Genomic DNA, 72089 nt, shown 5'->3' with positions numbered 1-72089 from the left:
TGGAACTCTTCCTGCATTGCAGCTTCCCATGTGGGACCTTTAGATGCCATTCTATAGGTTTTGGATTTTTTTGGTGTAGGATAGAGGCTAAAAAGTTTTGAGGGATTGGTTACCTAATGGTAAGCAACGACAAAGGTATTTTATGTTTTCTTGTGCCGGTTTGATTCCTGGTTACCATAGAATGGTGTGGTGCAACTAGTGGGTGAGGAGGTGAGGGCGATGGGGTTTGTGGTATTGGATGTGGTAATGTATTCGGTGAGGGGTTAATTGGTGGGTTATTTGGTGATGGGTTATTGGTTGGTGGTGTTTGTGGTTGAGAGAAAGAATCAGAGATTGGTAAAATGGGGAGGGTTATAGTTTTTGTGGTTGGTGGAGTTGGTGTTTGGGTTGGATATTTTGAAAAGGGAAAGTCGGTTTCTTTAAATACTACATGGCGAGACAAATACACTCTGCTAGTAGTGGGATCTAGACATCTATAGCCTTTGTGTGAGAGGCTATATCCCAGGAATACACATGCAATTGACTTGGCTGAAAGCTTGTCCAGTCTATAAGGTTTGAAATTTGGATAACATAGACATCCAAATACCCTTAAGGCTGAATAATCAAGTGAGGAATCGAAGAACACCTAATGTGGTAACTTGCCTTTCAAGACCGGAGTGGATAACCGATTTATAAGATAAACAGCTGTTGTAAAAGCTTCCAACCAATATATTTTTCGCATTGTAACCTGAAACAAAAGAGAGAGCCCCATCTCTGTAATATGCCTATGTTTTCTCTCAGAAATGCCATTCTGTTCGGGTGTGTGTGGACATGATATTCTTGAAATAATATCACATGCATCAAGATATGATTTAAAAACACCTCTAGTGAGTTCTAATGCTCCATCACTTTGGAAGTATTTAACAGAATGGGAAAGACATTTTAAGCCATGCATTTGAAATGTTTGGAACATGAAAGGGCATTAGACTTTGGCTTTAAGAGATAAATCCAAGTGAACCGACTAAACTCATCCACAAAAATAATATAGGAATGAAAACCACTCATAGAAAGAGTTTTTGTAGGATCCCATAAGTCACAGTGAATTAACTGCAAAGGATGAACAGTTTTAATTCTTGAAATAGAGAAAGGTAATTTGTGATATTTCCCTAACTGAAAAGCATCACAAATTTTAGTTGTGCGAACACTATCAAATAAATTGACAGAATCAGTGCTATGCAAGTGATGGAGAATTTTGGCTGACAGATAACCAAGCCTACGGTGTCAGAGTGCAAAGTGGTGCTGATGAGAGCCGAAGGAGGCATGGTTGGGGAGGAGAAACTATATAAATTATTTTGGAGTGGACCCTTCAGAAAGCTGATGCCAGACTTCAAATCCTTTACACATAAATCCCATGGAAAAAATTCAACAGAACAATGATTATCTCTGGTTAGTTGTGAAATGGAAATAAGATTTTTGGTAAGAGTAGGAACAACTAACACATTTTTCAGAGATAATAGATTTGAAGTCATTTGTAAAGAAGATGAACCAATATGAGAAATGGGAATTTGCATACCATTACCCACGGAAACCTGATCATCGCTAGTGTAATTTTTGGATTGCTGCAATAAAGCTGAATCAAATGTCATATGAGATGTTGCTCCTAAGTTCGGGATCCACTGAACATCACTTGGTGGTGGTGGGTAGGAAAAGTTTGGTGACGGGTTATAGGGGTTGGTGTTATGGAATCCAACATATTGAGTGGGTGTATGGTGATTGTTGCTATTTCGACTCTGTGAGTATCGAAAAAAGCATTTGTTGGCTGAGTGGCCTACCTTGGCACAGATTTGGAATTTTAGGGATGATGTGTTGGAGGGGTTGAATGGTGCATGATTTTGGTAGGGAGATGTTTTGGAATAGGTGGAATTGGATCCATGAAAATTAAATTTGTTGATTTCTATAATTTACTGTGAAGATAGGTCCTTCGAGCTGTGGATTGCTGTTGGAAGAGTGTAGCAAGAGCATCCCACACTTCCTTTGTAGTTGGGAGGCCAAGAATATGAGAGGAGAGAGATTTGGTGAGGGTTGCATTTATGGAAACCCACACAAAATGGTTCATCTTTTGCCAGACAAGGTATGCAGGTTTTGGGGAGGTAGTGTTGTCAGAGGTAATTGTTTGAGCAGGAACTTGAAGCGATCCATCCAGATGGCCCATAAGATCGGAACTGATGAAGATCGATTCAAGTTGCTCTTTCCAGAGAAGGTAGTTCGTGCCATTTAATTTGACAGCAACTAGGTTTGAAAGATTGGTAAGTGGGAAGGGAGAGGTAGTGTTTGAAGCAGCCATGGCATTGTTGAGAGAGAGGGGGGGGAAATTCGTTAGACCTGGATCAGTGATTCTGATACCATGAAGAAATACAATTTCAATTGTGTTTGAATTGCTTACTTTTTGGGTAAGCAAGTATTGCTTTATATAGAAAATGAGTTACATCAAATAGATTGTTACAAGGAGAGAATAAAGAATAGACTGTTACAAGGAGAGAATCAAGGAGAAAATATGTATGGACTATTACAAGGTAACGATTAAGTTATGGAAAATTTAAATTCAAATCTGTCTATCACATTTGCATCACCTACCATAAATAGTGGCTCTTCATCGTCCTCCTTCATCTTCTAAATAAATTTGCCTTTTCAAATTGATTTTCAAAGTATTATATTAACATATGATGAAATTAAATTGGATTGACATTGATTATATAATAATGTGCCAACAAGTGCACTTATTCTTACAAACAAACTAAAACATGGTAGATAAACAATTAACGTATTGGATTGATTTTTGTATTTTTGTTCATTTAAATCCTACATATATGTATGTACAAGGAGCATAGTCTATGCCAGCATTCCCTGTGTCTATATCTCTCTTCCTCCAAACAAAGGCTAGAGATATTCTTTTTTACAATTAAAGGAAAATGATAGACTCACAGAAACATAAACCACATTCTTGGACAGTTCTTTCTTCATTCATTTTAATTGTAAAACCTTTTAGGGAGAAATAATTTGTCAGGCTGTGTGTTCTACATTAGCGTCTCTCTATGTCTGCCTCTCTCCTTCCTCCTTCTATAAAATAATATATATATATATATATATCTTAATTTCGCATCAAAATCGTTCACAGTGAGATAATAAGGTGTACTGAACATTCAACGACTAGAAGCAGACGAGACACAACGTTCACAGTTGAATAGGAAATTCAATCCCAAATTTTTATTTCTTCCTCTACATTTTTCCGTTTAAATCCCTTGGAAGCATCATAGGTCGTGTATCACAAGGAATATTAAATTATTTCCAAAGAAAATTATAGATTTTTTTTTTCTTTTGGTAGAAAGAAAAATTATAAATGAAGATACGATGTAACTGGGAGTATGGAACCAAATCTACTGTCCTGATGACATCACATATCAAAGCTGATAAAGTAATCAAAACATAGAGATGCTAAATCAATATTGTTTGATTCAGTGACCAAGATCTCTTTGGGTACGTCTGAACACACTAGAAAGTAACCCAAATCTAACTTTGTTATTTCCGCCCCATTCACATGTCTGACCCCAAGATCTTTGGATAAGGACAATAAAAAAATAAAGAAAGGAAGGGCGTGACTGTGATTTTTCAATATATTGAGGTCAAACGGTAAAATATATTTTATTTAGTTGAGAACAGTAAATTGCAAAACATTTTTTTTTTAATAATATAAGAACTTAATTAATTAAAATAGAACGAGAAACATACACAGACTGAAAATTCGAAGAGAGGAAATGAACAATGGAAATGGGGTCAAGATCCCAAACAATAGGATCAACGGCAAATCTACCAAAAGAGACCCAGCAATCAATAATTGAATTCTTTTTTTTTTTCTTTTTTTTATAGAGAGGGAATTAAGTAACAGTCAAGAGACTCGAACTTGAGACCTCCTGGTGAGCATGGGTTTTTTACACACCACAACTCACCAAGAGAGTGGATCAGGATCACGTATAAGAACGACCCTGATCCTTGGATTTAGAATTAATTTTCTCTCTCTTCATTTATTAGATTCCAAATTCACGATCAGTGTCGTACAAGAACATTCTTACACGTGAACCTGATCCGTTCACGCTCACCAACTACGTTAGGCAGTTTTTATTAACAATTAAATTCTTTTCTCTATATACATGAACAAAAGACACTTGACAGAAGACAACCCTCAATAACATAAGATACAACTTGGAGAGATGCTTTGCTTTGTCACCTTGGAGGACTCATGCAACCCAAATCCAATGCATTTTATTTTATTATAATTAAAAATCCAATGCATTTTAATCACTTTAAACCTGCATTCATTAGAGGTCATAGGTTTTCTCTATTACTTACATCATAGTGGAATCTTTCTTGATGTCATGACTCCATTTAATGGCCTCAAATCACTGTGGAATAAAATATTCCAGTTCAGATATGTCTGATAATGTTTCATTTATGGTGTTCATAAAATTTTAGCCTCATCTAAATCTGAATCATTGACATATATATGATGAAAAAAAAGTTAAATAGCATCATGAAGGTGAAAACAAATTATACTTTTTACCTCATATCTATGTGTTCTTTAACGAACATAACTAACTAAATCATTATCACATCATACATGTACATTTCATTCATTATATAATCATATTTATTTATTTTGTGTCCCTTGTTCACATGTAAAGTTTAGTATAAACAAATGTTTCCAATTAACAAACTAGAGGTTTAAAAATTAGAAGAGGAAAAGAAAATTAATCGGTCGTGTGCCCTCTATGCCTAGACACAGAATATGTGAAAAGACTCCTACATTTGGGTGGCCAATGAATCTGTTTGCTATCCTATTGGCCTGCATGTTGGTATAGTAGGTACACGATCAATTCACGTTCTCTTGCACAAATCAAAATTATAGGAAAATATACAATAATGGTCAAAGTACTATAAAGAAGCATGGATATAATTGGTGAGACTAGAGGAATCAAAACATACTAGCTCGAACACGATCCAAGACCTATTGGGTCTTTGGCTAAAACACAGAACCAAACCCGTAGCCCTTTTCTTTCTCCCTCAAAATCGGCTTATCAGGAGAAGGCGCCCAGGGACTTAATTATAGACCGCGGACGGGATCCACGAGTGATGTGAGACTAAATTCCTTACCCAGGAGATAGAAGCGCACTCACTCTCCCCCGGTCCGCCCGGCTCTGATACCAGATCTGGGTTTAGCCCTTTTCTGTCTCCCTTAAAATTGGCTTATCAGGAGAAGGCGCCCAGGGACTTAAGTATAGACCGCGGACGGAATCCACGAGCGATGTGGGACTAAACTCCTTACGCAGGAGATAGACGCCCACACCAAACATGAAAAACCAAATCAAAACGCAAACTGATATCAACCCAAAAACCATAAAAATTTAAAAAAAATAATAATAATAATATTGGTGTGTATATATATATTACCTTCGGCTTAAAAAGAAATCGACTCCCTAGTCTCCGGCCCAGACCTCGGCCGTCCAGACTATCAAAAAATTAGTCAAAGAAATTCCCTGTTTGTTTATCCTTAATCCTGAGGCCTTTAAAATTGTCGAAACCGACGCCTCAGACATTGGGTATGGAGGAATCCTCAAACAAAAACTTATAAATGATAATAGAGAACAAATAGTATATATATATATATATATATATGGCAAATTGAACTGAAATCAATTCAGCCCGACCGATGACCACCCCTAACGGAAGGGTATTCAATTAAATTGCATCTGAATTTTGACGTGTTCAAAGATTTTTTTTTTTTTTTTTTTTTTTGGGGGGGGGGGTGGGGGAGATTAAGAAGAGGTCTATTCATTTACATGTGACTAGTTGAAAGCAAGGTTTTAGCTCACACTATCAGAATGGATTGTTTTCTTTTTTTTAAGATCTTTTTCTATGTATTTCTATTCAAATAAACACAACCTAATGTGTGGATAGCTATGCAGCTGTAATAGACTAGTGTGGTAGGCATTTTCCTTCATGGTTCTAAGTATCGGTATTAGATTGGTTGTATCATATCGATATCAACTAAGGTCAATACGCACCACGCTGATCGAAATCAATTATCAGTATTGAAATAAGGGTAAAACCATAAAAATTACTTTTTTTTTTATAAAAGGGTAAATTTAACCAATCTGGATAGATATCATATCAATAATGACATATACTCTCTAATACCCAAGAACTAAATCCTTATTACCATTTAGGCCCCTAGCATGGATTCAACTTCTCTCCAACGACTACTTCTTCCATCTACGTTCCAATCAGTCATAGGCATGTATCTCAACACATGGAACACGTGTATGTTGGAGAGGATCGAAATCCCCTTGACGTCTCAGTTTCAACCCGACTGACAACCAAATAAATAGAATTAAAATATTTCTTTCAGTCCAATAGGTTTGGTGAATGATTTCATTTCTTTGGCTACCAAGCGACAGCAACTCGGTTTACTGGCAAATTTTGACTCAATTTCACACCTAGTTTTCTGTTTGACCATTTTAATGGGATCAAAATCCTTCGTTTTTCTCATCCCTGTTTTTTCTTATTTTGCTACCTGCAGAACACGACACATGGACAATAGAGGATCCAACGGTCAAGGTTGGAGGAAGATTATTACATCTAGTGCGTTGATATTAAAGTTGTCCACGTGTCGTGTTCTGCAGGTAGCAAAACAAGAAAAAATAGGAATGAGAAAAACAAAGGATTATTTTTCATTTTAATGTGGGATGAAATAAATGGGGCCCGCAGTAGTTGAATCCTAGATGCGCTACATGTCGGCAACCTCTTAAAACCAAAATTGCGGTCTTGAGATGACTTTTCATATTTCAATGGCTCCGATCCAAAACAAACACACAACTTTGGTCCCAGGTTACGGAGTTAGCTCAGTGGAGTACCTACTAATACTACTACTGCTATTACTACCAGCAAGCCTATTAGCCCTATACATGTGCTATTTAATGCACTTCCTAGGGAACGCCGCCAAACGACTTCATATAATCAATCATATCTCAACTCCTGTCCGATGTAATGTCTAACGACCTCTGATTTTATTTTTATTTTTTTTTTGACCTTTTTTTCCAAACTCCCAAAAAGACTTTCCTCACACACATGAGGAAGGAGCGGTGATAGAAAAGTGAGGGGGTGTCAAACGTTTCGTCTTTGCATTTTTTTTGTTCTTTGAAACAGAGAAATAACCTAAAAACATGTTTGAAAAAATTATTTCATTTAATTTATTTTTAAAAATATAAATAAAAAATTATGTATATTTACAATTCTAGATACAACTTTAATAAAACAAGTCCAACTTGTTTCGTCGTTTTTAGAAATAAATTTAAGAGAAAAAAAAATTGTTATATCCGATAAATCTTTTAACTATTTAAACTTAAAAAGAGACAATCGAACCCTCTCTCCCTTTTGGGCATTCGATGATACTATTAGGTTTTTTAGTGACATTATATTTACAAAAAACATTTCGAGAAATAAGTTTATCAAACACCAAAAAATCCGCTTTTATTTCTCAAAACTTGAAAATCCGTTTCTACTGTTTCTAGACACAGAAACGTTATCAAACAATGCCTAGTTTGATTTAGAAAACATTCAGATACAACCTTATTAATAGGGAATATATGTAGATGTCTTTGTACAGTCTTGAACACAAGCAATATGTCTAGCTAAACCTATTTTATACCAAACTGACATGGTTCTTTTTCTTATATTTTGTTAAACAAAAGTTTATTCTAAGTTGTACCTATGCCTCAAACACAGAGGAGGATAAAATGGCTCTTCCACCCCTTGTTGATACCAATATACACCTCCTCATTGCCCCAACATTACTGCAAGGGCTGCGCAACTGAGTGTTCTTTTCCTTGATTTTATTTTTTAAATATGCATGTGAAATAATACTATATAATTTTTATTGAGAAAAGAATTGTGTGTATCATACATACTGGATAGATAATTTTATATATATTTTTTTTTAATACAAAAAAAAAATTAGATTATAAATTATTTCACACTTTGAGAGTGTCAATAAAAAAATCCTTTTATATAATTTGAATTCATGTGGATATAGGAATAGATATGATAAATTCAAATCAAGTTAATTTTTGCACTACGCATGCATACATTTTAACTCCACCATTCTCTGGCAACTTCCCTAACTTTCCTTCTTTTTTTTTCTTTTTTTTTTTTTTTTTTTTTATGATTTCTGTCTTTTTCCTATGGGGACTTCTGTGGTTTCACTTCCACTCTCAAGTTTAATTGCTTTTTTCAAAACCTTCTTTATTTCCTTCCTCCTTTCTATTCTTTTTTATTTCACCACTACAAGTTCAATTTCCACCAAACCATTTTACCTTTAAAAAGTCAATGAACCCTTGTGATGGGTGATTCCAAAAACAACTCGTTGATCTGACTCCCAAGAGTTTCAAGTTGCAAAGGAAGCTCAAACTTCAAGTATTAGGCTATGTTTGATAGCCAGGAGAAGAAAAGAAAAGAAAAGAAAGGAAAAGAAAAGAGAAGAAATAAAATGAAATATAGAGAAATATATATATATATATATATGTATGTTTGGTTATGATTGGAGGAGGAGAAAAGAAAAGTTTTGTATTTTCTTATGTTTTCTTGTGTTTTTTGTAATAATTTTCTTTATTTATTTATTTTTTTAACAAATAAAACTTCACAATTCCCAAGAGGATTTTTGAATTTCAAAAACTAAATCTTCTCTTGGATCAGGACAAGCCAAGCACAAAGAGAAATTCTTACACTTGTATGTACTTTTTTCTTTTCTTCTCTTGGCTATCAAACACAGCCTTAGGGAACCACAACTCACAACTGGCGTCTCTACCATTATCGAACATGAAAATTGAAAATTTTGGAATAACAAACTAGGGATAGTCCTAAAGAGTTGCATGACTCCTCTCTCTCTCTCTCTCTCTCTCTCTCTCTCTCTCTCTCTATATATATATATATATATATATAATACATAGATAATTAGTTCATTCATAATTTTGTTTAAGATTATCAAACCATCTACGACCAATTTTATTCTCCTCCCTACAAAGGAGATGTATCAAAGATAGGTAGCTTGCTTCTCTCCTACACTACAAGCATTGCAAAGGGATACGAGGAGGAATTATCCATTTTGGTAGCAAGTTTGCTGCCAAGGCAGCTTGCAAATAAAGGAACACGAGGGGGGAAATGAGAATGGAATTTTGTATCTCCTACAAAGTAGGTCGTACCCATATGTTTGTGATTTTGACTCAAATAATCAAGCCAATTAACAAAGTTAAGCCTTATGAATCAAGTGAACCAAGTCAAAGGTGAAATTACTCATCAAGTCCTCAATTCCAAATTGCTTTAAAAAAACGGAGGTAAGGTTTGGGGGAAAAAAAAGATTGCAAAATCTGGTGCCACCGAGATTCATTACAAATATATCTACCCTTCTTTTAAATCCCACGGCGAGAACCGCTCTTTTGATTATGGTGGAGATTGGATATCCTGGTGGTATGTATTGGCAAGAGAGGAAGTACATTATGATTGGTATACAAAGAGGGTCCACATGATCAAGAAAGAAAGAGAATGTCAAAGGATATCAGAATTGTCCACATCATTTTCCTTTGGTTATTGATTGTAACACAATAAATTGGATCAATTCTATGCAAGCCAATTTCAAGCTGCCTCATTTCTCTCCAATACTTTAGAGACATGTGGAAAAATTATTTTAACACATGTGTGGCATAAGTTAACTAAGATTGAAGATAAGGCCCCACCAAAAAAAATTAGGATCCTTTCTGCTTTATACTTTACACGTTTAGTTTACATGATTTGTTTAGCCAAGATTTGTGGCAAGGACCTTTGCTTCAAACTTAGAATCATATTTTAGAATCTTTCCCATGATATGTGAGATCTGGTCGAAGAGGCTGTCCTATAATGGCTCAAAATTCACTATGGATTCTTTAATCACTAAAATCTGTGGAACAAATGATTGATTACGTACACATGTTCTCTACTTCTCCTACACTCAAACACATGACTATATGAAAAGATCACCTTCCCTCTTGTGTCGATGGTCATGTGTGCTTTAGCATTGGCTCAAACACTGATGCTAGGGCCACATGACCTAACAGCAAACGCTCACCCCCCTCCCCCCTCCCCCCTCCCCTTTTTTCAACATGAAAAGACACGAATTCATGATGACCAAATAATGGTGTTAATTAGAGTCTATGAGCACAATGCATAAAATATTGATTTTTAGCCGTCACAGTTGTACTATTCTTTGATTGTATGAACTAGTAAACAATAATTGATCTTCATTGTAATAATCAATATTCATATTTTATATAATACTTTATTATTAAAATATTATTATTTTATAATTTAATGGATAATAGTTTCTAGCATGGTTAGCTTCATGCATGATATTTATTTCTACCATGTGGATGGATGATATAGTCATTATAATCATTGGAGGAATAAGGAGTCTCCTTGATCTTCTAAATGTTAAATTTGAGATACGTTAAGAAGGAAAGAAACGAAAAATATGATAAGGCAAATATAATGATGATATTAATGATGAATTATTGTAGCTCTCTTTTTCCTTCAAAGAAAAAAAATCAAATCTTTTACTTTCTTTCCTTTTCTTGCTTTCCAAAACTTAGCTTGTAGTCATCTCATTGCATCACCCACTGCATATAGTGGTTTCTTACATTTCTCTTTCTTCATCTAAATAGATTTTCGTTTTTAAAATATTTTCTAAGCATTTTATTAACACATGGTGAATTTAAATTGGATTGATAATGACTATATAATGATGTGCCATCAATTTCACTTATTCTTATAAACAACTAAACGGCAACATGGTAGCTAACATTTGATTGATTTTTAAAATTTTTGTTCATGTAAATCCGTTCTATAAATTAGTTAATATAATAAAATATTAAATGTTAAAGAGTTAATTTTAAAAATGTATTGATAATAAATAAAAGGGTAAATGAGTCTTATGGTACCTCATATTTTGAGAAATTATAGTAAGATACCCAAAGTTTCATATATTACATTTTGGGATACTTAAACCAGGTTGCCTTAATTGAACTGGATATTATTTCTCAAGGTTACTTCCGTTTTTTGGTGGCAGACGACTTGGAAATCGTTCATTCTCTATCTGACCTGTCCAAATGTGCGCTGTTGGAAATTTTCCTTATTGTAGAAGATATTAGGCAAATCTGTGCTAAGCCTATTGAATGTTTTTTTCTCTCATATTCGAAGAGTTGTTAATGACATTGTTGATACCCTTGCAAGGAGAATTCGAAGAGTTGTTAATGACATATCAGTTTTTTTCTCTCTTCTCGATCTTGCCGCCTCCTTATTCATAACCAATGTGGGAGGGCTAGGACTGAGGATCAGCTTGGGAGAATTGAATCCCATGAATCATCTTACAAGCTTAGGAAACCCAAGCCCATATCAACTCACACCAAATCTTATTCATAACCAATGTGGGATCAACCTCCATAAGACTGATATGGGATCTAACAAAATCTCACCTCAAGATACCCTTCACTGATTTGGCTTTCGATTCTACTTTCAGAGGTTTGCATTCTTCAATATTGATCTAAGGATTCTAAAGTCTTCTGAGTGGTTTTCAAGGAAGATAATTGCTTTTGAATCTTATAAAAAAGAAGGGAAATTTACATCCACCACCCCTCTCCTTTGCCCCAATTACATCACCCCCCCCCCTTCTCATTTCATTTTTAACATTTAAACCCAAAAAAACTAACACCGTTTCACTGGTGTTAGTTTCAAATTTAAAAAGACCTAACTACCCTTCCCTGTTTTACCCTTTTAATACCTTTTGAACCTTAAAAAAATCCCCAAATCCCAACCCTAACTGAACGTTACCTTCTCCAACGAAAGAGAGGTGCTCTTCCTTTCGGGAGCCTCAAGCGAAAACAGATACCCATAAATCTAGGATTTTGATGATTTCATGTTCAGATTCTCAGGCATACAGATGCTACACGACCCAAAACGCAAAAAAGAAGCAGAGACACAGATAGATACCAACAATCACCACCATCCATACATCACTTGGGTGTATCTATCCTTGAGCCACCTAAAGCTCTTCCTCAAGGAACCCTTCACTTTCCCTTCCACAGAGACCTTGTAGCTAGCAACCCTCTTCTTCCTCTGCAGCTCAGGATCATTAAAGCTCCAACCGATTGAGGACCCAACACTACTCTTGGCTTTCTTGGCCTTCACCTCTTTGCTCATCTAGGTTTGTGGTACAAAAGAAGAGGCATAAGAAGTATTGTAAGATCTAAAATCATGCATACCATTAGCAATGGATCTTCCTCCGTAGTAGTTCTCTATTATTCCATGATTACAGACAGAAGAAAGATGGAAAGATGTGAAAAACTTCCGAGTTTGAAATGGAAGTGGAGGAAAAGAGAGAAGAGAGATACGGAAGAAATCCAGCCCCCTGTTTCGCCGGAACAACTTGATGTTCGCCGGACCTTCTCTCCGGTGAGGAATCGTAGACCCAGTTGGAAACCCTAAGCCCCAAAGTGTTTGCTCTTCTGTAGGTTGTAGAAATAAAGAAGGCTATTCTTGGGATTTTAAAAAATTGGGTTCATGTTAATAGGAAAAACCTCAAACCAATGAAACGGTGTTAGTTTTTTGGGTTTAAATGTAAAAAACGAAATGAGATGGGGGGTGATGTAATTGGGGCAAAGGCAAGGGCTGGTGGATGTAAATTTCCCAAAAATAGATCAAGCAATAAAATTGCCGTACATCCTCAATGAGATGTAGATGAAAAGAGTATTCGATTTTTTACACGAGTATTGTGACAAAAAACTATTGGTGATGACATGGATATCTTGGATAAATAAGTATGAAGTAAGAGAGGCCCAGAGCAGACTTCAGAGGGACTCTCCAATGCTCAGGTTAATATTCTGTGAAAAAATAGTAATGCGGTAATGAAAGGTCAATAATGAGCGAAGGATGCTCTATACCTAGTATCGTTTTTTTGTTAGGCCCGTTTTGAACCCAAACGCACTAGTTCTTCTCATCTAACAGATAAGAAAGAAACCGGCACAACGAGCCGAGCTGTGCTGGCCACAGTTACTACGTCTTCTATTTCTACCCCACTTTTATAGGATGCAGTGAAGTAGGGTCCTGCTTAAGACATACTCCTTGTTACAAAAGAAATAAGAAATCTTGTGGAGAGAATGAAGCTTAAAACTAAACCTTTTTTGTCGCTTTCCTTCTGGTATTCCATTTTGTCGTTGCAAGCTTCAATCGTAGCATACCCACCACCATCCTTGATTTATTGTTGTAACTCACTCTCTCTCTCTCTCTCTCTCTCTCTCTCTCTCTCTCTCTCTCTCTCTCTCTCTCTGTTGTCTCTGAATTGGGCTTACTGTGAGCATGGGAGTATATAGTAGAACAAACGCATAAAGCATGAGTGTATAGTATTGATATTGCATTTATGGAAGTAGCTTTTTGTTTGTCAGAGAGCATTATGACGCCCTGACTTCACCCCAACCCACGATATTGTCTGTTTTGGAAATAACCCTTATTACTTTTAAATACGTTTTGACCATGGAAAGAATGTTAGAAGTTATCAACAAATCCATTCTCTTCCCCCTAGCCGTTATGAAACTAAAAAGTTTGTCCCCCCTTTTCAATGTCTCTCTTTTCATGCCCAACCTTTTGTACTTAACGGATTTGGCCGTTTCTCGGGAATATTCTCCCCCTTGTGATAAAGCGTCCCCAATATGGCCCCTATAATGTTGTAGTTCACTTTGATACCATTTGTAATACCCTAACTGTGCACCAAACCATGATAGTGTCCGCTTTGGGACGTACCCTCATGGCTTTAAACGTGTCGTGACTATGCAAGGGGTGCTATAAGTTATGACTAGAAAAATCTCTTTCCAATGGGACAAAGTGAGGGAGAAACATATGTAGAAATAGAAAGAACTTCTAAAATGAAAGTTGAGACCACAAATACAGCTAGTAAACATATTAATGACGAGGAGTGCATTTTTTCTATGCTACTAGTACTTGTACGGACTCTACTATTCTACCCTAACCCGACTGAGGAAAGTTATGGGGAGTCCCCTAGTCAATGTGGGAAAAATTCTCATGTTTCTTGTCTAACCTTCGGGGTTCAATGGATCTAGGACATCTCTAGTGGTATTAGAGTGGACTTCCGACACCATTGTGGCCCACCATGTGGAACCACAATGGGATGTTGTGCTGCAAGGGGGAGAATCTCACACCAAGAAAACTCCAAGACCTGAGCCCCAAAGGTTTGGCAAGACATGGGAGAAGCATTGAGGGGACATGCTCTTTAGTCCCACATTGGATAAGAGAAAGATTCTAAGCTATTGGTAAAAGGTGGCCTCCTTACTATGTCATGATGCATTTTAAATTTGTAGAGCCCACGGCCAGAGCGAACAATATCATGCCAACGGTAAGAGGCTGGGTCATTACAATCATAACCTATACTAGCACTCCCTGTGTCTATCACCTTCCTCCCTCTTGTGAAATGACATATTTGTCTCCTATTTATATGTGTTAAATGATTTGGTTTTAATGTAAACGGCTTGTTTCGATTCGATACAAAAAAAACAAAAAAGTTATGTAAAATCAAAACATTTAATAAACTTTTTAAATGATTCGATTTCAATTTTATAAGTTTTTTTATTTAAACAGCTTCTTTCCCTTCTAAATTTTAAAACCAATATCAAATCGTTTTTATGATTTTAATGTAAACAACTTGATTCAATTTCGATAAATAGCCTCAATTTTATTTTGACACCTTTCTATTGTAGAATGAGAGAGACCGAGAGATACACTACGCAGTCAGACATCAATCAAAGCGTTTTATTTCTTCCTATACCTTTTCTTTTTTTAAATCTTAAATTTTTTTTATTTTTTTTTTTTTGGATAAAGGCATGAAAGGTCGACTTATCACAAAGGAAAAAAGTAAACCACTTCCCAAGAAAATTATAAATAACAATACAAAGTAACGTGAAAACATCCTCTGCAGTGAGTGCAATGGTACAATGAGTATCAGACGGTTGAGATGATCTCAGGCCACATGTTCGAATACTCTCAACTATTCAATACTCATCACATTGCTACACTCGTTGCAGAGAATAATCGTTCCAACATTACTAAGACCAAATCCACAGACCTGATGATGTAGTAATCAGAACAAGAGATGCTAATTCAATGGTCCGATTCAATGACAAAGATTTTGGGTACTGTCTCAAGTCACTCTCAACACACACTAGAAAATAACCCACTTCTAACTTTGTTTCTTCCGCCACATTCACATGTCTCACCTTCCCCATCTACTTGTCCCATCCAATAATCTACCTCCGTTAAGTTAACCGTTGTACGACTAAGAGTACTAAAGGACAAAAAAATATCCTAATCAAATGTGTATGACAATGTTTCACTCTGGATGACCATGGCTCCATGTACGTTGTAAAGACTTTTCAGAGTCCAATGGAAAACACTTTTCAGAATCAAGGCATGAATCATAGATGGTAGTGTATATATAAGTACGGTTTGTTACGGTTCCGTGATGCGGTAAAAAAATCAAAAATCAATTGAAATATAAAATTTTAACCTCACCTGAATTGATTTATTACATAACATATATAATGATAGAATCAAATATCATCCCAAGGTCATAACAAATTATATCTTCTACATCATTTCTGCATGTGTGCTTTTTAAAGAACATAATTAACTATGTCAACACCACATCATACATACACATGGATAGAATCGATGAGATTGGCATGACTCAAACCAAACTAGTTCCAGTCCAATCAAATCAAAGATCTAAGGGGCCAATTTCAATTTGGGGTATTATATAAATGGCTGAAAAATATAACTAAACTGCTAAAACAGTGCACAAAACATGAAAATCAGATCGAGATCGAAACAAACCCCATATATATATATATATATATACACACACACGGAAAATCAAACCTAATATCAAACTGTGACAAGCTAGTAAAAGAAAAAAATAAATAAATCAAATTGAAGCCAAACCATACTTTATTGAGAAAAAAAATTTGTCGCTGCCTGAGTTGCAGCCAAGTAGCTGCAACCCCATAGTAGCAAATAAGGGAATCCTAGGTGTAGGTTTGAAAATATCCATCTGAGATTCTATTCCTACCCTGAAATTCCATTCCCTTTGCCAGTACCAGGGGTTGCAAAGTAGCTATAACTTAGGCAGCAGCCAAGTTTTGTTCCCTTTACTGGTTTGGTTTAGAATTCACACACTCTCACACCAAAATCGATTTAGCTCGACTAATTCACACCCCTAATGGGAAGAATTTAATTGAAATGGGATCTAAAATTTGACATTTTTTTAAGAAATTTGACATGTGGTCAAAGTGAAAGTGATATCATGTACTATGGTTTTTCTTTTTTACTTTCATTTTTTTTTTCTTTATCATTCTAAATAAACACTAGGAAAAATATTTTTTTACTTTCTTTTCTTTTTTTAATATCATTTTTATATACATTCCTATTCAAATAAATACAACTTAATGTGTGAAGTGCACTACAACATGCACTTGGAAATGGAATGGGCTTTACCACCAAAAAAAAAAAAAAAAATTGGAATGGGCTAGTGTGAGGCATACTTAGGCCTCCTAGGATTTTTTATTTTTTATTTTTTGCTTTTATGGAAAAAAAAAACTATTTATTGAAATAAGAGGAGCTCATAACTGTGGAATTATAAAATTCCGTCTACCACAAAGTAAAATTTAACCAAACCATCCTAGGATGTCGATTTAAAGCCTCCAATTCCACACCAAATACCCTCCTTTCCCCTGTTGTCACATTAAGTATAGGGGGAAAATTTTTAATGTGGATGAAATAAGTAGGGCCGCGGTATCGGAATTGTAACCTTAGATGGGCCATATGTCGGAAAGCTCTGAGTCAAAACCAAAGTTACAGTCTTGGGATGAGTTGCTAGCGATTGACCCAATTGGCTCGAATTACATAGTTGTAAGGCTATTATCCTATTCCAAAAAAAAAAAAGGCCAAAACCTATAATAAAAAAAAAAAAAGGGCCAAAACACTTCCTAGGGAATGCTGTTGTCATTACTTTTTCATTTTTTTAAGGAATGGGAATGGTGTTATTATTGCTGTTATGAAAGACGGCTCTCATGTAATCATAACACAACTCCCAACTGATGTAAAGTTTAACTAACTGATTTTTTATAACGGTTTGTCACAGTAAAAATAAGTTGAAAGTAAAATATCATTATATCAAAAGATTTTATTATTAATTATATTTTATTTAAAAAATATATATTATCCATCAATATATACCTTTATACATATGGGAAATTGAAACCAAATTGTGAAAAAACGTTGCCTCAATTTTACTTTTTTCACGTGTCTGGATATATGCAACGTTGTCGATTAGTATTTTTTTCTCCTTTTATCTTGATGAGAAATGACATTATTAATGATAAAATTATTATATTTCTAAGGAGTTGTAAATGAGTTAATAGTAAGAGAGCGGTTTATATTCTCAATTTGTTTTTTCGTGCATAGCTTCCATTAATAGAAATAGTAATATTCCTTATGGATGTATTTATTTTGAAGTTTCCTCCTCCTTGTGAGTGATATCAGCATTGTGTCCTTTTCATAATGTCCCCGAGGACCTATTCACCTTGTCATTTGCTCACCAACTAGATGCTCTACTTGGTACTCCTTTCTTAGTAATGAATATTTAAGGTACTCAAATGGGGCATAGAGTTCAAAACTTAAGATGCCGAGTCTCTACTCTCTATTGATGTTACCAAAGCATTGAAACCTCTCATATCAACTCATCTAAAGTCAAGAGCCCGATTGTTTATCATCGTTAGTTACAAGCACCTTCCTCTCTATTGTTATCATTGTGGGATTATTAGCCACGAAGTTTCTCGTTATGAAGTGCTCTATAACAAATCACAAGGCCAACCGATTGAGAACAAGAACCATGTATAGGACTTCTTGGACAACCACCAGCATTAAAATTGATTGAAAGAGCATAGCCAACCCATCTGTTGATTCATCAGATACAACCGAGAATAGAACAGAAGACATGAGGGGAATCAATACTAGTAACTCTAATGGTCACAATGTGGTCCCATGCCAAAGTACATCTGGAGCACCCACTCCTAGGGTTACCCAACATATAACTGGGAAGGCACATATAGTGCCGATATAAATAGCAGCACCCACTGCAAGGGAGCACATACCGTTGATGTTTAGCATCCACTAAACACCTCTTACATAGATAAGCAATAATAATGGGCTGATATTGTTCATGGATTAACGAAAATGTGCAAAAGCTCTATTTGCCTCTACCATTCTATGAGTCTCTTCCTTCTTGCGTATGGCATCACCACTCCCTTTGACAGTATCCACAAATTTGGAATACATATTTTCCTACATTCAAGCTTAGGCTAGCATACATTCTCAATAATAAATTTCTACTGGTAGCAATCATACATCATCATAGAAGGTAAGGGCAAAGTAAATGAAGGATTAAAAAATCTCATAGCCCTCGTGTGGTGTTCTCAAAGTTGTCTCAGAGCACTATCTCTATACACTAGAATCTGTAACTCCCCTCTAGACTAGGAGAGTTGAACCTTCAAGTGAACTCAACATAAGCATGACACTTCACAAGTCTTTTCCCTTGTCTTCTTACACCTTAAAGCATAAATGGGACCACATTCTCTTCTTTTTCTCTATTTTTTTCTCTTTTTCTCTTGTCTTTTGATCAATAAATCATTATAGACTCTCAACTACCTTCTCAAACCTATTTTAATGGAGTAAAAGCAACTCACATTAAGGAACAAACCACATTATGATCAATCAATAAGAGGGAAGTTTCTCTCAAAATCCATAGGTTTTCTTAGCTCAAAATTATATTCTAAGCCTTCCAATAGGTAGAGCATGAAAAAACAAAGAGATAGGAACTTGAACGGACCATTTTAGCGTTCTGATTCAAAAGTTATGCTCATTTGAAATTGGGCCTGATTAGGCCATATTTTATACATCCATTGTCGTTTTAATTAGGTATTTTGATCCTAGATCAATAATAAAGATGACTATATAAAGTGATTTTTTCACATTTGCAGGTTACAAGGTCGTGTGTATAAAAGATTCTAAATAGGAGGATTCAATGCAACCTAAACATCAGTCTACCTATGGATCAACTCATTTGTGATCAAGGACAAGATGAGAAGAATTTTCACTGAAGCAATCAAGAGTAAAGAAGGAATTTCACCTCAAATTAGAAGTTTGACTAAGAGATTGAGCAACAAAGAAGAATCGGACAAGGGAGGACTTGCGCAAGGTTGAGAAGAGAAATGTAAGGGTATGATGGTAATTTTAAAAGTTGAGGATTCTTCAGAACATATTAGATATTGGGCTCGTTGCATTCGTAATTTAAAATGATGCATCTTTAATTCCCGGTTCGGGTCAATCCGAGGTCAGGATAAAGAAACATAGTCAAAAAAACATTTTTTACTTAAGTTAGAATTTAAGTTGAAATTTAAAATTTAAGAAAATTATAAATTCAATAATCTCTCTCCTCTCTCCTCTCTCCTCTCTTTTTCTCATTCCCATTTCTTCTTGGTTATCTTCTTTCTTTCCCTCTCTCTTCTCTTGCAAGTATCTCTCCCTTTCCTAAATTGTTTCTAACATTCTCTCTCATTAGTCTATATATAGAAACATAATTCTCAACTTGAGAATTACCCTTTAGAGAGCTTTTTATTAGAAGATTTTTTTTTTCTCTTGAATTGTAAGTAAAGATTGAAGTTTAGCGTTTGGAGTTTTTAAAGTTTGAATTTTTACAATACATATTCAGTAAAATATTTCTTTTTATTCTCTTTTCAAATTCAGATTTAATTCAATATCATGTCTTGTCCATCTTCTAGTTATTTTTCATCTTTCTTCATCGTCTTGGTTAACTAGATCCTGCAACTTGGGGATTGGATGAAACCATGAGATGAAGAGCAACTTGTAAGAAATTGATGCCCATTTTCATAACTCCATATAACCAAAACTCTATAGCAAAGTCAAAATTATGTATGCCATTGATTACCTTTCGTATGCGTAATTGTCAACTTCCGATAGGGTCTTGTTTATAATATAATGCTTTGTATGTGTTGAATAACTCATTGGATATATTATATTAAAAATCCATATTTCTTATTGATCTATTCAAACATGTGATATAGTGCTACATTGTTTGTAGATTGTTCGTAAATTTCTTGATGGATCCTAATTTCCAAGTGCTTTTCCACATCATAATTTCACACATCTCTAGTGCTGACATAACTTTAGGTTCATTAATTCATTCTTACCTTAATCTTAGTTTCACTTTATCATTGCATGTTAATTAAGTTAGTTTAAGTTAATTCTAAAGTCAATTCTTCCCTTTCACCATAGTTAGTCTAGTTTACTTTAATCGTGACAACCCCATTACTTAGTACATTCTGCCTAGGTTAGAATTGAAATTCCCGAAGAGCTCAACTCCTTGTGATCGACCCGCATCTACACGCGACCCGTGCACTTGCAATATTATTTATTTCTCAATCAAGTTTTTAGTGCCATCATCGGGGAGGTGGCTCCTCTGTGTTTAGTTTTAGACTGATTCGGAGTGCCTTGATTTCTTATTTTATTTTATTTAAAAAAAACCTTAGATTTAGGATTCATCTCAGTGTTGCATTCACTACCACATCTTAATGCAGTGCATGAGTGTTTAATACAGAAACTCTAAAGGTCATTTAGAGTGTATAAAATTACACAATATAGCTAAGAAAACACTCAAAACCTTTAGGGACAAATTCTACCCTGCCCGGGCGGCACAACCTTCATGTATTTGTTTGCTAGTTGCCCAAGGTAATAACTACGAGCTTAAATCTCAGTTCATTACCATGTTACCTCATTTTCATATTCTAGCATCTAAAGATACCTAACTCTTCCTTAGGGAATTTGAGGAAGTGTGTGTCCTCATAAAGATGCAACATTTGACAGATTATTGGAGTACATTGCACTCACATTCTGTCTACCAGCAATTAAGCTTGGGAGAGCTGAAATCAACTAATGTCACGCTTCAGTGAACGGGCAGATTAGTCAAGACTCCCAAAGGCATGGTTGAGGATGTCTTACTTAAAGTTGAGGAATTTTTATTCTCTGTTGATTTCATTGTTTTAAACACCAAACCAGTTGCCATCATTCAGGACCAGATCCCAATCATTATTGGTAGACCGTTCCTTGCCACCAATAATGCCATAATCAATTGCAAGAATGGTATCATAAACTTTCTTTTAGCAACACTTCTATGGATTTTAACGTCTTTACGTCGGGTAAACAACCAAATCTCCATGAGGAGGAAGTTCATATGCTCTAAGAAATCACAAATTCTATTGAGAAATATTTTGATATTGATTTTGATTTTGAATTTCAAGAGTGTGTGGAACAATTGAGTGATTTTGATGAAGAAATTATCTCTGAGGTTTGGAGTCTCCAGGCACCTATAGAACTAATTGGACCCTTATCTACCTCAATGCCCAAGCCTTCCATTGTTGAACCCCCTAAGCTTGAGTTGAAGGAGTTCCCCCAATCTTAAGTATGCATTCTTAGGTAAGGATCACACTCTTCCAGTCATTATTACTTCTTATTTGACTTCAAGTTAGGAGGAGAAGTTAATCGAGCTTTTAAAGAAAAATAAGAAAGCCATAGGATGGACCATGGCTGAAATCAAAGGAATTAGCTCTTCTATTGTTTAACATCATATTCACCTCATTGAAGGGGATGGAGAGTCTAGTTCAAGTTGTGCCAAAGAAATCTGTATAACAATATTTCGATTTGCCAACAATGAATTGATTCCAACCAGTATCCAAATGGGATGGAGAGTCTGCATTGACTACCGTAAGTTAAATGTGGTAACTTAGAAAGACCATTTTTCTTTATCATTTATTATTCAAATATTAGAGCATCTAGCTGACCATGAGTATTATTGTTTCCTAGATGCGTATTCTGGCTACAATCTATTGCCCCCGGGGATCAACATAAAACTACATTCATATGGCCACTTGGAACGTTTGCTTACCAACACATGCCATTTGGGCTATACAATCCCCTTGCTTTTTCAACGATGCACGTTGAGCATCTTTTCAGATATGGTGGAAAATTTTCTTAAAGATTTTATGGACTATTTTTTCATTCATAAACCCACCTATTATGAGTGCCTTCATCATCTCCAACTGATTTTAGAGAGATATGGACAAAAGAACTTGGTTCTTAATTGGGAAAATGTCATTTCATGGTGAAAGATGGCATTGTTCTTGGTCATGTGATTTCCAAGGATGGGATTAAAGTTGATAAAGCCAAGGTGGACCTAATTGTCAATCTACTACTCCCCAAATCTGTCAAGGACAATCTCTCCTTTCTTTGGCTTGCTAGAGTTTATAGGTGGTTCATCAATGACTTTAGCAAAGTGGCTAGAACTCTCACCACATTGCTTGCTAAGTATCATCCCTTCGAGTTTTACAAGGAATGTTTCAAGAGTTTCGAGTATTTGAAGTAGTTGACCACTGTACCCAGTATCAAGTCACCTATTTGGACTGAACCCTTTGATTTGATGTGTGATGCATCTGCTCTTGCGACTGAGGTTATTTTAGGGCAAAGAATTGAAAAGTTGCCCTACGTCATCTATTATGCAAGTATGACTCTTAATGATGCGTATTAGGGGTGTCAAAAAAGCCCAATCAACCCGAACCAACCCTAACCCGCCTTGAGCCCAAACAGGGCTTGGGTTGAGATTTCAATCCATAGGGTGGGTTAGGGTTGAGATTTTCAGACCCGAGGTAGGGTTGGGTTGGGCCTGGGTTGAGGCCTCAACCCAACCCAACCCAACCCAACCCAACCCAATCCAACCCAACTCTATTTATTAAGTATATAATCATATAAATATGCTAATAATTATTAATGGGTACTTATAGAAAAAGGTCTTTCATTTTCCACTATCTACATATATACGAAAACTTTGGTCTTTGAGCTTTGGAATGCATCAAGATCAAGCAATCAAGTAACCGATAGTATTGGATTGGACCAGATTGGGTTAAACCCAAGCTAATTAGGGTTCATCAGGGATGGGTTAGGTTGGGCTAAACCCAATAGGGTTGGGCCTGCGCTGAGATATCCCAGCCCGACCTAGGGCTGGGCTGGGCTTCAGTTGAGTTAAGAGACTTTAGGGTTGGACAGGGTTTTAAAAAATCCAGCCCAACCTGGCCCATTGACACCCCTAATGCATATCTTAATTACACCACTACTGAGAAGGAATTCTTAGTTGTTGTTATGATACCCTACTTTTAAAACCTAGTTTACTTACACAGTTGACCCGGTTTAACCATGCTGGACCCGAACTAGAGAGGGTTAGGCGGGTTCCCTATAGACCATGATGGCAAGGGTGACTTTGAACACAGGTTGGCCAAACAAGTCTGAGTCAGTACCAAAGAAGACGGGTGTACCCAAGCCGTATATATGCACGTATCATAAGGCCATGTACGGGTAATGCTGGTATGTAGTTATATCCTAAAGTGTATACGTATTATATATCTTGTGCCGAGAGTGAGATACATACTGAGAGTCGAATCCCATCGAAATCTCAATTGTTTGTTTAAGTTTTGACCAACAGGTGGGCGGTCACAGGTGGGCAAACCCGCCCACCAGTGTGACCCACCCATGTGGTTACTAAATATGATCTAGTATAAATAGTACTTATAGTTTTTTTTTTCTCATTTAATGCCTTAAAGAGTGGGTGAGAAAAGTAAAGAAGAGAGATAAAAGAAAGGAAGAAAATAGAACGAAGAAGAAGAAAGGAAAAGAAAAAGAGGAAGAAATGATTTTAAGCAACGCCGAGATTTGATCTTCTCATTCCGGCACCAGAAAAGTGATCCCCAACACGAGACCTACGATTTGAGGTGAGCGAAGACTATACTTCTTAAATTTTCACAAAACCCCAAGTGAAACCCTTGATTTGGGCAGAGTTCCTTGAGATCTTGTTAATCCCACTTGAGATGATGAATCTAAGGTTTAATAGATGGTCTATGTGTTGATTTTGAAGGTTTAAAGAAGTGTTTGCAGGATTTGAGAAGCATTGGTGATTTCTTGAGTTAAGAGGTGATTTTGGGGTTTTGGAAGAGTTCTTGAGCAAAGAAGGTAAGATTGCTTTTCAATCCTTAAATCTAACTTAGATCTAAGTTAGAATCATCTTATGAGGCCTTAGATGTGTGAAAAATGTGATTGGAGCAGCTCCATTTGATTTTCCCAAGGTTGAGAAGTGTTTTAAGAAAGAAAATCAATTTTCGCACCAACAGGTGGACGAAGACCGGCGAGCGAACCTACCCACCAGCAGAGGCCCGCCTGTTTGGGTAAAACCTTAATTCTAATAGGTGAGTGAAGACCGGCGATCGAATCCGCCCACCTGTAGGGGCTTTCCTGTTGGACCAATGGGCGAAGACAGGTGAGCTGTATGGCCCACGTGTTGGCCCACCAGTCAGATTTTTTAGCCCGAATGGGCCCAAAACTGGTGGACAACCTTCTTTTATGATTTTAAACATGATTTAAACATTAAACCTCATTAGTTTTGACCCCAAGGTGGTGAAATGCTAACCTCATTCGCTTACAATAGGTTCCACTAGAATTTACATTTCTCACGTCGGACCTCACCCGTACCGAACGTGAGCTTTTGTACCCAACAAGTAAGTGGGGAGAGGACATTTGACCTTATTTTAAGGCTTATTTTTGCATCATTAAATTGTATCTAGGCTAGCCATGTCATCATGCAAATTATGTGTAGATTAGTCATCCTCATATGTCATTTGCACGCATTGCTTGTGCATTCTAAACAAATGATTTACGATATGTGTGTTGTGCTTTACATTCTCAATGCTAAATGATTGGTGTGCTTATGTGATGAATGGTTGGATTACTGTGGATAATGCATGATTAGACTAGACATCGTAATCGGTTTAGAAACGAGTGCATTGGTGACCCGTGGTATGGGACGCAGTGGCACTATGTAATCGTATTTTGTCATACAGGAGCATGCGGTTTAGGATTATCATTCACTGTGCTACGACCCTTCCCAACAGGCGTTAAGGTGTTGGATTATCACTTGGGGGGAAGCAGTGGTCGCGGTTGTCGGGTCACTGTGACGGTTAGACATATGTCCGGCTGGTCATTAGTACAATCGACAACCTCAGTGGTATATTCAAGAGGGCCAATCGTACTGCTTTTAAATTACCGGGGTTGACACCTTTACATTTCTGTCATTTACTTTTATGTTGAGAACTAGTGGTCGGAATGCTTTACTTTTCTGAGTACTCACGGTGGGCCTTCTCCGACAACCCTATGGGCGTATCGCGGGATTGAGTTCGCGACTCGTTCTTGGGGCATACACACACTGTGGTTGTGAGTATCACATAACCTAAGACTTAGTAATATTGTTTAGGTGGATAAGATTAAAATGAATTGCATGGCATATAGTGCATATGGATGTGAATGTTTGTGTGGTCTTTCTTTTCACTTACTGAGCTAGTGAGCTCATCCCACGTGCACACCTCTTTTAGATGATTTTATAGGTCACCTGCCTGAAGATCAGAAATAAGGCCCCACTGTCGAGTTTTCTGTTGAGGATTGGTGGGTTCCTAAGGAGTATGAGCACGGTGCTAATTGCATGTGCGAGGGTTGTGCTGCAGGACAGTAGTAATGACACCGTACAGGATTTCACTTTTTGATTTTTGACGACCTCACCTTATGTGTACTTGATATGTAAATTATTATTCTTTTTGTGTAAATATCATGCCTACGGGCCCACATGTACTTAGTTATATACTACAATTTGGGTATCCAGTATATTGGGGATATTTACAGGTAATTTAAGTCTTCCGTTAAACTTTTGAACACTTATCTTAGATGTGGGTATGTTGTGGTGGGGTATTGTATCAGATGATCTTGGCAGGTTTTGGGTTAACTAGAGTTAACTCGGTCACCGGTCTGATTATGTGTGACCGAGACGTGACAACAGTGGTATCAGAGCGTGATGCTCTATCCACTCACAGCATACCATTTAGACCCCATAGAATCTATAATAGGAAATGGGGTTGGGTAAATGAAAAATACTTTAAAGAATAAAAAAAATAGTTGCATTTAATTATTGCATTTCATGGCATGCATAAGAGAAAATTTACTTAGAATAAATAAAAGATTAGTTATTTAATTTCATAACCCATTGAGTACGGATTTAACAAAATTTCAACAGCATAACAACGTTAAAACAAGATTTCCCAAAATTTTTAAATACAAGCACCTAATAGACAACATACATATACGAATAAGCATAATCAACAAAGGCTAACTAACGTTGTTACAACCAAATTACAATAAGTTTATCAAGCAGACAAAACTAACTAAAAGTCACCAACAACATCATAACACCATACTAGCAAGTCCAAATTACAGATAAAAGTAAAAAAAAAAAATAGTCCACCATAAATACATAAACAACATAGAGACAAGTAAAAAGCTGATTAGGATAGGCAAGCTAAGTCCTCAGAGACCCTCGTCATCATCTAGTTCTACTACTCCATCCCTCCTAGGCCTCGATTTAACATTGAGTCGACAGTCGTAGTAATCAAACCTCGCATTCACTAGTTCCACATCCCTCCAGAGTTGGGTAAAGTCCGTTGAAATAGCATTGACCGTTGTGTCCAAATCCTCGCTCAATCTTAGGAAGGAATTCTCTAATGTAGCCTGCCTTTCTAAGATATTTCTCTCTAGTAGCACTCTCATCTAGTCTTCTCAAAAACTGATCTTACCCATCTTTTAAGGCCCTCATGTTGGTCATCATGCTCTCAAAGTCAAATGTGTTACTCTCAGGTGGTGGGGCTCTATGTTGTGGGTCTGCAGCCCTAGCAAAGTCAGGATCAGCATCTCTCAAAGCAAGAGGCTCCACCACAAGGATATCCTTATCCAGAAAGTCCTCCTCGAATTGAGGAATATAATCCTCGTCCTCCTCACTATTCTCCTCCTCCCTGTCGACATCCTCCCTTTGGACATCCTCCCTATTCCTGCCTCCTTGAGCCCCTGCCCTCTAAGGCACATCCATAAGAGCTTGGAGACCCATCCTGCGTAGGTTTTCCCTGCTAAATTTGTTCGCTAGAGTCTTTCCCTCCTCACCACTCAAATCCACCCCAAAGAACTCGAAAACCCTGGTGAGGGTCCTACCATATGGGAAACCTCCATCCTCAGGATGTGTGGCATGATGTTCCATAGTCTTAAGTATAATATAGGGCAAGCATAAATGCTCGGCACCTCCCTCCAAGGCCTTGTAGATGCAGAAGGCTATGTAGGCTGCCATAAAGCTCATTTGGTTCCTATGACCTCCTCTAGGGAGCAAATTAAACTGAACCAAGAGAGCAAATACATGAGCCTCCTGGTTGTATGTCACCTCGGAATCCGGACGCACCTTATTGCCACTACTGGTCTCGTAAATGTGGTCCTGCATCTCCGAACTCAAGGATGGACCCACGGGCTTACTCCTTAGGGGGCTATAGAATTGATGTCCAACTGATGACATATCTAAAATACTAGCAAGAGTGTTTATAGTCAAACGAATGTTTACCCCTTTCACCATACTAGTGATTGAGTACTCCCGATACTAGTAAGAGACCTCCAAATTATAATAAAATCTTCGAATAAGGTATTCATAGCATGGGCGGTCAATATTAAGGATGGACTGCCAACCCAGTGCAGTAAATCTCTCTTGTAGTTGAATCTTATTGAAATCACAAGCTACCACGATTTTCTCCATCATTACAAACCTTTTTAGGAAGGTCTGCCAATTCGTTGCTACCCTCATACTTCAAAAGAGTCTCTCATTATAGTCTAAAAGATCTATGGGGGCATGTCCTTGTTGCCTTGTGCGAATAGCTAAGGAACTAGTCCCTACACATTTCCTTTTTAAAGTTGTGGCTCTACGTCTATTAGAAGAGGATGCAAGTTCCTTGCCCTTGCGAGAAGACATCCTAGTAAGAAAAGAGAAGAAATAGTGATAAGTAAGAATGTTGCATGACAAAAGAAGTAAACAGGAGGGTGAGCAAGCATATGTAAATGCACCCAAATACATAATGTGGATCATTATAAAAAGAGGGGTGGTTAAGCCATAGAGAAATGAATAGAAGGAAATCCCCAAACATGACATCCATTAGCATGTTGCAAAATAGAAGAGTAACAAAGGAGTATAAAGCATGACAAGTGAGAAGTGATGGAAAGCCTCAAAAGAATTTCCTCAAGTGGGGTAATTAGTGTCAAATGGTAGAAAGCCCCTAATGTTAATGTACAAGTTCAATCCAAGAGAGTGAAAATCCCATAAAAGTGTGGAAATTGAAGCTAACATGTCAATGATAGTAATACATATCATTATACAACCAAAAATATGTAAAAATTTCTATTATGAAATTGAAGTGCAAGGAATAAGAGAGATTTCCATTTTTAGAGAGAAAAAAAAAATTTCATGATCATAGGGCTCATCGAGGCATACAACCAACAAGTGTAAGTCAAATATCATTGCACCAACAATTAATGGTAAGTGATTCAAAGTTGTTCACAAGTATGGAACAAAGGAAGAGAATCATAGAAACCCTAAAAAAAAATTTCAAGAAACCTAACACAAAAGAGATGGATTTTCATAGAAACGAGATGGAATTGCAAGCATATACAAGTTTTCATGATCTTTCCAACAATGTAAGTGCAAATCAAGGATAAGAAATCTCAATTGAGTTGTTAGTTGGGGAGAAAAGAGAAGATATAGAAGAAAACCCCAAATTGGAGAAATTAGGGCAAGGTTTGGGATTTTCTCCCATAGATTGGTTAGTAAAGCCTAAAACTATGAATGAGTCAAAAAGGGAGCATCATATTCTCACGGAATGACTATTCTATGGAAAGAGACATGAAAGAAGTCAAGTTTTGGGAAGTATGGATGGATTCAACACCCAAAATATATGTTCCAAGAAGAGAAATGAAGAAGATGACTAATCCATTTCCTGACATAGGCAACTCATCCAAGGTATCCCGTGGGTCGTATAGTTCTGGGCCTATATACAGACAGCCCTATAGGCCATTTGGCTACCTTCCTCGACCAGCTGGTGGTCCAGGCTCTACATCTTTTTATCCAAACACTAGTATAGTGCCTACAGTCACAAGGCCACTCCGTCCCCCAACTACATCAGGTCAAGTACAAAGGGTCCCTACCCCAGTTTCGACGTCACAGAGCCGTTGCTTTAATTGCCACTCTTATGGGTATTTTGCCAAAGACTGTCGAGTTAGACCTGCCTTACCATCCAGTCAGCCCTCTGTGTATAGACCTCCCTTAACTCGGGGGAATCAACCATAAGGAATAATGTATGCCTTATCAGCTGAGGCCAACAGAGAAGTGATAGCAGGTACATTTTAATTTAAAATTTTCCTTATGCTAAATTTTAATCACCTGCTATACTTATATGCATTGTTGCACTAGGTGTTCTACCTGTATTGGGTATACCAACCTATGTCTTGTTTGATTCAGGAGCTACACATTCAATCATATCTAAGAGATTTGCTGAGAAACTTGGTATGTCGCCTAGGACACTAGCTCATGAGATGATTGTCAGTATGCCTACAGGAAAAGTTACACAGTTGAAGGAGGTGTATGGGCCATGTCCAGTTGAAATCAGTGGAAAGAAATTGGATGCATAACTCATCAAATTCAACATGCAAAATTTTGATGTTATACTGGGCATGGATTGGTTGTCGGTCCATCGAACAAATGTGATGTGTGCCGAAAAACTAATTAGGGTGACAAATGAATGGTATGTAAGGCCGTATGGTCAATTTCCATTCCTTGGTTTTGAATAAGATATATCTTCTGTTTATCATACCTTTATCTCAATAAGCTATTTTATCAAAAAAAACTAATAATAATAATAATAATAATAATAAGTTCACTCACCCTTACAAACAACCAAACGACATGGGTGATAGAAATTAATGTGTTGGATTATTTTGTTAATTTTTGTTCATTTAAATCCGGCATTTAAATTAGTTGATGTTCACGAGTTAATTTTAAAATTGTACTGATGGTAAATAAAAGGATAAATGGCACTTAGGGTGCCTAACATTTTGAGAAATTGCAGCTAAGGTATCCAATGTTTCATATATTATGTTTGAAGTACCTAAATCAAGATGACATTAGCAAGGTTCATCAAAATTTTTTTTTCATTTTCAGTTTTACCCTTATACATCCTCCTTTATACCTGCAACTAGCAAACCTACCCTCATAAGTCCCCCCCCCACCAATTAAACATGTCCCATCCCTACCATTTGTAATATCATCACCCCCACCACTTGCCCCTATCCCCTTCCCCCAATGCAAGGTTAGTTCGCGAGATGATAAGAGTTTAACTAAAATCTGGATTCTCGATTAAATTCATATCATGGAGCGAGAAGCAAAGAAGATAGTTTAACAAGAATACTCTTATAAAATATTTCATATCATTAGGTACTACTCTTATGTTTATCTCACTTCATGATCCATCCTTTCAGGCTTGTAGAGTGTGTCTCGATATTCTGCACAACTTACTGGAAATCACTCTAGAGTTATGGGTACCAATGCCGTTGAGACTACACTCTTAGTTTCGAAAGTAAAAGGAATCTTTGACCGAACTCCACTTAAGAGAGCGTTTCTTGGTGATCAAAATACGTTATAATAAGATTTCCATTTTGACCATAAACAATTTTACAAGTTAGCTTGTAGCATTCCTAATCGTTCTCCATCTATTTCCTTCATGATGAGGGGATGCAATGGATGCAATAAGACAGAATTGGTTACCCTTGAGAGGATCTATATACTCGAGGTACTTGATCCTTTTAATATACCAAAATGTATTGTATCAAGGGATGTGATTTTGTTTCCCATTACTTGTGACAATACACGAGGTTAGACAACTAGCCAAAATGGTATCCGTGTCGTGAGTGTGTATATAAGTGTAATGTAAGAAGCAATGATCGATCAATCTCAGAATGCCATAAAGTGCACAGACCTCTCCGAGGGTGCTGACACAAGAATGGACATCCTTGTCGTACAATTACACTTCAAGCATTCTTGTACAGGAATCGACTATCATCTGATTTCAAAGTACTTAGTATGACGTGCATGGACTTCCCCGAGGGTGCTAGCTCGATAGGGAGTACCCTCGTCATATGATTTCTCTTCGAGCACGATGCATGATGTGGTTAGTACATACAATTACCAACACGAGTTAGCCAATTACATTTTCAAACAAATGGTTGTGAGGGGAGAATATTCTTGCATTTAATTATGGCATTTAGTATTGAAAGTTTGACACCAATCCTCAGTGTTGTCGCCACTATGAGGGTAACGCCTTGGGATCTGGATCCTCGGGCCCTCTCTCAGCCATGCACCCATAGGCCCCATATTGTCGCATCCCCACTCAGAGACACGTGGAGGCATAATTCGTAGGCAGCTCTTTTTTTTCCTTTGGGTTATTTTCTAAAGGGGATATAAGTGATGATTTTTTGCAAATATTTGGGGATTGAAGAATATAAAGGTTTGGAGTCGCCACCTAGGGTTAGGGCCTAAGTCCCGATAGGTTGGCCTAATCCATAAAGAAGGGACCGGTGAATTGGTCTAGTCTAAATATGAGGATAAGTATCAAGTTGCGGACTTAGGAAGGTGTTAGGCAACAACTCTACCTAGTTGAACCAGTCTTGTTACTAGATGTTAAAGAATGAATATTCTCCTTTAATTTTTCCTACACCGTATGCATGGCTAAGTTATTACTACACTACTATGTACAATACCACACATAACTTAAAGAGTCTACATTCTAGCTAATAGAGTTGAGAGCTTATCTCTGTTTTTGGTTGAGAAGGGTGGTGCCTCGTTGGTGTAGTTACAAGCTTCGACATGCGTTCCCTAGTTCAGGTGGAAGTGGACTTGATCATTTGCTTTCCTTCTTAGGAGATTTCAGCCTTTTTCCAACCCTTTGCAACTTCTAGAGATTTATGAGAATTTTGACATAGCTCCAAGATCCTGGGGTGATACCGATGGAATTTGGAAGAATCTGGGGAAATAAAGGACCTTATGAGGCATTCCTAAAAGTTGGGTATGTTTCTTGACTAATTTTTGAATTTTTTGAGTTTTGGCTAGCAAAAGTTTTGGAGTGGGAAAGTGAAAGCTATAGGGTTTTCTCCACACTCTAGGACACTTGGGAGGGTAATCAGCTCACCAGAAGAGGGGTAGGTAGAAGGGTAGAACCTTGTGTGTCTTGGGATGGGTGAAAATAGTCCTAAATTTATATATATTCGGACCCAAAAGGGTGTATTTTCGGGGGGCTGCCCAAAACAGGACAGGGCCAAGTACATTTGGGCCACAGTCGAACTGAATTTTCGTGGGGCCTCCAATTTTTTGTCAGGCCATGGGAAAAAGAATATTCCTTGGACCAAAAGATGTTGATCTGACCCTCCATAGTGCTTCTGTTTTCCGGGTGTGATCCTGGGAGACACAATGGTCCGATTTTGGCACACCATATGTCGTTAGAATCATATTTCTAAGCACTATCCATTAGTAAAGGTGTGGAGCCTCTTTTCAGCTCAGAATTATTAGGGCAAAAATAAGGGCTTTTGCCTTATTACACCCTGATAATGTCCGATAATCCTTTTTCATGTCGTTCTCATATCTTGTAAATCATCATTGCCGAGGGCAGGTGACAAAATTAGGTGTTTACAATATAGTAAAATATAATACCAATATCAAGCTGATTATGAGTGCGACTTTCTCATCACCTCATTCCTATTAATCGCCTTAACTTTATTCATATGTGTCCACCCAACAAACTCCCCTCCAACTCAGGAGGATGGATCTCCCAAATTTGTTAGGCTAATATATGTATATCCCTACGACACAAGCTTTCCACCATGACAAACACCAAACTTCTCACCTTATAGGAGTGTCCACCGTATCTTTCCAATCCTCCAATATGGTTATGACTCACATCTTTCTCATCACTATTGTGCAATTCTATGCACTTTGTCTATGTGCCTCCGGTGCAACGTTAGTCCCCCAAATGAATAACTTTAAAAAATGGAATGGATCAAACTCCGTACTTGATTTGAACTTCATTATGCAGTTACTCCTTTTTCATGACTTTAATACCCATCAGCTTTGCTTCTTTAAAGAATTCCGATTTGCTTTTATATATTGATGTGGTGGAACTCTAGTAGTCAAGTATTATCATCGCCATCATCACCATTTGCATCTCATCGTCTTGTTATTCATCTCCCCCGTCATTATGGGCCATAGAAGGAGGATTTGGAATAAAATGAATGAGGTCATCAATACAAACACTCCCTTGGGGAGGTGTAACAATACCTAAATTATATCACCGTCTAAGTAGACGATAACGGTGGTACTATCTTCTTTTTTCTCTCTTCCTCTTTCTTTGAATCTCTTTTTAAGTTTTTTGCACTCTTTCTTAACCTTTCTTGATTTGTTTGTACTTCTCCCCTGATTTTCTATGACAAATGATTCTTGTTGAGGCAAGGGAGAGCCCAAGGATTCTTTTTTTTTTTTTTGGTCTCTTCATTCAACAAACTTTCTATCATTTGACTCACTGAAAGCAGTCCATCTAGTGTAGAATTGCTAAGAGACACCACAGTGTTTCCCATCGGTTAGATAATGAACTAAGAAGTAATGATGCTTGTACCTCATCATTCTTTATAGAGGAGAAATGATTCACAATACTTTTCTCTTTGTTCAAATTTTTGCAACTGAGCCTCCTCTGTACTTCAAGTTCATAAGTCTTCGAATAAAAAAAACTTTATTGTCGGCAGTCTTTCTCTCGTACAGTCCTTAAAAATTCTTCTACAGTTATTAACACTGATGTCTTTGTGGATACATGATGGAAAACGGTATCATCCAACAAAAATGGATAAATCCAATGACTTTTCGATCCAAGACCTTTCATTCAGCATCGGTCATCTTTTCAAGTTTTTTTGTATCACTCACTATGGGTGTACTCCTTGTACTATAACAAGTCATCCATCTTCGTCTTCCGAATCATCCAATTGCTCATAGTCAAGGTAATCATTTGTATTGTGGTGTTCCTCTCCATCTTTTGCACACAATTCAATAACCTAGCTCTGATATCACTTGTTGGAAAAAAGAACCCTTTCACACGTATATGCAAGTCAACAAAGATCCAAAACGATAACCAAAGTATACGCAAAATAATGGCACTGAAACAAATCAACTTGAACTATAAAATCACACACCAATTTTAACGTGGAAATTTCCCAGGTGAAAGGGAAAAACTACGGGACCTTGTCTAGGTAAAATTTCCACTATAATAAATAATGGCTTTGCAAGATCTCCTCCCTAAATGTATAGAAGCTACCAAAACATCAAGAGAAAAGTATCCTCTTGGATTACAAAGCAACTCACCAGACAATGGTGATTCACAATAGTACAACACTCTCACCTCAAAAGCCATTGTGACAAATACGACAAAGTCAGTACATTCCCTTCTTCCCTTGACAAAGAGAACTTCGTCACGCTACAACCTAATATGGAGAACACAAGAGAGATCACCTTATCTTCCTTCTTTCCTCTCCTGTTTTACTCAAAAGAAAAACAAAGCCAAAAAGAGATCTCACAATAAGTCTTCGTCTCATGAATTTAGAACCAAAATCGAAAATGAATTTCTGCGTACGTGAGATTGGACACATTCAATGCACACACTTTCGTCCCTTATAATGTATATATGCATAGTAAATATAACACCAATATTAATTAAGTTGGTTAATGGGAGTGAGTCTGTAGAGCCCTGCTCTTTAAACCCGGTTGGTTCGGTTTGGTCTTCCAGGGTCTGAACCAGAACGTGTTGACGTTGGTGCCTTATGGTACATGATAGCAAGGGTGACGCCAAATGCCAGGTGGTCGGACAAGATTGGGCCAGTACCCGAAGTGATTCGCACACCTAAGTCGTGTCCTTGTACATATCACAAGGCCATATATGAATAGGAAAGGTGTGTTATCATATTTGAATGATAAGAACTTAGTCTACAACACGTGACGAGAGTGAGGTACGTGTTAAGATTTCGTTTTCCTCCAAAATATAGTAAGGTTGACTTGTTTGGCCGATTGGTGGGTGTCATTGGTAGGTGTGAGACCCACCAATGTGACCCACCTATATGGGTAACATGGACCCTAGTAGGCCCGGCTTAGGTGAGCACGTGTATTTCGGACTCCTCATTGAAATGAGGTCTTGTATGCCCGATGATGTCGGTTAATTCATCTGAAAATGTGATTTAATGTGTTTTGATCCATAAATAGGCAAAATCAAACGGACCTTAGGAAATATTTATTGGCTAGGGTATAAATAGCCTTATTATCTCTCTCTCATTTATGGTTTCAACAAGTCGGTGAGAGAATTAAAGAGGAGGGAGAAAAGAGGAAGAAGAAGAAGAAGACTAGGGAGAAGGCTATCCCCTTGGATTCCGTAGCCACATTTCACCTTTTCATCGTTGGTATTTTCACCGGTATCTTAAGATCTACATATTGAGGTAAGTAAAGTCATAAACCCTTGAGATGTGATGAAACCCTTTTGCATGTGGTTGAATCTAGGGAATAATGAAACCCTTATGTGATTTCCTTGAAAGATTTGGGAGTTATTGAAGTGGCATTTGAGTTTGGAAAGAGGATCCCAAGATTTGGGGTTTTTAAGCTAAGGTATGATTTCTTTCCCCAAATTTTGATGATGGCTTAGATCCATAGAACAATCAAGTAGATGAGGCTTAAAATGTGTGAAAAATGAAGTGGGAACCACCTTATTGGGTTTCCAAGAGGTGAAATGAAGAAATGAAGGAAAACAATAAAACCCACAGAATACCGACGGGTAGCACAAGTCGGTGGTCACACCTACCAGTGTGACCCCCTAGTCTTGCCTGGGATTCTGACTCAATCGAAGGGTAAGACTGGTGAGTGCCACACCTACCAGTGTGACCTGCCTGTCTTATATGGGTCTACCGGCGGGTAAGACTGGCTAGTGCCACACCTACCAGTGTGACCCGCCTATCTTCTCTGGGTCAATCAGTGGGTAAGCCCGACTGGTGTCAGACCTACCAATATGACCCGTCGGTCTGGACAGTTTGCACAGATGGGTTCTCCTACCCACCTATATGACCCACCTGTAGCCCAAATGAGCTCTGCATGGGCTCAAACTCACCGACAACCTTCTTTATGCTATTATACGTGTCATGACCATAACCTACGTCATTTATGGTCCTGAATTGGACTTATTCCTAAACTCCTTTTCTGTGCTAGGTTTCAAGACATTTGTCTTCACTCTGAATCTTATCCGTATCGCGAGTGCGGATTCTTCTACAAGAATAAGTAAGTGTGGGGAGAGGACTTTGATCTTATTTTCGGAGTGTTTTTGGCATCCTATGCATATATAGACTATATTGACATTCCGACTGTCATTCCCATGCATATGCTTGATATATGAATGATGCAGTTAGAATTGAACATCTTGTATCTTAAATTTCTAAATGCTTATTACTTGCTTGGAATCATGAGAATGGATTTATCATATGTTATGGTATGGTGATGATTTGCCGAACATATGTGGGATTTCCAGAATAGATGCCGTACCGCTTGAAAATGAATGCATTGGTACACCGTGAAATAGGACACAAAAGTACTATGCAGTCATACTATCTCATATAGAATCATGTGGCTAGGATATTATACTCCCTCATGCTACAACCCTTCCCAACAGGGGTTTACGTGTTGGGTTATCGATGGAGGGAAGTGCCAATCGTGGACCGTTGTGGTGGTTAAAAGTACGTTTGACTGATTATTAGAACAGTTGGAAACCTTGGTGATATATTTAGAGGGCCAATCATACTGCTTTTAATTTATGTTGTGGTTCAGCCACGATTTACTTTTCTGCTGTGGTTCGGACACGATTTACATTTATGTTGTGGTTCGATTACGATTTACTTTTCGAGTGCTCACAGTGGGCCTTCTCTGATAACCCTATGGGCGTATCACGGGATGGAGAATGTATCTCAAACGCGGGGCATACGTGCACTATGATTGTGAGTAGCATGTTACCTATGACCTAGTAATGATTGTTTAGATGAACTGGGATTAAAATATATCTCATGCATATAGTATCATTTGATTTGCAATTGCTTGTGTGCGTCTCCCTTTCCATTTACTGAGCTAGTGAGCTCACCCCTCGTGTATACACATTTTTAGATGATTTTACAAGATACTGAATAGAGGAACCCGTGCTGGGTCCCATTGATGAAACCCCAATGGGGGATTAGTGGGTCCCCGAAGGATTCGATCATTGTGATGGTTGCCCATGTGAGGGTTATGTTACAAAGCAATAGTAGCTAATTCTACTTGTTATACTCTTTTTATTATTTTGGTATATTTTCCCTTTTGTGCTCTCAATAGTTAAATTGTTTTTTCTTGTGTAAATATCATGCCTACGAGCCCATATGTAAATACATTATGTAGAACAATTTGGGTATCAAGAGTATATGGGGAATTACAGGTATTCATACACGACAAGACTTCCACTATATTATGTTATTATATTTCATTGATTACTTGTGCTTGTTGTGTTGTGGTTACTGTATCAGATGATCCTGGTGGTTTTGGGTTACCTAAAGGGAACCCGGTCACTGGTCCGATTCTATGTGAACGGGACGTGACAGAGTTGGTGAGAGAATCACTCACCTACTTTAATGATTCTTCTATATATATTTCATCACTCAGTTTTCATCTAAAGCCTCAATTTTGTCGTTTCATGACCCAATTTGTGTCTAAAGCCTCCATTTTTTCTTCTCAGTCTTACCGCCTCCCAGTCGTAAATGTTTTGTGCCCATCAGATGAATCTAATAACTAAATTGCAAGGTGAAGGAACCCATAGACTTTATCAATCCATACCAAATCTCTTTCATAATTGACATGGGATCAACCCCCCATGTAACTGATATAGGACTGCAAAATACCATCACGCTTCCAAACCAAAATCCACGATGGCTCACTCTATATTAGGTAGCCATTTCCTAGCAGCTTCACTTTGGCACCAGGTCGCCCCTTCCATTAAGTGTATCAATGTGTATCGAATAGCTAATACCAAAATTGATACCATATTGAATTATTGGTACCAAACTAAACCAAATTAAATTCAATATGGTATCGGTATGGGGTATACATATCGAGCCGGAATTCTATATGGTATTGGTATGGAGTATGATATAAATAACACCATACCAAATCGATACCATACTAAATATCAATACCATATCGAATTATCAATAATGATACACTCTTACCTTCAATGAGAAAGTTGAGGACGAGATCGGCTTCTCTAATACCATTGGTACAAATTTTGGGAGAACTCAACCCCATAAACCAACTTACAAGGTGAGGAACCCAAGACCATATAAACCCATGCCAAATTCCTATCGTAATCGATCTGGGATCAGCCCCCCATATGACTGATGTAGGATCGTAGCAGAATTCCACCTTAAGATATCCATCACCAATTTGGCTTTTGATTATGTTTGTGGAGGTTTGAATTCTTCAATATTGATCCGAGGGACCCAAAGTCTTCTCAATGGTTCTCGAGGAAGATGTTGGCTTCTGAATCCAAAGCGCAGAATCAACTAGCAAGGCTATCGTATGTCCTCAATGTGATGTGAATGAAAAGCACAGTCAAATTTCTACACATGCTTTTCAATAGGGAAGAGAAATTGAAAAGAGATTTCCTCGTCTTGAGATTCTTGAAAGGTGAAAAGGCAGGCATTTCAACAAAAGCTAGCAAGAAAACTTGACTTCTCATTGATGTTTCCGTATCTTAACCTATAGATGGCACTGGAAACTGATATTTTTAGCCAATAAGTGATGGGGTTGGGGGCTATACAGGGACAACACACTCCTTATCAAGAAAGATTTAAGAACTCTAGTAGAGAGACCCAAAGCTTAGAATTAAAACTTTTTAGTTGCTTTCCTTCTGTTATTCTATTTGTATTGCAAAAAGTCTCAATCATTGCATACTCTATCTCAGAACACAGTCTACGCCAGCACTTTTATATTTATATCTCTCCTCCACCAAACAAAAAGACTCATGGGAGAATTAGCGTAGGCCCTGCTCCTGAATAGAGCTCTTTTTCCCTTCATTTTAATTATATTAGTTATTACGGAGAAAGAACGTTGTTAGGTTGAGTATACTACGGCTAGTACACCAAGGTTCTGCTTTAAGTCTGTATTTGTTTGCATTCATTTTGGATGATCTAACTAGGCACATCCAAGACTCGGTTCCGTGGTGTATGCTATTTGCTGATGATATTGTTCTGATAGATGAAACTATGAATGGGATTAATACTAAACTGGAGCTATAGAGATCTAGCATGGAATCAAGAGGATTTAGGATAAGCAGGACGAAGACCGAATATATGATGTGCCCCTTCAACCAATCTAGAGTAGGGGAGGGAGTGATGAAACTTGGGGAACAGGATCTACCCCAGAGTGATTGTTTTAAATACCAAAGCTCCATCATTGCCAAAGAGAGAGACATATATGATGATGTTGCCCACAGGATTAAAGTTGGGTGGATGATATGGCAAGGTGCTTCTGGAGTGCTATATGACAAAAGAGTAACTATTAAATTCAAGAAAAAATTTTACAAGACAGTTATTCGACCAGCTATAATGTATGGAGCAGAGTGTTGGGCAGTCAAGAAGAGTACTTTAAATAAACTGAGTTTAGCGGAGATGAGAATGTTGAGAGGATTGTGCTGGAAGACCAAAAGAGATAAGATAAAGAATATTGTATAAAGGACGCCTTAGGGTTGCACCTATCCAGGACAAACTCTGTGAGAGTCAGTTGAGGTGGTATGGCCATGTTCAACGGAGACCTATGGATGCCCCAGTAAGAAAGATAGACCAGATGTATTTTGTGGGAGCCAGAAAAGGTAGGAGTAGGCCTAAGGCGACTATTGACAAAGTGGTTCGGAAAGATATGCAAACGATAAGGCTTGATCCTAGTATGATTTTGGATAGAGTTTTGTGGGGGACAAGGACCTGTGTTGTTGACCCCTTATAGGGGATGTTTCCCATGATGCGTCTTTCTCTACTACTACTTTGCCATCTTCTCTTATCTCAATTTTTCCTCTTTTCTTTTTTTAACTTCTCTTTTGGGCTTCTTTATTTTCTAATTTCAATAGCGGATCTAGGGGTGTCAATCGGTCGGACCGGGCCAATCTTGGTCAAACCTAATCGGGTCTGACGGTGTGAAATCCTTGAACTGTGAATACTCGTTTACTTAAACGGGCCTAGATTTGGAGGGCATGATACGATTTGTAATCAGGCCAATCGGTGTCGAGCTAGAATTGGGCTACCTTAAACGGGCCTTAAATGGGCTATGGGCCTATTTAATTCTAAACGGGCTCTAAACAGGCCTACCCTAAAATCATTTTTTAAGAGGATTAAACTATTGGCTTTAAAACTAATGGAGGATAACAGTCACAATTCCAGAACCATATCCAAGGGAATCATGTTTTTAAAATGTAATCTAAGTTAAAAGAATTACTCTCTTCTTAACAATTGAATGATCCAAAAACGTTACAAACTTGAAATTGGATTTTTGATTCGCTGGTATACATAATACAATGAAAAAAAAAAAAAAACCTACTTTGGGCAGTTGTCTTTCCCTTCAATTATTATACTACTTTGGGAGTTGTTTGACTATGTGAGTTTTTTATAAATATTCTGCACATTGTTTGTGCTCAATCTTATTATTTCAATGAAAACCAAGCTGCCTATCTGTGCCAAATGTTTATCTTTTCTCTCTACTATCTTTCTTCACAGTGAAATCACAAAGGTCACCATATTTTTTCATTGAAATCTCATATGTCCATTGTGTTATATTCAACTATTAGTTTAGTCCTACCTATTCCTTACTCATGTTTTGTAGTATTAGTGGTAGAATATATATTTACAATTTAAGCATTTTTCTAAAGGGAGTCAGGTCGGTTGAGCTAATTGAGTCGATTTTAACGAGCTACTTAAGTGAGTCGGGCCGGTTGGGAGCCCAACGGGCTACTACTCTGCATCGTAAATGCCCGTTTAAGCCAACACGTTTATTAAATGGGCTGATTCAGGTTGGGCCTTAAGCAAGTCAAGCTGGGTCGAGCCTACCGATGAGAGCTCATGATTGACACCCCTAAGCGGATTCATGTAGCCAACTTCATTTAATTGGAGTAAGGTTTTAGTTATTGTTGTAGTAATACATCCCTATATCTTTCTCTCTCATCTCTCCTATAAAATGACATATTTACTTCCAATTGTGGAAAGAGAGAGAGATGGACACAAAAAAAAAGGTTAACGGAAGCTACACTACATTACATGAAACTCAATCCCAACTTTTTATTTCTCCCTTCACATTTTTTCATTATAAAAGTCGTGTCTCATGATTCACCGTAAGGAAAATGTCAAACCATTTCCCCAGAAAATTATAGATTTTTTTTTTAAGAAAAAAAAAAGTTATGGATAACGATACTACGTAAAGTGGGACCAAGCCACTTTCCCGATAACATTACTTATCAAAGATGATAAAGTAATCAGAAGTCCAGAACATAGAGATGGTAAATCAACGGTCCAGTTCAGTGACCAAGATTTTCGGTACATCTGAACACACACTAGAAAATAACCCATTTCTAACTTTGATGTTCTCGCCCCATTCACATGTCTCACCTTCCTCTCTACTTTGTCCCATTCAAGAATTTAACTCCGTTAAAGTTAACCATTACTAGCTTTTGTACAAGTAAGAGTACTCAAGGATAAGGACATAAAAAAGAGAACCCGAAGGACGTGACCGTGACTTTGTGAATATATTGAGGTCAAAACGGTAAAAGAAATTTTAGTCAGCTGAGCATTAAATTCCAAAAGAAACAACCCATTAAACAACCCACTTTATCTAAGTTGTCAGAGGAGAGTTGGAGAGATGCTTTGCTTTGTTTACCTTGGAGGACTCATTCAACCCTAACCCAATCCCATCGAAAATACAATTCATTGTAGACCATAGGTTTCCTTTATTATTACATCAGATTGGAATCTTTCTTTACGTCATGACTCCATTCAAAGCATCAAATCACTGTAGGATAAGAGATTCCAATTCAAATGTGTCTGTCATGGTTTCACTTAAGGATGACCATGGCCCATGTGGGTTGTAGCCTTTTTAAAGGCTCCAATGAAAATCTCTTTCGAAACTTGGAACCTGAGGTTAGAATAATAAATGGCGGCGGATAAATCATTATGATTAGTTATGATTCATGATATAATAAAATTTTGACCACACCTGAATTGTCACCACGTGATATATATGATAAAAAAGTCAAACATCATCATCGGTATCATAACATATTATACCTTTTACCTAATATCTATGTGCCTTTTAACGGATTTAACTAACTAGATCATTGTCACATCATGAACACATACGTCATATATAACTATATATGTTTATTTATTTTATGTCTCTTGCTCACATGTAAATTTAATCTAAAGAAAAGTTTTCAATGGATAAAATAATGATTTGAAAATTAAAATTATGGGATAATACATATTAATGGTCAGAGTATCGTAAACATGCATGGACAGAATCAGTGAGATTAGTCTAAGCCAAACCAAACTAGCTCCAATCGAACTGAACCATAGTCCTAATAGGCTAAATTTCAGTTTGGGATATATAACTGGCTAATAAGAAAATCCAAAACACTCGAAAATTGCACAGTATCGAAATGAGGGTTCACCAATTTTGAAACTGATACGTGTTAGTCTATGTCAATTGTTCACATGTTTGCCCTCAAAGATACAGATATTGTACCATTTTTTACCATTTTACCCTATGATTGTACCATATCACTAATCTAGTATTGGTGTTGGCCGATACCGATACTGAAAACCTTTGTCCAAAGTAGGGTTGTCAATCAATCGGTTTGGACTAGTTTTGGTTCGATTTCACCAGTTTTGATGTGAGAATGAATGAGTCCAAAACATGACCCAATTAAGTGTCATTTCAGTTCGTTTTTAGTTTGGGTTCCGTTTGATATTGGTTTGCTAATGATTCAGGTTTGGTTTATCATGTAAATATATTCATATGTACAGAGAAATGTGTTTTTTATTTTTTAATGAATTTCAGGTTGGTATCAGTTTCTAATTATGTTATACCGTTTGGATTCAGTTTCGGTCTGATTTTCTAAGATTGGTTCAATGTCTTATTGGTTTCAGTGCAGTCAGATTCAGGTTCATTTACCATGTAAATATATTCTTTCTTTTTTTCTTATTTTTTTTTTTAAGTATGTAAATATATTCATATTTATGGTAAAAATATGCTTGGGCTGATATAGGTTTCTTATTGGATTATATTGTTGGGTTCGATTCCAATTCCATTTTCTAAGATTATTTCAATGTCTTACCAGTTTAGCTGTATTCCGATTTGGGTTCGGTTTACCATGTAAATATATTCATATGTATGCAAAAAAAATATTTTTTTTTATGGATTTTGGGTTGGTATCAATTTCTTATTGGGTTATATCGTTTTTTATTTAGTTTCGATCCTGTATTCTAAGATTGGGTCAATGTCTTATCAATTTCAATGCGATCCAATTTGGGTTCAATGTCGCAAAACCCCAATCCAGAACATGATCCAATAAGCTAATATTAGTTTTGGTCAGTTCAGTTGGTTTCACCGATTCAAGCCAACTATTGACACCCCTAGTCCGAAGGTATGTACTAGATATCCAACGGTTAGAATTATCACATCATTATTTCACAAAGCATAATTAGATGGACCACCTTAACAAGTTTATCAAGACAAGATTGTTCACATATGTTTTCCCCTTACATGATGACATCCTTGTCAAAGAAATCCTTGCAATGGATTAATATTGTTATAAGTTCCTCTTTTCATCATCAACAAAATAAATTTTTTTTTTGTGAGGTTCGAACACGGGTTGCAGGGCCTTTAGTAGTAAAGACCAAAGTAATCTCTATTAACTCCGTCCTTATTTTTGCACTCGATACGCGTTCAACGATTGATAGTTCTGAGCATGCACCCTTGACCATTGGATGCGCACTAGGTGCACTAGTGTACTTGAGAGGAATCAAACTAACCGTCATTGATATTTTCAGAGTAAAACCATCACTTTTTATTTTATTTGAAATCATAAGAACCATATTTTCTTTTACCAAAGTTGTTTGATCATGGAGAACATTTCTAAATAGGTCTACGATCTCAGATTTTCACTCTCTGGTGATCTTCAGCCCTTTTCTCCTTTCCCTCAAAATGATTTCAATCCTCTATTTTTTTGGACCAAATGTTGCCTTACAAGTGATCATTCTATTCATATTATTTTTGCTTTCTGTAAACCCCTCAGCAATGAAGTTGGCTCGGTGGTTAAAATTCTACTACACAGCTGGTTGCGGTTCATTTTTTCTTGGCTTGGATTATACATTTTCAGGCAGCAAGGCTGAAGCGAAACTTAGGAGATTGCTTTAAGAACTCAAAGCATCAGATAGACTAGGCGTCTAGTGAAGGAGGCATCAGGCATGGTAGGAATATCGGCTTTAGTTCCTAAAGCTAAGAATGTTGTCAGGCCAAGAGATTGTGTTTCTTTTCTAATAGATATTTCTGGTTTAATTTCTTAATTCAAAAAAGTAAAATTTTTGTATTTATAAAAGAAATATGAAATTCATGTGGTTACGTGGTAAAAAAAAATAAAACTGTGCAGAATAGTTTCTCACGATGTTTTGAACTTTATCCGCTCTTTATTTTAATTAATAAATAAATATATATATATATATTAGTGCACACGTGTGTAAACACGAGCATGTGAGAGTAAGAGAGAGAGACTGCGTGTATGTGTGTGTTTTGTGTGCGTTTGTACTGCATGATTCGCATGAACAGGCTTTATGTAAGGGCATGCAGCACGCTTATGGTTACATTATGAAAGGGCAACGCACCAATTCAACCACGCGCCATCACGTAACAAGCGCGCGTCTTTACACCCGCAACACATGCATATGTCAGATTGGAATATATTAATGCCCACCTGATTCCAATCCAACTGCGAATAATGGACAATCCCACGTGAGACAAAATTCCCAGAAGTCCCAGTGCAGTTGGCAGTTTCAATGAGAGGACCTGATTCAGAAGGCAACCTCAGGCATACTGAAAGTACTTTAAACCGTCAGATCGAAATCAGAGGCTCAAATTAATTAACATTCTAACGATATCAAGAAGTTTCCACTCTTCCCTAACCGTCCGATAAAAAACTAAATATATAATTAGTTGTAGCGAATCAGAATATATAAGGGAAGCCATATAATGTTGTCCACCAATACATTAAGCAGCAGTTGGGAAAGCGTGCATCATTACACCACACTAGGGGACCACTAACGTCGATGGCCCATACACTTAACATCTCACCTAACGTCAGCTTAACGCCGTCAACTACTTCACGGCGTCAGTCGCTTACAAGAGAGAACGATCTCGCTTGCCAAGTGTCAAAAGCGCGTGGAGAAGTTATATCCCCGCCGATCTCCCTCCTTCCCCTTCACATGTATCAGTTTGGGTTCTACGATTCACCCGCCGTGTTTTAAGCTCGAAGGACTCTCTCTTTTTCTCTCTCTAGCGGTTTTTTTCTTTCCCGTTTTGAGTCCAACCTATCTAGTATCTACTTTACAAAAATAAATAATAAAATCTCTCTCTCTCTCTCTCTCTCTCTCTCTATCTCTCTCTAGTATTGAATACTTGAATACGCCAGAGTCCCAGACGGCCAGAGTACGTTAATGTGTAAAAAAGGCAGGAGAAGTTACTGAGTTAGTCTTTAACGTTATTTTGTAGATATTAATTTCTCTCTAAAACACAATAGTTCGTCAACAAATTCAACGAGGAGTGAGGGCTTAAATAACTAGTCTCACTCAATTAACTTATTTTTTTTTCTATTTGTTCTCTCTCTCTTCTCTGTTCTCTCTATACCTTTCTCCTTCCCTGTCTACATGTCTGTTCGCGTTTACTATCGAAGACCATACCGGAAGTCCGGCATTAGTTCACCCACCGCAGGCAGAGTCGATAAGAGAGATCGGTAGTTCTTAGTTTTAAGAGAGCTTTTAAAACTTAATTTTGTTGCCAAAGTTGGAGAGGTAGTGTCTATTTTCTGGGATTTACAACGAAGATTGTGTGAGATTTTTGGTAGTTGGTGATGTGTCTCTCTCTCCAATTTCTTGAAGCAGATTTATCAAAAATTAAAGAGCCTTTAATTTTTTCCAATTGAGTTATTTCTTTTTGGTTATTCTGGTTCATCTCACCTTTTCGCCAGCAGAACGAGTACTGAGAGTTTTGTAGCTGTATCTTGACAGAGATCTGTTAGTTTTTTTCTGGCGGGTGATTTTCTGTGATTTTTCTGGCTTCATCAGAACTTAGGATTCTCTCCTCCGGTTAGGAAAGATTACTTTTTTCCAGTTTTTTTCCCTCTTGTAAGGATTCTTTTTTTCACCTCTGTGCTGGTCTGGCTTCTGCGATTTTCTGCAACTATTGGAGCCGTGTAGAGAAGGATTTGACAATGAGGTTTGATTAAGATGGAGATATAAGGAAAATCGGCAATTTCCATACAATTTAAGCGTTGGTGGAGAAAAGTAGTGATTGACTATATCATTGCAGACAAAGCTTGTGAAGAACCTAGTAGTCTGGAGATGGACTTCGGCAGAGGGCTTTCAATTCCAGAAGGTAGACAGGAAAATTTTCAGATTCAGGGCGGTTGGATTCCGGCAACACCCGGAAACCCCATTCCGACGAGGTGGTTGCAGACAAGCGCAGCTGAGGGAGAAGGGAGTCAGGTGGGAAGGACAAATTGGCTAGAATCGCTGGGTTTCAGGCCTGGACTGTCCCAAGAGACTCCCTCTGCAAATGGGGCCACTGCATGCTTTGATTCCATGGCTTCTCATGGTCAGAGCAGGCGGCTTGCTAATTGGGACTCAGCCACAGCCTTGGCCGGAAGTAGTAGCGTCTCCGGTGGTATTGAGGATGGGTGGAACAACATTCCTTATGTGAACCTCATGGCGTCCGTGGCTTCGTCCAGTGCAAGTGCTAATCTACAAGGAAGCCATAATGCAGCGAGTAACCCACCTTTCTTCCCTGTCTATTATTTTGCAAGCAATTATAATATGAACCAAGATCGCTCACTCAACTCTGAGTTCTGGAATAACAGCAACTGGCAATCTGAGCCTCTGAGTGAGTTGACACGAGCCCTTCTCTTATTACTCCATTTTGTTTACTTTCGTTCCTATGATTGTTCTATTGTTCCTCTGTAGTAATTTTTTATGATTACCTGTTTCGTTTAAGAGGGAAGAAAAAAAAAGGATTCAGTAGATAAGAACCAATGTTTTGGTTTTTTTTTTTAAGTTTATTTGATTTTGTGTGAGATAATCTCAGAAAGATACTGAAGTGATGGGATGGACTTACAGATGGATTACCAGTTCTTTGTCACAGTTATGATCTTAATTCACCACCAAAAACAATGGCCGACTGTCCCTCAGACGGGGTTGCATCAATGCCGTTTGCACCGGTAACACCAGAGAAGGGCCAGATACTTCAAGAAATAACAAACCCATCTGCAGGTGAGAGATCGTACAGGAAACAGGATAAGCAGGAAGTATTGACAAGTCCCAATGGGAATGAAATTATCGAGCTTGACGGCGGGGGATGCTCACAGCCCATGAGATGCACGAATGAGGTTACAGAGCTTCAAACTGAATTCTCACATCCCCAAGTGGGCACATCTGCTGCCATTTCAACTACATTAATGGAAAACAACCATCTTGGGAAGGCAGAAAACCATGACATTGATCTAAACAAGACACCACAGCAAAAGTCTAGGAGGAAGAAGCACAGGCCCAAAGTCATTGTAGAAGGGAAACCCAAAAGGACTCCAAAGTCAGTAACTCCGAATCAGAATCCGCCAGGGAAGAGGAAGTACGTGAGGAAGAAAAGCCTCCAGGACTCGGAAACTCCATCTGCAGAGGCTGTAGTGGAGGCAATAGATCCATCACCCAATTCCAGTGCGAAATCATGCAGGCGGGCACTGAATTTCAACTTGGAAGACAAAAGAAGAGAGGAACACCCGCACACATCACTCGATAATCAGGAGGGGTTTCTGCACAACAGTGTTGGAAGCCCTTCTTCAAGGTGGCTATTTAATTTGAATTCAGAATCTCAGGCCCAGGACTTAAGCAGTGTAATTGATGGTGGCTCAGGAACCAAATCAACCGTGCAGCTTGGGCAAGGTGTTGAAGTGACAGTGAACAACACACCTGCTGGGCTTGCGTATGACCTTAACTGTTCCCTGAACCAGGTGATCAAAGACTACATATCCCTGCCTGAAACAGACCCTGCGCCACAATCTGCAAAGAGAGTCCCAACAGAGAATTCACATTGCATTTCAAAGAACAGAAATGAAATGGAGAACCCCTGTTCCAGCATAAGCAATGGAGAAAACAATCATAGTCTCCTCAACCAACAAGCTCAAGGAGAGGGAATCAGTCGCATTGCGTTCCAAACAGGAGCTACTCTTCTCCGCAATGAAAAATTGATGCAACCATTATTGCAGTGTCGTTCACAATCTATGTCAATAGGTGAAAATGATCCCAATAGCAATCTCTGTGTACCATATGTTGAGAACGAACAAGCAAGGGGATCAAAAAGAGAATATTCTCATACAATTGACAAGGCACATGCACAGGCCATGAATATGAGAGGAGGAATCCAACAAAATTCTTTGCAGACTTACCAGGAGATGCTTCAAGGTAGTGGTTACAACAGAAACAGAAACAGAAACAACCTAGGCCTAAGTTTTCCAGAAATTTGCAAGAAAAGGAGGACTGAGAAGGCCCAACATACCACTCCTTGTAGTTCATCTTCTACAGCAGTGAACAGAGTTGGTTGGGGCCAAGAATGGCAGAGTTACCATGGAACAGCAGACACTAAGTTCAATGATATGCTCAGCACAAGGGGACCAAAGAACAGGAACAGTAAATCTGTACGAGATGTGCATGCTCACTCTGCACAAACGAAGAGTTTTCCAATCCAAGATAGTACCATTGATCCACTTTCATTCAGCAGGACAAATTTTTCTGGACTGCAATCTTCTGGATTTATGCTTACCTTTGGCCTCGGAGAAAGGATGACAAAGAAGAGATCCAAAGCACCTACGCGGGTACGGGACCTGGCCTCCCTAATTGCAATTCCGCAGTGTACCCAGTTGCCATCAACACCTCTGAAAACAGCACCAACATTGGGTGAAAGGCAAGGAACAGATATTATCCATAGACCACAAGCTGGTCTAGAAGCCTTTGTTGCAGAAAATTATGCAAAGAAAAAGAGGACAAGAAAAGGAACCCCAGCCACGTTAAGAGGTAATGCCCTCAAGCAGAAAACTTTTGACTTTATACCGTCAGCAGGAGCGACTATATTCTTCCCACCAATTTTTCACTCAATTGTCGTGTCAATAATATGAACTTCCATGGCACATTTGCTGCAGGTCGGTCACAAGTAACACAGACAAACATTGTTTCCATAGATGCGATTGTTCAGAGGTTGAGGCACCTCGACATCAATGGAGAAACAAACAGAATTCCAGACCCAGAGCAAAATGCATTGGTTCCTTACAATGGCAATGGCACAATGGTTCCTTATGAAGGAGTGTTTGATCCTACAAGAAGACGGCGGCCACGACCCAAAGTTGACCTTGACCCTGAGACTGATAGAGTTTGGAAGCTTCTGATGGGGAAGCCAGCCATCGAAGGGATGGAACATATGAACGAGAAAACGGAGAAATGGTGGGAAGAAGAACGGAGAGTATTCCAGGGACGGGCAGACTCATTCATTGCCCGAATGCATCTTGTCCAAGGTACCAAAATGAAGCCTACTAGTGCATTAACCAGTTTAAATTTATAGTACGTACAAAATGTTGCCACGTTGCAACTTTCTTGGCTCTGAATTGCTTGTATCCCCAGGCAGTTAGATTTGTGATTGGACTATCAGGTGCACATGTTGGGAATAGTCAATTTTTCCTGAACCAGCATATAATGAGGATCTAGATTGTTGCGTTAGTGATGACTTGCATTGGAGTAATCAATAACAATCAAATGAATACATTATTAAAGGGAGAGGTAAGGCACATACTTTATGAAAAACTACTACCATAATACTGTCTCAAGAGTGAATAAAAATAAGAGAAAAATCAAATAAGTTATATGCAAGTACTAAATTATATTTAGAAGACTGCCATTTCAACTAATTCAGATTTTGGTGTTAGAAGGATAGAATCCTACAAATCTCATTCAAGTATTTCCTTTTTGTTCATTTGATGGGAACAGTCACTGCCAAAGGCTCGTTACCCTGTACTGGTCCCACCTATGCGAGGTCCTGGGAGGGGTGAGTTTGAAGTCGGTCCTACCTTCGACATTTTGTTGCAAAGTGGCTGCCCTCAAGACTCGAACCTGGGCATTTTCCCTGGCACCCTGAACCTTTGCACCATTGCTCTAAGAAACAGTGTCAGAACTGTCAAAAACTGAGCACTCAGGCCATCCTGTCTTAAATGGTTCCAATAAGATCTGAAAAAACATAGAAATATATTCCAGCTGGATCACATTCAGATTAATTAAGCTGTTATGAACCAAATACCGATTTGTCATATACAACTATGTAAATGATCAGCTAGCCATATCCCTCAAAATCGTGAATCTGTTAGAAGTAAAACTCAACATTGCTGGTTATAGCTGATGTAGACATCCTGAGACTAACACTTTGCCAGTAAACATTTTCAGAGAAATTCTTGGGGCCTTGGCTTGGAGCCAGAATCTCGTCCCCTCTTTTGGCATTTGAACATAACAGAACCTTAGAACACACATGCATGGTTGTCTTAGGTACTGACCTTTGAAAGGTCAACATAATCATTAGCCTGCTCCATCAACGTTGATACCAAACTTGTGCATATTGCACAATAGATATTCTTGGTTATATTTCTATGTTTAACAGGAAAATAATATTCTTAATAGGGGATAGACGCTTCTCACAGTGGAAAGGATCAGTCGTGGACTCAGTGGTAGGCGTCTTCCTTACTCAGAATGTATCTGACCATCTATCCAGGTAAACTCACTGCCAAAGCTAGACTCCAGAATAGGATTATCCTCAGAATAACCATCAGTAATCCTTATTTTCTTTCCTTCCCTTCCAGCTCTGCCTTCATGTCCCTTGCTGCGAGATTTCCTCTCCAGTCAAAGAGCAATAAGCAAGCATGCTTTAAAGAAGGAACAACTACATCATTTGAAGAGCTTGAGGTATGCGTGCTAGACACAGAGGACACCATCAAATGGCATGAAAACATGCCAAGTCAGTTAGCCTGTGACCAGAGCTCTATGACATTCCATGAAACTGGACACATTGAAGAACAGGAAGTGGCTAACAGCAATGAATCATTTGGGAGCAATTTGGGAGATGGTTCCACTGACAATTCAAGAGGCAAAGAGTTGCCTGTTTGCAGCAGCAGTCCAGGGATGTCCCATGATTTGCTCCCAAACATTACAGAGAGCCTGACCAAAAATATAGGAATGGTGAATTTTATACAAGAGGATAGAAAAGCAATTGAAGATGCAGTTTCATCTCACAACTCTACAGAGTCTTCTACTTTCCAGATCATTGAAAGGAATGGATCATGCTCAGACTCCAACTCAGAAGCAGAAGATCTGGTAACACAGAGTCCATCAAAGTCATCATCTGATGGTCTTGATGGTTGCACTTTTACAGAGAGACTACAGATGGGAAGAAACTCCATGTCCCAGGAATTTTACAATTGTGGAAATGGGAGCTCTTCATTTAACCAGAGCCCCAACGGTGAAGAGAACCAATCAAAAGGTATGGACTCTGACAAGCATAGATCAAGCATGGTCAGGATAGGCTGCTTAAAAGACTCATCTGCATACATCTATCCACCCAATTCATGTCTGCCCCATAAACAAGTGCCCATCCATTCCAGTACATACAGTTTGCATGTTACCCCCAACTCAGAATTACTGGAAGTGCAATGCCCAGAGACGTTAGGAGAAGTAAGCAGATCCCCCTTGCCTTCAAGTGCTTCAGAAATCACCAAGACAAAACATGCCAATTCCACTAGCAAACAAGATGAACTTGTGCGAGAGTGTGCAAGTGCAACTACAGTTCAAAAGGCACCATCAAGTGCTCAAGAAAAACCACCAGCTGATCTGTATGAATCACTAAACAAGCACCAGAACCAGACATTGTATGGTTTGCAAACGGAAACTTATAGTGAGAGGAACCCAAAATCCTTCAATCATCAACAGAGAGATAGGATGGAGGCATTCCAGTCAGAAAACACTATACTTGGAGAACCTACAAATGTTCGTGAATTGGCTGGAAGGCAAGACAATGGAATGCAACAAGTATCAAGTTTACTGAATTTTTCAGAAGTTTTAGATGCCGAAAAGGGATGTTTAGAAGATCAAGAAAAATGCAGAGAGAACAAGTTGTTTCAATCAAACTTGAAAAAGCAAGTTTATGTTTCTGACTACTCAGCCACTGGCAGTACAAAGAATTTGAAAGCAAAAAAGGAGGCAGGGAAAAAGAAAGAATTTGATTGGGATAGTTTACGAAAGAATGCTTTTGAAAATGGTGGAAAAAAAGAAAGAAGTAGCAATACAATGGACTCACTGGACTGGGAAGCAGTGAGATGTGCAAATGTTAATGAGATTGCTAATGCCATCAAAGAACGAGGAATGAACAATATGCTTGCCGAGAGAATCCAGGTTTGCAAATGTTCTTCCATCTCACTAACCCTCAAATTTTACAGTGAGCTGAGATGAAAAGGCTTTCAGGAAGGCTAAGTACTCAAAATTTCTGCAGGATTTCCTCAACCGAATTGTTAGGGAACATGGAAGCATTGATCTTGAATGGTTGAGGGATGTTCCACCCGACCAAGTAAAGTAAGCCCTCAACATAAATATGTAAACCACCTTGCAAACATAAGTTCAAACACACACACACACGTGTCTCTGTATATCATTTTAGCATCTATTTGTTTTCTCAAATGTTCTGTTGTTTGAAGGGAATACCTGCTGAGCATAAGGGGCTTGGGCCTAAAAAGTGTGGAGTGTGTGCGGCTTCTGACACTTCATCATCTTGCTTTTCCAGTAAGTTTAGATAGCAAGGCAATGATCAGTTATAAAATTTAGTACGAAGACAAACTTACAAAATATTCTATTCTTGTGACATTGGTATGGATTCACCAATTTCTTTTCACAATAAGGTTGACACAAATGTTGGCCGCATAGCCGTACGGCTGGGATGGGTGCCACTACAACCTCTGCCAGAGTCACTTCAATTGCATCTTCTAGAAATGTGAGTATGGTATGCCACACAAATAACAATACCAACTTTTCCATAACATGAAAATTCTAACCCTCAAATTATATAGGTACCCGGTGCTGGAGTCAATTCAGAAATATCTTTGGCCACGGCTGTGCAAACTGGATCAACGGACACTGTAACCCCAGAATTCTTCATCAATAGATATAATGTTCATTTAAAGTTTCATGAATTTCTTATATGAATTCAAGTAGGCAACAAAAGTGGTATATCTATCACCAAAGCTAATACTGATTTATGTGTGAATACAGGTATGAATTGCATTATCAGATGATTACATTTGGAAAGGTACATTGTTGCATTTATTAGAAATTTGATGTTAAGTTTCCTCACTTGTTATTACACATGTACAAAAGCTAATTGGGACGGCATGCTTCGAGTCTTATGCAGGTTTTCTGTACAAAAAGCAAACCAAATTGCAATGCATGTCCAATGAGAGGAGAGTGCAAACACTTCGCAAGTGCATTTGCAAGGTTTCATATTATTTGTTTTTACATGTTTCTCAAGTGTATCTTTACCAAATAATTAAGCATCATTAACAAATCGGAAATCCTCTATTCAAACACATATGCTAAGCATGGACTTTGTAATTTAATAACCATCATAAAAAGTACCATCCAAGCTAAGAAATACAAAATGCATGTAAACCCCACCCCCTTCCCCAAAAATAAGGAAGAAGAAGATCGTAGATTACACGATCAGGATCATAAATAGAACTGATTCATGAACCTGCCAGCCAGCAATCTGTACAGCCTTGTCTCCACACGAGAAATGGAGATCAGGAAATCTTGGTCTTCCATTTTCTCAAAAATTAATAAAAAGGGCATACCTAGTGCACAAGGCTCCCGCGATGCAGGGTTTGGGAAGGGTCATAATGTATGCAACCTTACCCCTATTTGTGGAGAGAGTGTTTCCCGACTCGAACCCATGACCACTAGGCCGCAATTGAGCAACCTTACCATTCCGCCAAGGTCTGCCCTCTCTTCTCAAAAGTAACCCTCACCCCAAATACAGATGTGCATAAAAATAAATCATTTTCAAAAATGAACCTACTAATGTGAATAGGTTTGGATGCAGTGCAAGATTTGCCCTGCCAGCTCCAGAGGAGAGGAGTGTAGTATGTTCAACTGCTCCACTTGAATCTGAGCACAACCGAACTTTGGGTATCGACAATCAAACAGTGGGTATCAACACAATGCCATTGCTTCTACCTGAGGCAAACCCACCAGATGCAGCACCAGAAAATAAGGAGGATAAAAAAAGCTGTGAACCTATCATTGAAGTCCCAGCAACACCAGAACCTGAATGCACAGAAATATCACAAAGTGATATTGAAGACATTCTTGATGATCCTGATGAAATACCAACAATCAAACTTAATATTGAAGAGTTCACAATGAACTTACAGAATTACATGAATGAGTACAGCATGGAACTTCAAGAGGGAAACACGTCTCAGGCTTTAGTTGCTTTGACTCCAGAAGCTGCTTCTATCCCTGTGCCAAAGCTGAAGAATGTGAGCAGGCTACGAACTGAGCATCAAGTGTAAGTTGGCCACATATACCCCTTGTGTGTGTGTGTGTGTGTGTGTGTGTGTGTGTGTGGCATTACTTCTAACTATCAAGTTGGATTTGTTTCAGAACAGTACCTTCTTGAAATGAAGAGTTTTTTGGACTCTATTTAACTCTTACCTTCCAAAATAAGTCAAGGAGAAGTCATCAGAAATTATGCATCATCCAATTCTGTAATACGCAGCACTGGCTCCCACTCAGACAGTGCAACTAATCAATGCCCTAATTTCCCTGGCCATTGTTTAAACTTTTAACTAGAAACCCAGTTCCTGAGCAAACCCGGTATCATTAAGATATTGAATATCAATTTTGATTATCCGGCATTTGCTTTCATAAGTAAAATAACCTACTAAACAGTAGGGATGACTCGAATCCTGCAAGATCTGCACTAACTTCCTTTTCTCCCTGATTGCAGTTATGAACTCCCTGATTCACATCCTCTTCTGGAAGGGGTCAGTTATTCTCCACTACTATGTGAATTGTATTTGGTAATATATCAAACTTACTTGCTAAACATATACATTTTACAGCTGGACAAGCGAGAACCAGATGATCCGTGTTCATACCTTCTTGCTATATGGACTCCAGGTACACACATAATATCAAAGATGTGAAATAGCAGCTATGCAGCCACATGTTGTTCATGTGTCAACAATACATCTTCAAAACCTATGTTTGAAACACACTGATGAAAGCATTAGACTTGAGTGATTAATGACAAATGTCGTTGTTTGCAGTAGTATGAAGGGTGCACCAAAGAGAAACTCTTAACAAAGTGCCCCCAAGCTATTTGACCCAAATGAGTAGAACATTTTATTTTATTGTGTTTGGTTATTTATCACCCTCTTTGTCTAATATCAGGTGAAACAGCGGAATCAATTCAACCACCAAAAGGCAGTTGTGGTGCTCAAGAATCAGGCAAACTATGCAATGAGAAGACGTGCTTTTCATGCAACAGTATACGAGAGGCAAATTCCCAAACAGTCCGAGGGACTCTTTTGGTGAGAAAGAACCATAAGCCATAAGATAGCAAAAAACCAATTCACTATGCTACTTTTAGATGCTGACTGATATTTACAACATTCCATTGAACAGATACCATGCCGAACAGCAATGAGAGGTAGCTTTCCACTCAATGGCACGTACTTTCAAGTAAACGAGGTAAAAAAAGAAAAAAAAGAAAAAAAAAACTTAATACTCCAAGTCTATGCTCAATCAAATAGTTGTAGGGTACCTCATTTTTCAGTCATTCGATTGTTGCATCGAGTGCCAATAACAAGAATATGAATCCCTTTCAGGTATTTGCTGATCATGATTCTAGTGTTAACCCGATTGATGTTCCAAGGTCATGGTTATGGAATCTATCAAGAAGGACTGTTTACTTTGGTACCTCCATACCAACAATATTTAAAGGTAAGAACGCAGAACAAAAAGCCCTAGTTACCTAATCTTGGAATTCAAGTATGAGCAACTGAAATTCAAAATGTTATTTGTGTTGCTAGGTCTAACAACAGAAGGAATTCAACACTGCTTTTGGAGAGGTATGTAAATGGAAAAATCCACACCCTTCTTACTAATATCATCTTCACTTCTTTGGCTGGATTAAATAATTAATGAATTAGGGAATAAGAAGCCTGAAAGGCAACGTGACCCCTGCTCCAGACGGGGAAAATGACTGCCCTGCCCCTCATGAAAGGCGAAAATCCCCCCTGTTGATCTTATGCAATGCTCCCATTGGCCCCCGCACTGGCGTAGTGCCCATGGAAGGTTTTAGGCTTTGTTGAAACAGAGATCCCCAACAATCCCCCCCCCCCAAAAAAAAAATCCAACACCAAAATCACATGCAAGACAACCAAAGTATAAGCAGAAAATATTCTATTCAACCCTATTATACTTTAAGACCACACTTGTATCGTTTCAAAAAATAAATGACACATTCAAACAAATAGTGCCCATCTATAATTGTGGGGGTGGGGGGAATTACATAAGAGTGTACAATAAGATTTAATTGGTAACAAGCATCAAGAACTGGATTTTAGAAAGAATCAGTCCACCTCATTCCAAAATAATTATTATAAAAAGAGCACATATGGCAGTAACTAGACTACTATTTTATGCACCAGGGCCACCTTTTACAGAAACAATTTATGCACTCAAATTCTCCTCGTAGTTCAGTAACAATTTTAATGTCATGTAAGGACCCGATTAGAAATGAAGGATTAAGTTGGAAAAATCATGCCCAGCATGGTTATATTTTTTCGCCTTCCTTGTGAGTGCAGTTTCCAATTAACACACAACAAAGACTTTCTAAGTGAGAACCTAGCTTGATTCAGTCTCTGCAAGGACGTCAATAATTGGTCAGGTTTAAGAAACAAATGATGTTATATTAGGAAAAATCAAGACAGAAAATTCAAAATGTAGCACTGACATGGCATACAGTATCACTAATCCATCCTAAAATATTTTGACTCATGTTGTAATTTTGCCTCAGTTATGCACTTCTTAAAGAAAAAGCTGAGACCCTGACATTCCTAACAATGTTTGCTTTCATCGAATGTTTTGTAGGCTTTGTCTGTGTAAGGGGATTCGACCAGAAAAATCGAGCGCCTCGTCCACTAATGGCCAGACTGCACTTTCCAGCAAGCAAGCTGGCCAGGACAAAGACATGAGGAAATGAAGAGTAGGCCATGTGCAAAGTTTAAAGCCAATACAAAAATCCTAGCTAGCATCTGTCCATTTGAAGATCAGATCGCTGACCAACCTACTGCTGTAAATCAATGCCACCTCCTCTAACATGAGGGCATTCATCAGCGGGGACTAATGCAAAGTCAGTATGGAAAGAAAAGATTGATGGGCCAAGTTAAATTTGTAAAATCCCATGTTATGTGGGCGTGTAGTTTGTACATGATAACATTATGATGATTATTTCATTCCATATGCTCGAAATCGGGCCATTCTTCTTAAAGGAGCCAATGTCAACAAAAATAAAGATCGAATATATTTGTCAACTTGTTTCATTTGTACTATGCATGTGGTATGTACAATGTATAAATCAAAAAGCAGTTTTTCTTATGCAAATCTTCCACTGTAGAAAATCTAGGTCTATTATATCTAACCTTATAACGAAAACTACTTGAAAAACAAGGATTTCATATATAATGCCAATAACCATTCTTCCAAGTCTAAGATTTACCTTAATTGAACAATCAACTTTCTTAGTTCTGCTGATGTTTTTGTTCCTCCTCCCTTCTCTTTTTCTCTCCTTTAGGCTATGATCTATATGCAAAGCAAACATATGGTCATCAGTCAATAAACCCTTAAAGATCTCTTAGTTCTTTTTTTAATTGAAAAATAACAATGGTAATTGAAGCAGCAGTAACAGCCATGTTTATCAAGGAAGGCAGGGGAATAAAAATGAAACACGCACAACAGGAAAAAAAAATCCATAATATAGCGTCTCTATAGGTTCCTTCCCACCGGAAGAAAAAAAAACAAAAAACAGAGAAGTCAAATAGGCCATATATAGCTGGACAATTGTATTGGTCTATCCTCTCTTCTGAACCATTTGGTCAGAATGCCAACCAATCCATTTTAGTCTCTGCATGATGGGTTGAACAACTAAAAGATCCAGTCTCGTCCAACTTTGACATACCATGGTTGAAATCATTCAATCTATGTTCAACAAAATATTTACACAATTAAGGAGAGTATTAAAAAAAAAAAAAAAAAATAGCATACCTGATGCACGAGGTTCCCGCTTGTGCAAGGTTAATAAATTGGAGAGAGCATTGTCAAGCCGTCTTTAGGTTAAATATGGTGAATCAAATGTGGAAAGCTGAGACTTCAGATACAGATGGAAACTCTTCGATAGCATTTGTAATAATGTTAAAGGCTATAACTAATCATGATAAAATACATAAAGAAATGCTTTCGCTCCATATATTGAAGTACAAGAATTTTAAAAAAGAAGAAATAGAAGCTCCGTCTAATTGCCTAATTGCAAGGGAAACAGAAGGAGAAAGGAAGTGAATTTTTTCAAACATAAAAATAAATTGTTGTAATCATTAACTAACACAACTGTGTCACGTACTCCAAATTAATTCCAAATTTGGTAATCGCACATGTACAATATAATACTATATATGGTAAGATATTTAAGTAGATTACGCAGTTGTGTTAGGTAAAATTATAACAGTTTCTTTTTTTTTTCTAGGGAAAAGGTTCCCCATGTTGCTAATTCCCATCTCATTCACTTCAATGGTAAATGTTTCTTTTTGTAGATGACAAAGGGGGGAGAAATATAGTAATAAAGAACAGAGGAGTTATAATTTCTAGGTGCATATATTGTATTTCATAGGGGGAAGCAATATCCATATTATTGGGTATATATGTAATCCATTCCTTGGCCGGCAAAATAAGGATGCACTTTAGGGATATTAGTCCTTGCCCATTAGTTATTTAATTGGAATATTCTTGAGTGGAATGGGATGTGGGGAGCACAGTCTTTTTCACACACTAGTTTGTTATCACCAAAAAGTGAGAGAATGTTGAAACATTGTAGAATTGAATATATTTTTGGTGATTCTAACTTGCGGATGTTGTTGAAAAAGCTTAATTAAACTGATTTAACATATAGACCACCCAAACTACAAAATGTGCAGGAATTCTGCCAAAGAAAATGAAAAAAGTGTTGTCAAACTACATCAACTTGGAAGATCAACTCAAGCTTGGCATTGGCATGGAATGTCTACACAACTGGAAGATTACGCCACTTCTGAAGCCCATCAAAGGCATGAAGATGAGAATTCAAATTGAAGATTCAAGTTTCCCTCAGTAAGACCAATTGAAGAATGCATCAAGAGCTCAACTGGACATGTAAATTTTCTATTTCATTCATAAGTTGTAAAGTGCTTCTCAGTTAGGTTCCTAAACCCATTTGGACTTAATTCTTCTAAATCCCTAAAAGACCTTAATTGTAAATTCTATATTGTTATAGGATTGCTCCTTCAATCATAGAACAGCCAACTATGTACAGTGTTTTACTTGATGGTTCCTATGGTTATAAACACATGATTAAGCCTTGAAATTTTAATAGATACCTAACTCATCAAATTTCATCCAATTTAATCAAAGTGGAGTTGGTCACTAAAAACATAAAGTGAGGCATCAAAGTTGATGTTCTAATTAGAAACTTGAGACACCCAGTTTTATCCAGCTTAAGAAATTTCTACAATTTAAGATTAAAAATTTACAACATGCATCTACATCACATTTTCATCTTTACCACTAAACTACACGCAAGACAGCGAAGATACACAATAGTTCGCAGCATCCAAAAGCAAGCATTCAAAGAACACATTCAATCAATCATCTCCTCCCCAGGGGAAATTCTTGCCGTTAAAAGCACCAATACTCAGAAGTAAAATCAGAACACAACGGTACGAATCAAACCAAAAAAGAAATGAATCAAAATAGCAAACCTTAACTAAAAAAGCAAGCCGTGCTCCACCCATCAGCCAATCCTCTGTAATAACCTTCCACTTCTGGATGAACAACAGTTGCGATATCAACAAAAACCACAAACTGAAATGGAAAACCTGCATTCAACTACCTGCTCGGATTCAAAACCCTAGATTACAGACGGTGAAATCATGGCTTTCAGCTAGATTGAACGCGAAGTGTTGTGAGATCATTCAGAAACTCTCTTTCATTTCAACAGAGAAACGAAACATGAAATTCTCTCTCTAGGTGAAGATGAAGGATAAGAAGCGACTCAAAAGATTCGAGGAGATCAAGAAGAATAAGAGGAAGACTAACAATGGCAGAGATTAGGGAAGGAGGAACGACTCCAAGCTTTCCCCCCACCCTTGCCGCTATAAATATTTCAGTTTGCCGCCTATGGGTGTTTTTAGTTTCCCTCCTTTCATTTTTTGGTTTTTTTTTTTTTTTTTTTTTTTTTTTTTTACTAAAATATCCTTCTACGGGAGTCCGGAGTGACCCTCTACAGCGGCAACACGGGTGCAATAAGCATCCCAATATAGCTGGAATACCGAGCCCATACCACAAGGTACTTTCAACCGTTGGATGTTCATTCCATTCGTGCGGCTACTATTGAAGATTTTTTTTTAGTACATGGCCCTCCACTTCTTTACATGTCAGCACAAATTATTGAAAATAATTATTAAGAAAAAAATGTCCCAATGCACGAGGTTCATGCAACTATAAGTCTAATAGTAGTGCAGAATTGCAAACTCCCAAAAAAAAAAAAAAAAAAGGAAAAATATGGAATGAGGGGATGTGTTCACTATTTTTAGAGAATTTAATACTATGTAAAGGGTGATTATGAAGAGCAAGAAATAGATGGGATGAAATAATTTCAACACAAAGAATAAAAAGATAAAATGAGAGAAGGTCACCTTGACAGATTCTACAGGATGAGATGAAGGGAGGGGAGAGCCATTAAGAAAGATAGCAAGCTGAATGGGTTCAACACAGAACATTATAAGATTAACTAAATTGAGATTGAAGCCAAAATTAAGAGAGTGAGGTTGAAGCAAAAACCACTTAAGACATTCATGCTTTACTGAATTCAAGTTTGATAGACATGCGACCATATTTTTCATTTTTTTCAATTTTTTGAAATGTGGTGGAGAAGTGCACGGGCTAGCTATAAGGACATTGTATTGAATATATATTCCTTTAATGAAGTCATTTTGATAAAATAAAATGATATTATGAAGAATATATTTATGATTTTTGAGATAATTTTATATAAGACATTGCAAAGTCCTATAGGCTGAAATTCATTAACAAATGTTGGATTGGAAATAAAGGTGCATTTGATATATCTAAAGAAAGAATCAAAACTGAAAAAAAAAAAAAAATGGCTATAACATTTGGTCCAATGGTGAGAGTCAAACCTTGATGAGTAATTGAGCATTTGAAGTTTCAGCTCTTATGGTTAAAGTAGTGATATTAGATTGGCAGTTGAGAGATATATAATCTTCATAGCTCCTTGGGTGACTGTTGCCAACTAGTCACCGTAGCTTCGAAATAAAATGGATAAAATGAGACAATGAAGACACAATGAGGTAACTAAGAAACTTCACTCTCCAAAGCAGCTCACTCTTACACAGCCTTCTCAGTTGTCTCGAAGCTATTCTGAAAATTTTTTAATTTATAGATATAAGAGAGAGAGAGAGAGAGAGAGAGAGAGAGATGTTATGGAGTATAAAATGTTGTATCTTTGTATAATTAAAAAACCATATAAGAAATTATAGCATTCATTAGCAAATATTGAGAGACTTGGTGAGAGAAGGATTAACAGATCAAAAAAATTTCACCAAATAACTCAAATACACATAGTATATAATATCTAAAAGATATTAAGATCATCTCTCGGTAAAATTAGCAGTGGTTGCAAAATATAGATTATAACATAATTTTCAATGAAAATTATTAAAAAAAAATTAAATAAAAATGCCAATCTAATAGTGATTGTTAAGGATATAAGCAAGTGAACAAATGGTGTATTTATTTTACTTTATTTTATTCTTAATTTAATTCTAATTTGTATATGGGCCCGATGGAGAATGTCATGGTTTGGCTTTTAGTCTATTCCCCTAAGGTGATCATGCTATCAAAGCTGAAGTTCAAATGCGTATGGGGATTGAATTTTGGAATTTTTTGCACAAAACTTAGATTTAGTAAGGATGATAATTATTAAATAATTATATACTTTTTTGTGTAAAAGTATCTTATGCTCAATGCATTTTTTTTTTTTTTTTTTTTGTATTTTGATAAAGGTTTTGACATGAACAGTGCAATTACCAAATAATCATATCATGGAATTTAGATAAATACAATGCACAAGAGAGGTAATACTGGTAATTACTGTGCACTTACTAAATAAAATGTGGTAAATTACACAAATGTCAATGCACATTGAATATACAATACAATCTAAATTGGATAAGAACTATCAGAATCATCGCTATTGCAAATATTTCACATGATTGATTAGTTACTCCCTTAATTTAAATCAAATATATTATTTTTATTCTAGTTGTTTATATTTTAATTTAATTTTATAATGTTTTAGTGGATAGAATTTTTTTCTTTTCTTTTCTTTTCTTTTCTTGTAATCATATAAAATAATTTTTTTATGAGATAAAATGTGAAAAAAAAAAATCATATCATGATGGAATTGAGTTCTGTGTTAGATTGTGTTGATACAGCACCTCCATGTGTCTAACTTTATTCTCTCGTCATAGGGACAAATATATCATTACATAGGAAGGAAAAGAGAGATAGGCAAACGAAGGAGCTAGTGTATGCAATACAGCTTGACGACACTCTTTGTCTCAGTCATTTTTTTTTTTTTCAAGTTTGATTCTATTATGATTTGTAAATAATACGAATAAGAGAAGACATTTTATCTCTACATAATCCAATATAGATATTATAGCAATTGTAAATAAATGGAGAGAAAATCAATACACATTAATTTTTCCAATTAAGAATATAAAAATTATAGTTCATTAAGCATGATTTGAGAATCCATGTAATTCCAGTTATCACACATGACATAATAATTTATTGTTATGATTCATTTAAATCAAATAAAAATTTTCATTATAGCTTTTGATTTGAATTTTTATCTTGCTTTGTTATATAATTATTTATATAAAATAAGGGATAATTACATAGAAGTGTTTTCTTCTTATAATCATATAAAATGAGTTTTTCTCAAATAATCATATCATGTTATATAGACAGTATGAATAAGAGAGCCAATAGTTGTACCTCATAAAGAATTTAATACAATTATTGTGGTCATGACAACTAAATAGGGAAAAACCAAAGGGCCCGTTTGATAACGTTTCTGTCGTTTCTGTTTCAAGAAACGGCAGAAACATAAATTTTTGTTTCTAGAAACAAAAACGGAATTGAAGGTGTTTGATAAGTCATGTTTTTAAAAGTCGATAGTAACCAATGAAAGAATGACCACAAGTCGTTTCCAGAAACGGCGGTCGTTTTTTGAACCATAAATAAGTAAAAATTTCTATTTCTATTTCTGAAAATAAGTGAAACGAAACAGTTTTATCAAATGCTTTTTACTCCATTTCTGCTGTTTCTGGAAACAGAAACGGCAGAAACGCGTTTCTTGAAACGTTATCAAACGGGCGCTAAAACTGATGCATATTATTTGTTCAGTCAGAAATATAATGATTACTCTTAAATTGGGTGAAAATGTGAGAATTCCCTTTATTCGGAGATCATAATTTATAAGAAAATTATCTTTTACCATTCATAATTTTGAAATCTTATGTCTTATACCACCATAGTTTCTAAAATATCAACTGCATCCCTGAATCGTAACAATGTTAGCTTAGAACTAAAAAAAATACCCTTTTAACACTGTTATGTCTATTTATATAAATAGAATCTCCCACACCCATCCATGTCAGCATTTTAACAACCATCGAAAGAAGAAAACAAGATTCCAACAGTTCAATGAAGGAGACCCTGCATTTATTTCTCAATCGTTGTCGCAACATTCTCTCTCCCCTATTCACCTCATCCCTAAAACCACCACCCTTTTCTCTCTCCACCATGGCACACCCAAACGACCACCGCCGATGTCAACACCACCTCATCCCATGCTTCCTCACTCAGGCGAGATTGATACCTTCAAGATGTCTTCCATAAACCCAAGATTACAAAGGTTCATATCTTCACGTTATGTATTATTTCTCATATTAAATCACCATTTTGTGTTGGGTGTTTAGAGGTTCAATACATTCTTTATTTTTTATTTAATTTGTAATCTCGATCTATATATTTATTGTTTCATTTTTTGTAGGAAACGTGACGGATTTAGGGCTGCAACAATTGAATTGAAAAAGCTAGTGAAAGGATCGGAAGACCCCTCTCTGGATTTATGCTGTTCTTAGGGGCCCACTTGCTCTTCTCTGCTCTTTGCCTCTTCCTCTACCTCCAACTCAGGGGTTTTCTTTTTTACTAACCAAGACCGAATCCCATATTGGAGGTGAAATTCATATTAATATTGTTGAAATGTCTCAAAGAGTATGAGATTCTGAACGTGAATCCTTGGTTATAAAGCATTCTTCTTGTATGAAGTTAATTTTAGGGTGAGATTCATTCCTGAAATTCAGTGTCTAGAGAATTTGGGATTCACTCCTCCTCTTTTCCCTTTCAGCTCCGCATTGGGCCCGTTTGATAACGTTTAAGTTGTTTCTGTTTCAAGAAATGGCAGAAACATAAATTTATGTTTCTAGAAATAGAAATGGAATTGAGGTGTTTGATAAGTCATGTTTCTGAAAGTCAATAGTAACCAGCGAAATAATGGCACAAGTCGTTTCCAGAAAAAGTGAAACAAGTAGAACTTGTTTCGCCCAAGTCGTTTCTTGAACCATAAATAAGTAGAAATTTCTATTTCTATTTCTGGAAACAAGTGAAACGAGACAATTTTATTAAACGTTTTTTGTTCCGTTTCTGTCATTTCTAAACATAGAAACCGCAGAAACGGGTTTCTTGAAACGTTATCAAATGGGCCCTTTGTAGTGGAAGAGGTAGTCTAGTACTAAGAGAAACAATGCGTGATCAACCGCAAACAAATCCTTAATCGAAGAAATAGCTGTAACAATTTAGAATACTGCAAAAGAAGAATGGAGAATAGAGTATCCAAAGCTAGGGTTACCGGTGGTCGGAGGACTCAGTTTTGAGTTCTCAAACGTGAAGAAAGCAGCTAGAATAGAGTACAACGCCTTCTCTAAGATATATGCCCATCTCTCTGATCTCAGGTAGTTGAGATTCAACAGTTCTTAGGGGTCCAGCATGGTTGAATTATTAACCAAATTTTGAGCTACTATATTTGTAAGAGAGATTGAAAAATGATTAGTAATAGGATCTAATGATTAGTAATAGGATCTAAGTCATAAATACTCAATAATCAAATATTTATGTGAAAGTGTGCACATAAGACATACTCACCCATAATAATACAAAGCAAACTCATGTAATCGTCTAATATAAGCATCCAGGTTAACAAACAAAACATTTATATGTCGTGATTTGAGAGTTAATTTTTAATCCTTAACACCAACTGTCAAACATCATCAAAATTATTTCTTGTTTTATAGGTTTGATTTTAGTTTATCTTAGTTGGGTAATAGTCTATTATTGGTAAGATTTTATAAACTTGATATCAATGTTGGAGCTAAGTGACATGATCTTATAATAATAATAATAATAATAGGCATATTCCCGTGAGAAATGGTTATGCCTTGATTAAAAAATATAGTGAACCCCATTGTTTTATAGTGAAATTCATTGTATGTAGTTATACAAAAATAATATATTTATATTTGTTAATAGTGATTTTTTTTTCTACCAATTTATGAATCTTTATGCCAATAAAGAGATTAAAATATAAACAAAAAAATATATATAATTTCAAATTGATTCTTTTGAAGAAAAAAATATCATATAAATATAAAATACATCTAATATAGATATAATATAAAATACAAATTTTATCGAACTGTTAAGAATCATCGCTCGTTGTCAATCAATATAGAGGACTATATATGATTATATCTGAATTTGAAATTTGAACCGTGGACAATCTAAATCATTCGTAGAATTTAATGTTTGTAATTGTACCCTTCCACATGGCATAAGTAGGGGCGTCTATCTATATTTTTCTCCAAATGAACCATGTAGAAAACATTTTTGCCCATATAATCTATTACCTATTTTAAAAAATTTTAAATTTAAATAATGACAGTATACTTATTTTTAGGCCTTATGTAGATTTTTCACCTTAGTATTTATGTATAGTCATAAGAGTTTTCAATATCAAACTAGCTCAACACAATTTAGTTGCCTTATGATGGATATTATTATAAAGTGTAACGGCGATACATAATAATGGTGGTTTATCATTACACTTTGTTATTATGTAATGGAAATAATTAGTTATATGCTTAGAATTTCATGTATGTTAATGTTTTTACGTGTTTTGATTTTAACCTTGTATTTATCTCAGCTTATCTCTACTATATTAAAATATTGTGTTGTGTTGGTTCATTCATTCCTGTATAACTTATTTAGAATATTGGCATTAGTTGTCATGCCACAATTATGTTCTACATGTTCCATCTTGAGCCCTATTTCTATTTGGTACTTTCTCTATGGAGCAAAATAAAATTTATTTTCAAAAATACATTTATAATAACAAAACTTATTTATTCAATCTGAACATATTTTGCATATATATATATATATATATTATTAAAAAAATAGTTTTTATTTTGCTTCGAAAATGAACGATTCATCTAAGATTTTCGTTTTTTAATAAAATATGATTTTATTTTAGGGGTGTCAGAAAACCCCAATCAACTTGAACCCACCGTGAGCCTAAACATGGCTTGGGCTGAGATTTCAACCCATAGGATAGGCTAGGGTTGAAAATTTCAAGCCTGAGCCGGGATATGCTAGGCCTGGGTTGAGATCTCACCCGACTTAACCCAACCCAACCTTGTATATTAAGTACATAATAATATAAATATATTAATACTATAAATGGGTGGAAATAGATTTGCATATATTCTTTCGTTTTTCACAATCTACATATATACGAAAACCTTGGCCTTTGACCTCTACATTGCATCAAGATCAAGCAATCAAATAACCAATAGTATTGGGCTGAGGTGGGGTGAGTTTGGCTAAGCTCAACCCAAACAATGTCCATCAGGGTTGGATAGGTTGGGCCTAAGCTGAGATAACCCAGCTCGACCTAGGGTTGGGAAGGGCTTGGGTTGAGTTAAGAGACCTTAGGGTTGGGTTGGGTTTTAAAAAACCGAGCCCAACCCGGCCTATCGATACCCATAGTTTATATATATATAGTATAATTTTATTTTATTATTATTATTTTTTTTTACATTTTCAACTAATATCATATTTTATATTTCACGATGCATGTTTGGAATGCGTTACTTACGAAAAATACACATGTGCAAATATGCTTAGGCTTGCGTTGTAATTTTCATCACAAGGAGAGGAATAGGGGTGGGGATGCTTGCATTGTAATTTTCATCACAAGCAGAGGAATAGGGGTATATATATATATATATATATATATATATATATATACTAGTAAAAGTACATGTGCATGAGGTAAAGAGAAAGAAAGAACAAAATATCGATAGCAAACTAATTTTATTTTAATCATATATGATATCCATTGAAAGAATTAGTAGTTTGAGATGATTATTAAATACTAACTTTTTAAAAAAAAAAAAATTCAAATAATGATAAACATTTACAGCTTTCGTTTTTAGACAATCAATAGTTAAATACTATTTTTGGCATGATAGAGAGATGTAGAAAATGAAAACTTGGGACTCGCTTGATGGAGGGGTTCTGGAGGGGCGGGATTAATGGAACGAGGTTTCTGATAATTTTCCCACAAAAGTGGTAAAATGTAGGCATTTGGATAGCACGAGCAGGACAATTGTGGGAGAAATGCGAGGATGTGAGGAAATCCTGTGGGGCTCATCGAATTTCTCTGCCTCTGTATTTCTCCTACACTCTTAACGATCACTTTTTTTCCAATTTGAGTTTCAGGTCAAGAAATCCATAAAAATGGAGAAATCTTGATTTTAAGTTATGGATTCTTCCTAGCCCATATCATCTCAGCAAGGTATTAGACAGTATCAGGATGAGAAGAACCTCCACTTCAATTCAGTCTTCACATATCGATAATGGCGGAGAGTTTTTCAGATACCCATTCGGGTGCTTCTTCTGGAGCTATTAGATCTTCCTTCCTTTGGTGTTCTCCCTGAATGTTTGGCATTATTTTCGGTAAATCTTCACAAGTCAATCTGTTATACTTCTCCAAAGGCAGCTTCGTCCTCCCTGTCATACTTCTCCAATCGCAATGAAATGTAAATTAACGAAATAGAAAGATTATTTTAGAAAGTTTTATAGAAAGTTAAGGACACTATTGTCTAATAAAAATTATCCTACTTGAAAAAAAAAAAATAGAAACCAAACACACAAAAGGTGGAAAAATGGCAATATTTCCATAACTTTATTATCCTGATGTCCACCCCATTAATATGTAGGACCCAATCCCACATATTTCCCACCCCAAACTCACCCCTGAACAAATGGGGCCTTGATGTAGAAAATTTAGGAAGAAACTTTTTCTAAAACATTTAATTGTCTAATAAATGTTTTACAGCTAAGGACACTATTGCCTAATAAAAATTTAATTGGCTTATCCCTTATACCATGTATTATTTATTTATAAACAGATCAAGCCTAAGCTTGACACGTTTAATAATCGGAGCATGTTTGGCCGATTTTTAAATGGACAAATCCGATTGGTCCAACTAGTGCAGGCTTGAGATTGGCACCCCTACTCCGAACCCTCAAAACAGTGCATAAAACTGCAGAAATGATAAAAAAAAAATACGTAAATGAAACTCTTGAAGGAGATTTGTATGCTTGTCAATTTCAAAAGCCAGCAAGTTTCTTCCAAAATGTTGAGTCCAAATAATTGCTCCACCCCTGGCTTATAAACGGATTGTCTAAAACTTCATCTGAAGAAGTAAGAAAGAATGGAACTATAATGGAACTACAGGTTTATTGCAGCTGTAATTTACAAGTCTCCACTCTATCCTTCGACAATTGGCAGCTCTCAGTTAGAAAATTAATCATTAGAAAAGTAATGGATAACAAGAGGCATCCATTTTGAATTTCGCTCAGAGAGCAGGAAGGCGCCTCTTATGCAACACATAGTGGATAAGAAGAAACAAAAGAAAGAAAAAAGAATTAGCTTCTCGTCCTTTTTTCTTTTTTTCTTTTTTTTTAAGTAAGTACTATAAATGTATTGAGAAAAAGAAAAAGAACGGAAAAAAGGCAATCTCCACTACCTTCTTTGGACAAACCTAAAGATTGGAAGAGGGATTCCAAGCTCAAGCAGGACATGCCCTGCAAAAACAAATAAAAAGATACATCCAAACAATTTAATATCTGTAGTACACCATATTGGTTGCATCTTCTATGAAAGAGCATTCAACTTACTAGAATCCTGAAATAAAATATTATAGATGAGTTAAGTTGCCCAGTACGAAGTATTTTTTATATGATAACTCTTTTGTAAAACACTTTTAATTTTCGGAGTGTTTAGGATTTATAGACACCCAAATCTGTCACCCTCCCCCGGCAATGACGATACAAGGACGGTGGACGTGAACTCTCACTTCCAATCAACGAAGATGCTTGATAGTGGTAATCTACCCTTAACCATCCCCAATCCTACCCAAACCCTGGTTTACCAGAAAACCTTAAAACCCGATGCGGGAGGAAAAAGGGTTCAATTTTGACTTTTCATATGTGAAGGAGTCCAGTCGAAAGTGACAGTACGAATGGATAGTATTTAGAAATACGATTCTAACAATATATGGTGCATCAAAATCGGACTTACGGATCTCTCGTAATCATTCCCAAAGTCATTCCCGGCACTTCCAAAGATTTTTCAATATTTTCGTATTTTTTTCAGAAATTCCCTCAACAATTGGGTTTTCTGCTACAAATCTCACTTTTTGCTAAAAGATTCCATTCGTTAGAAAATATCTTCTCCACTTTCAAAAGTAAGAAAGTATCTTGTCCACTTTCACAAGCAAAAGAAAGTCTTCATCATTTTCAAAAATGTCACATCACACTTTATGTCATGTCATTGGTTTTTACCCACTGGGTACAAATTAGGTGCCATCACTTCATTGATTAAAATTATCCCTACAGTCAGGTTTTCTGCTAAAAATTCCCCTGATAGTTGGATTTTCTGTTAAAAATCCCACTTTTTGAGAAAATAATCTATTTGTCAGAAAATATCTTGTCCACTTTCATAAGCAAGAAAATATCTTCACCATTTTTAAAAATATCATATCACACTTTATGTCATATCACATCATACTTTATGTCATGTCACTGGTCTTTATCCACTGGATAAAAATTAGGTATCATCACCCATTGATTTAAAAAAACTATAAATATCCCCATTTCACTTGTAAAAGGGACACCAAAGACTCTCTTAAGAGCAACCACTTTCTTGTAGGAGTTCTGCCCTCTCTCTTCCTCCTTCCCTCCCCCTTTGAGCTTCTTTGGGCCTTCGAAACGATCTTCGTAAAGATCCAAAGTTCTGCTTGGATCTTCGAAGTGTTCTTCGAGGTTTTAAAGAACTTCAATCCAAGTTTTAGTTCAATCTATTTTTTTGTCAAAAATGAAAAGTTTTTAGCTTCCCCCTTTGAGTGCTTTTAATTTTTTGCCAAAAAATGAAAGTTTAAAGCGAAAGCTCCGCCCCAGTGCCCCTGGAATCTTTTCCAAAAGTAGCAGGTCCCAGCGGAAGCTTTGCCCAAGTGCCCCTGGAATCTTTTCCAAAAGTAACCAGTCCCAACAGAAGCTCTGCCCGAGCGCCCCTAGAATCTTTTTCAAAAGTAGTCGGTCCCTAGCAGAAGCTCTGCCGGAATCAACAGTCAACAAACAAGCTAATCCTAAGTCGGACCTCTGTCCGTAGATAACCACAGTCAACATCTCCTGAAATCAAAAGTTGGAGTTCAAGACCATCTTCCACCAAGCCAGAGAGAATCTACGAGAAAAATCAGCATCAACCAGGGGCCCACCACTCTTTGACCCGAAACATGGTTCAAATTTAGGTATAATATCTCCTCTCATTTAAGCATAATGTAGATATCTAA

At 37.1% G+C, this 72089-nt stretch overlaps 1 protein-coding gene and 1 long non-coding RNA gene across 2 annotated transcripts; one reads left to right on the top strand and one right to left on the bottom strand.

The window, feature by feature from the left end:
- Nucleotides 1-45988: 45988 nt before the first annotated feature.
- On the top strand, nucleotides 45989-58371 carry LOC122061657 (transcriptional activator DEMETER-like). Its single transcript, XM_042625072.1, has 19 exons — nucleotides 45989-47521; nucleotides 47755-49701; nucleotides 49827-50195; nucleotides 51346-51436; nucleotides 51525-53109; nucleotides 53207-53286; nucleotides 53409-53493; nucleotides 53610-53701; nucleotides 53778-53846; nucleotides 53980-54016; nucleotides 54119-54201; nucleotides 54806-55273; nucleotides 55715-55751; nucleotides 55830-55887; nucleotides 56161-56300; nucleotides 56395-56460; nucleotides 56598-56712; nucleotides 56802-56840; nucleotides 57865-58371. Exons 1-19 carry the CDS (start codon nucleotides 46984-46986, stop codon nucleotides 57966-57968), a joined length of 6003 nt encoding a protein of 2000 aa, XP_042481006.1. The 5' UTR covers nucleotides 45989-46983; the 3' UTR covers nucleotides 57969-58371.
- On the bottom strand, nucleotides 54887-61236 carry LOC122061658. The gene is made up of 4 exons (XR_006134703.1): nucleotides 60780-61236; nucleotides 58493-58575; nucleotides 55135-55968; nucleotides 54887-55029 (listed from the first exon to the last, which is right to left on the bottom strand). It is a non-coding gene; the product is annotated as an uncharacterized LOC122061658 (long non-coding RNA).
- Between the last annotated feature and the right edge of the window lie 10853 nt (nucleotides 61237-72089).

This window comes from Macadamia integrifolia, chromosome 14 (assembly GCF_013358625.1).
Source record: "Macadamia integrifolia cultivar HAES 741 chromosome 14, SCU_Mint_v3, whole genome shotgun sequence".
Taxonomy (NCBI): Eukaryota; Viridiplantae; Streptophyta; class Magnoliopsida; order Proteales; family Proteaceae; genus Macadamia; species Macadamia integrifolia.
This window is presented reverse-complemented; position numbering and strand designations above follow the sequence as displayed.

Coding starts and splice junctions, on each gene's coding strand:
- LOC122061657 (XM_042625072.1), top strand. CDS start 46,984: ATGGACTTCGGCAGAGGGCTTTCAATTCCAGAAGGTAGACAGGAAAAT. Junction 47,522..47,754: donor CTGGCAATCTGAGCCTCTGA/GTGAGTTGACAC, acceptor ATGGACTTACAG/ATGGATTACCAGTTCTTTGT. Junction 50,196..51,345: donor CCGAATGCATCTTGTCCAAG/GTACCAAAATGA, acceptor TATTCTTAATAG/GGGATAGACGCTTCTCACAG.